Here is a 72,089-nt window from a genome sequence, read left to right as displayed (position 1 = left end):
AGGGTTCACTCGGCCCCTTCTAGGGTGTCTTTAGGTTTTCCTGTTTGAATGACAATAGCAAGGGAAAGGGTTTAGGGTTGGATTTGGCGGACCCGTGGTAGCGGTCCGCCTAATCCAACCCTAAACCCTTTCTCGTCCCTTTTTAGGACACCCGTGCCCCTTTTTAAAATCCCGTCCCCAATAAAGGGTTCACTCGTCCCCTTCTAGGGTGTCTTTAGGTTTTCCTATTCGAATGACAATAGCAAGAGAAAGGGTTTAGGGTTGGATTAGGCGGACCCACGGTAGCGGTCCGCCTAATCCAACCTAATCCCTTTCCCGTCCTTTTTTAGGACACCCGGGCCCCTTTTTAAATTCCCGTCTCCAATAAAGGGTTCACTCGTCCCCTTCTAGGGTGTCTTTAGGTTTTCTTGTTCGAATGCGCCTAATCCAACCTTAAACCCTTTCCCTTGCTATTGTCATTCGAACAGGAATAACTAAAGACACCCTAGAAGAGGCCGAGTGAACCCTTTTTTGGGGACGACATTTTAAAAAGGGACTCGGGTGTCCTAATACGGGATGGGAAAGGGTTTAGGGTTGGATTAGGCAGACCGCTACCGCGGGTCCGCCTAATCCAACCCTAAACCCTTTCCCTTGCTATTGTCATTCGAACGGGAAAACCTAAAGACACCCTAGAAGGGGCCGAGTGAACCCTTTTTTGGTGACGGGATTTTAAAAAGGGACTCGGGTTTCCTAATACGGGATGGAAAAGGGTTGGTCTGCCTAATCCAACCCTAAACCCTTTCCCGTCCCATATTAGGACACCCGAGTCCGTTTTTAAAATCCCGTCCCCAAAAAAGGGTTCACTCGGCCCCTTCTAGGGTGTCTTTAGGTATTCCTGTTCGAATGACAATAGCAAGGGAAAGGGTTTAAGGTTGGATTAGGCGCATTCGAACAAGAAAACCTAAAGACACCCTAGAAGGGGACGAGTGAACCCTTTATTGGAGACGGGAATTTAAAAAGGGGCCCGGGTGTCCTAAAAAAGGACGGGAAAGGGATTAGGTTTGGATTAGGCGGACCAACCCTTTCCCATCCCGTATTAGGACACCCGAGTCCCTTTTTAAAATCCCGTCACCAAAAAAGGGTTCACTCGGCCCCTTCTAGGGTGTCTTTAGGTTTTTCTATTCCAATGACAATAGCAAGGGAAATGTTTAGGGTTGCATTAGGCGCATTCGAACAAGAAAACCTAAAGACACCCTTTAAGGGGACGAGTGAACCCTTTATTGGAGACGGGAATTTATAAAGGGGCCCGGGTGTCCTAAAATTGGACGGGAAAGGGATTAGAGTTGGATTAGGCGGACTGCCGCCTAATCCAACCCTAAACCCTTTCCCGTCCTTTTTTAGGACACACGAGCCCCTTTTTAAAATCTCGTCCCCAAAAAAGGGTTCACTCATCCCCTTCTAGGGTGTCTTTAAGTTTTCCTGTTCGAATGACAATAGCAAGGGAAAGGATTTAGGGTTGGATTAGGCGGACCGTGGTAGCGGTCCGTCTAATCCAACTCTAAACCCTTTCCCGTCCCGTTTTAGGACACCCAGACTCCTTTTTAAAATCGCGTCCCCAAAAAAGGGTTCACTCGTCCCCTTCTAGGGTGTCTTTAGGTTTTCCTGTTCGAATGACAATAGCAAGGGAAAGGGTTTAGGGTTGGATTAGGAGGACCCACGGTAGCGGTCCACCTAATCCAACCCTAAACCCTTTCCCGACCCGTTTTAGGACACCCGTGCCCCTTTTTAAAATCTCGTCCCCAAAAAAGGGTTCACTCATCCCCTTCTAGGGTGTCTTTAAGTTTTCCTGTTCGAATGACAATAGCAAGGGAAAGGGTTTAGGGTTGGATTAGGCGGACCGTGGTAGCGGTCCGTCTAATCCAACTCTAAACCCTTTCCCGTCCCGTTTTAGGACACCCAGACTCCTTTTTAAAATCGCGTCCCCAAAAAAGGGTTCACTCGGCCCCTTCTAGGGTGTCTTTAGGTTTTCCTGTTCGAATGACAATAGCAAGGGAAAGGGTTTAGGGTTGCTTTAGGCGGACCCGTGGTAGCGGTCCGCCTAATCCAACCCTAAACCCTTTCCCGTTCCGTTTTAGGACACCCAGGCCCCTTTTTAAAATCCCGTCCCCAAAAAAGGGTTCACTCGTCCCCTTCTAGGGTGTCTTTAGGTTTTCCTGTTCGAATGACAATAGCTAGGGAAAAGGTTTAAGGTAAGATTAGGCGGACCCGCGGAAGCGGTCCGCCTAATCCAACCCTAGTGTTGGGAAATGTGTCCTCTACAATAATGCGATCACATGATTTAAATATCATTATTAAATCTCATTTTAAAGAATACAATTGGGAAGTAATTTTGTTACTGTCAACTGGTCAACTTATATCGGTAATGATTGGCTGACTAGAGTTTGACATTACTGTCGTGTGACGGTGGCGATCAGTTGACCCCCTAGGTCATACCTAAAGGGCAACACTCTTAATTGATTATTTAATTGATCGTATAATGTTGCGAGTTAATTAAATTACTTGAAAATTGACGGACGATTTTGGAAGTAAAATTTACGTATCAAATTGAAATGTGATTAAATGAGATACGATCTGAGTAATTAAATTGTATAATTACTCGGATGAAATAAATTGTTTAATGTAACAATTAAAATGAATGAATTATTATAAATTCAATCAGTTGAAATTTATGGTAAAATATTTTGGCACAAGTAATTATGAAATTACTAAGTCGATTTTTGTATGTGACGTATTTTTATTAATACGTTGATTTTTAATATGTTAAAAATACATAACATATTTATGTCACATATGACATGTGACACATTGACAATTGACAAAAATAATATGGGATCCATATTATGTAAAGTGCTTAGAAAAATTGGGGAGCATTAAGCTAGTTAATTGTTTTATTTAGTTGATAAAACATAATGATGAAAAAGCAAGTCTAGGCATGCAAGCCTATTGTTCCTTGTGAAGAACAATTTTTCCATGCATTGGCTCCCCAATAGCTCTCCTCTTACACGGTTTTGGGGAAGAAAAACTATCATTGTTTTTCTATAATTTTTACCTAATAATATTCTAAGTGTAGTGTATTATTTTCATTCCAACATTATCATCCAAAATCAAGTTCTAGAGAGAAGAAAAATCCTCCTCATCTTCTCTCATAAAACCGAAATAATATAAGTGTTTTATAAATTTTTGGTTCAATTTTCTACCTTTGATTAATATTATAACTAGTATTTGTAATATTAATTATATTAAGAGGAGCCTTGGGTATAATACATAGGGAGAGATCTTACACTTAGATCTTTGTTCTTCCATTGGAAAAGCTCAAGAACAAGAAGAGAAAGGTGATCTCTCTTGTGCCCTAATAGCCGAAATCTACTATGTAAGGACATGATTTCTCCTCTATTTATATTATTGTTTGCATGCATAAAATCCGTAATTAATTTTATGACAAATTATTTAGACATATAAAAGTATGTTAACATGTATATGAATCTACATTTCCTTCAATCGGGATCATGAGCCACGGTTGTTTGCATGCAAATTGGTTAAAAGTTTTTCCGAGTTATATGAATAACAAAATAAAACTTGTAAAATTTGTGTTATTATGATATATCACGAAATTATTACATGCATGTTAATATTTCTGGTCCTAAAGTGTTTTAGGATATTTTGGTTAATTTTTCGGATTTTTATTGTTCATATTTTATAATAATGACATTTAAATATGATTTTATGAGTAAAAATGTCATTTTTGGTCTAAAAATAGCTATACTTCGAATTTTCACTTGGTTTTTGGATATGTTGTTACATATAATATTTTGAGATAACATGTAAATTTTCATAATTTTTGGACTTGTTATGCTCGAAAAATGAATTTTTCTTTATTAAATTCGGATTTAAGTGAAAAATAGGTTAATATGAGTTAAATTTCGAATCTGGTCATAGAAAATTAATATGTTGTCACATGCAATTTTACAAGATGTGTGTAAAATAATTGGCTATAAAGAAGTCTTTTTGCATGATTTATGAATTTTTGAAGAAAAATGGCATAAATAGTGACATTATTAGTGAAAATTAATTAAAACATAATCTATGACTTAGGAAAAACGTCTAATGTTGCATTTTATTATATTTTTCAGATCTAAAATTGAAAAGTTAATGAAAATAATTTTTCCCTTTGTTTTATGATTATTTTATTAAATATCGATAAACCGCAACATTGTTTTTCCGGAAAAAATTTCTAAATTTTTAACCTAAGATTTTGAACATTATGAGTGTCATGGAATTTTTCCAGAATGTTCATGAATTTAAATTTCAAATTTATTTGAAATTTTTAGATTTATTTGAAGTTTAATGGCTTATTTTTGTAATTTATGGTCCATTTTTGAACAATTTTATAAATAAAGGTTAATTATGGTCAAATTATTAGTGAAGACTATATTTTGAGTCCTAAGAAGTTAGGGTAATTAACTTATGCATAAATACGAGTTTATGCATTTTTGTGATTATAAAATGTTGAAATCGCGCAAATCCGTAAAAACCGAGTAATATACGATATTGGCTAATTAAAAGGCGATTTAGCATAAAAATTGAGCATGTTCATACATATTATAATGCTGCATTTTCTTTATGATTGTCATAATTTTAATTTATGTAATTTTTGAATTATGTAATTTTACTTAGTATGGCCTTAGATTTTAATTGGTATTTCCCGAAATGTATGGGAATATCGATTCGGTTGTAATTTTTATTGTGATCTCGTATCACCGTTTTGTAATTTAATAGATTTATTTTATTTTAGTTACAAATGTATAATAGGAAATTGTGTAATTTATTATGTAATTTTATTCATTCCGGAGTTCCAAAAGACGGATTACTTCAAGAATGGCGATACATAAAGACGGTGTTACCTCGAGATGCGTGCCACAACCGAAGTTCAAGGGACCAATGGAGTTGGTTTCCGAATATGTAATAGATTAATAGTTTTTCTATTTTAGGAAAGGCCATACTAGGATTTATTTATCTTTATGCTTGCATTTTATTTTATGTCACATGCATCGCTAAATCGCCATAACTAAACATGCATTGTCTTTTATCGAGTTTATCGACCGTGTCAATTAGAATTATCGTAGTTCACCGCTTTAGTTCACTTAAAACGTGATAGATAAAAAAATTGACACGACCTCTCGCTAAAACAACTAATTGAGACATAGCCTTACCAAATAGTAGAAACCATGAAAACCTATTTCGCGGGGAGTGCACTCGGCTACCCCGGGGTACAAACCTTGTTACGTAGGGGAAGTGGGTGATAAATGTCAAATCCACCGAATTCATATTGATGAGGGTTTCATCGGCTACCCCGTGCCTAAATTAATGTGGGTTTGGACAATGGACACATTTATTCGAAATTTGGATTGAACTCAACAAAAGTAATTGATAAGGGTTTCATCGGCTACCCCGTGCCCTTGTTGATGTGTTTTGGGCTATAGATAAATATTAGAGTAATTTTATCGACCAAGAGTTCTAAAAGTAGAATCGATTAAAAGGTTAATCCACCGAGTTATATTGATGAGGGTTTCATCGGCTACCCCGTGCCTAAGTTGATATGAATTTGGGTCTTGGAATCATTTATTATAGTTGGGTAGAGGTCACTATATAAATGTTCATATCTTGTTAAATTTGCAAGTATGATTTAAAAAGACAAATGTTAATATTTCCTTTCCTCCATATTTGTAGTGCATTACAATGAATCCATCAAATGCTACCGCACCGATAACCATTGAGTCATATCACCATGTTCTTGACGACGTATGCTCCAACAATAATTTCGATACAACTAGAGAACTTCATTTCGGGATAGGTTCGGATGGAAACCTTAATTTCATCACCACTTCTAAACCACCCACTACTACTAGACCTCGTGTGAGTCCGTCTCAGGAAGACTACCTCATACGATCTATAGGGTCTTTATCTCTGGAAGATAAGGATGCCAAAGCTAGTGGGAGCTCTAGCAATCAAGTTCTTGCTTCAAAGGGCAAGAGGTTCAAGAAGAAAGGAAAGAAAATCAAAAACTTCAAGCAAGTTAATGATGAGTGCCATTATTGCTATGGCATGGGACATTGGCTTAGGAATTGCCCTATGTATTTGCGAAATATAAGGGAAGGACTCATTACTCCAAAAGGTACAATTCCTAAAGAAATTTATGTTATTGATATAAATTATACTTCCACTACGACATGGGTACTAGATACCGGTTGTGGTTCTCACCTTTGTAATCATTTACAGGGTTTAAGAGATGTGGAGAAGCTTAGCAAGGGAGATGTGGATCTTCGACTTGGAAATGGAGCTCGGGTAGCGGCCGAATCCAAAGGAACTTATGTTCTAGCTTTGCCAAACGGTTTTGAGTTGTATTTGCATAATTGTTTTTATGTTCCTACGCTCTCTAAAAACATTATTTCAATCGCCATGCTAGACATGGACGGTTTTTGTTTTGTCATTAAGAACAATCGTTGCTCTATTTCTAGGAATGATTTGGTTATTGGCCAAGCTTCTTCCATAAATGGCATTTACATTTTAGAGACCTCAAAACCGACTAATGATATTTATAACATTCAATCAAAGAAACTCAAAACAAGTGACCCAAGTGAAGCGTTCATTTGGCATTGTCGATTAGGTCACATAAACGAGAATCGCATCAAAAGATTAATTTCTACTAATGTGATTACACCATTTGATTATCAATCATTTGGTACATGCGAATATTGCCTACTTGGCAAAATGACTCGTAATCCTTTTAGTGGTAAAGGGACACGGGCTAGTGAACTATTAGGACTCATACACACCGATGTATGCGGACCAATGAGTATCACCGCTCGTAGTAATTATGACTACTTTATAACCTTCACCGATGACTTAAGTAGATATGGGTATATCTATTTAATGAAACACAAGAGTGAAGCATTTTAGAAATTCAAGGAATTCCAAAACGAAGTAGAGAACCAATTGAACAAAAGGATTAAGGCACTACGATCCGATCGTGGTGGTGAATACCTTAGTCTTGAATTTGATTCACACTTGAAAGGTTGTGGCATTATATCACAACTTTCTCCACCCGGAACACCACAACTGAATGGTGTTGCCGAAAGGAGGAATCGAACCCTACTTGATATGGTTCGATCCATGATGAGTCAAACCGAGTTACCGAACTCGTTTTGGGGATTTGCAATCCAAACTGCAATTCTATCTTTAAATAATAGTCCCACTAAGGCCACCGAAAAGACTCCATTTGAGACATGGAAAGGAAGAGTTCCTAATCTATCCTATATGAAAATTTGGGGATGTGATGCTTACGTCAAGGCTAAACCCGACAACAAGCTTGCCCCAAGATCCGAAAAATGCATCTTTGTAGGTTATCCTTTGACCTCTCGAGGTTACTACTTCTACAAACCTCAAGAAAACAAAGTGTTTGAGTCTAGTGAGGCTGTCTTCTTAGAAAGTCAATTTATTTCTAAGAGACAGAGTGGGAGAAATTTTGAACTTGACGAAGTTCAAGAGCCACAAACCGAGATAGAGACGCAAGAAGATGTTCCTTCATCGTCTAACGCGGTTGTGCCTCCTCCACTAAGAAGGACGGGCCGAGTTATTCGCCATCCCGATCGATATGTGGGACTTATCGAAGAAGATGGAACGCTCGATGTGTTGCTTATGGAAAGTGATGAGCCCGCCACCTACAAGGCCGCAATCTCTAGTCCTAATTCCACCTTATGGCTTGAAGCCATGAAGTCCGAAATGGATTCTATGCTTGAAAACCAAGTTTGGGACTTGGTAGATTTGCCTAAAGGGGCAAGACCCCTCCAATGCAAATGGATATTCAAGGTCAAAAATGGCATAGAAGGACATGACGATGTCTACAAAGCTAGGCTAGTGGAAAAAGGATTTACCCAAGTCCAAGGTCTCCATTATGATGAGACCTTCGCCCCCGTAGCCATGGTAAGATCCATACGGATTTTGTTAGCGATCGCCGCATTTCATGATTATGAAATTTGGCAAATGGATGTCAAAACCGCTTTTCTAAATGGGCATTTAGAAGAGGAGGTGTACATGATACAACCCGAAGGTTTTGTTGATTCTAAAAATCCTAACAAAGTGTGCAAGCTTAAGAGATCCATTTATGGTCTTAAGCAAGCATCTAGAAGTTGGAATCATCGATTCAATCATGTTATAAAAGAAAATGGTTTCACTCGAAATGTTGAGGAACCATGTTTATACATGAAATTCGATGGGGAGCAATGTTGTGTTCCTAATCTTGTATGTCGATGACATACTACTCATTGGAAATGATATTCCAATGTTGTCTTTCGTTAAGAAGTGGTTAGGTAACCACTTCCAAATGAAGGATTTAGGAGAGGCACAACGCATATTAGGTATCCGGATCTATAGAGATAGACCCAAGAGGATATTGGCACTAAGTCAAGAGTCTTATGTTGATAAGATTCTTCGACGATTCAACATGGACAAATCCAAAAGGGGTTTGGTACCTATGGTAACCGGAACGATATTGAGCAGGACTCAATGTCCCTCCGAACCCCATGATGTTGAACGCATGAAGTTGATCCCTTACGCTTCATTTGTTGGATCAATCATGTATGCCATGATATGCACACGTTCTGATGTCTCGTATGCCTTGAGCATGACGAGTAGATATCAAGGAAATCCAGGTGAGAGTCACTGGATTGTTGTCAAGAACATCCTTAAGTACTTGAGAAGAACTAAGGACTCTATCCTTGTGTTTGGAGGAGACACTGAGTTGCGTGTTACGGGATACACGGACTCAAGTTTTCAAACAGATAGAGATGACATGAAATCACAAGTGGTTTTGTTTTCATGCTCAATGGTGGTGCCGTGGTGGAGAAGCTTCAAGGAAGTCAGAACCGCGGATTCGACAACGGAGGCTGAGTACATAGCAAAGCATCGAAGCTGCCAAGGAAGCTATGTGGATCAAGCAATTCACGGAAGGTCTAAAAGTAGTACCTACCGCCGATGATCCCATCACTCTCTATTGTGATAATAGTGGGACGATCTTCCAAGCTAAGGAGCCAAAGTCTAGTAATAGATCTAGACATGTACTTAGAAAGTATCATGTAATAAGAGATTTCATTGAAAGAAAGGAAATTGCGATTTGTAAGGTTGGGACGGATGACAACATACCCGATCCGCTCACCAAGCCTTTATCGCAGGCTAAGCATGATGGGCATGTTGCGTCCATGGGACTTAAACGTGTACCAAATTTTTGTTAGATTTTGAAATGAAATAAAAGTGTTGTTTTTGTTCATGTTCATAATCGCATTTGTCTTTTATCCTTAATTTATACTTTGTTACATCCAAACGGGTTGTAGAGACAATTGAACCCGTTAAAGTGAACATGGATTAACATTGTTTTGCCCATAGTTACTTATATGAGGTGACGTCTCGAAGTGACTAGAGTGTGAGGCGATTGATGGCAAGTTCAAGTGCCATACGATCATGTGAGATGACTAGTCGATCACATAGGCGATCACATTAGGAACATTTTGTCGGGCCTAATGACCGCTTATAGAGTTCTAGCAAATTTATATAGCCTGGTCGTGGCGAGAGCTACTATAGTGTTCTAATGAGTCGATTCTTTTGACTAGAGACTATTCGCCTAAGATGGCACGATTTCGATTAACTTTGATTTGTGTTACTACGACCTTCGTAAATGGGGTCAAATGGGCATATTTTGGGTTATGATGGTCAAAATAGCCGAAGGGAATGAGTGCGATAGGAATTGTCCACCCCTAGTCAGGGTTATAACAATATCTCGGGGCCACTCGAGGAGTAATGAATCGAAATGCGTGGCCACGCTCGGAAGGTATCCGAGTGGCTAAATCCGGTCAATCAGTTATTCTCCAGATCGAGGAAACCACTCTCGATATGATCACTTGCAAGTACGACCTGAAAGACACCTTGCATTGAGTGGGAGATAGTAATAGGACAAGAGAATTGGTGACGCACACTTGTCGAGGACAAGTGGGAGATTGTTGGGAAATGTGTCCTCTACAATAATGCGATCACATGATTTAAATATCATTATTAAATCTCATTTTAAAGAATACAATTGGGAAGTAATTTTGTTACTGTCAACTGGTCAACATATATCGGTAATGATTGGCTGACTAGAGTTTGACATTACTGTCGTGTGACGGTGGTGATCAGTTGACCCCCTAGGTCATACCTAAAGGGCAACACTCTTAATTGATTATTTAATTGATCGTATAACGTTGCGAGTTAATTAAATTACTTGAAAATTGACGGACGATTTTGGAAGTAAAATTTACGTATCAAATTGAAATGTGATTAAATGAGATACGGTCTGAGTAATTAAATTGTATAATTACTCGGATGAAATAAATTGTTTAGTGTAACAATTAAAATGAATGAATTATTATAAATTCAATCAGTTGAAATTTATGGTAAAATATTTTGGCACAAGTAATTATGAAATTACTAAGTCGATTTTTGTATGTGACGTATTTTTATTAATACGTTGATTTTTAATATGTTAAAAATACATAACATATTTATGTCACATATGACATGTGACACATTGACAATTGACAAAAATAATATGGGATCCATATTATGTAAAGTGCTTAAAAATTGGGGAGCATTAAGCTAGTTAATTGTTTTATTTAGTTGATAAAACATAATGATGAAAAAGCAAGTCTAGGCATGCAAGCCTATTGTTCCTTGTGAAGAACAATTTTTCCATGCATTGGCTCCCCAATAGCTCTCCTCTTACACGGTTTTGGGGAAGAAAAACTATCATTGTTTTTCTATAATTTTTACCTAATAATATACTAAGTGTAGTGTATTATTTTCATTCCAACATTATCATCCAAAATCAAGTTCTAGAGAGAAGAAAAATCCTCCTCATCTTCTCTCATAAAACCGAAATAATATAAGTGTTTTATAAATTTTTGGTTCAATTTTCTACCTTTGATTAATATTATAACTAGTATTTGTAATATTAATTATATTAAGAGGAGCCTTGGGTATAATACATAGGGAGAGATCTTACACTTAGATCTTTGTTCTTCCATTGGAAAAGCTCAAGAACAAGAAGAGAAAGGTGATCTCTCTTGTGCCCTAATAGCCGAAATCTACTATGTAAGGACATGATTTCTCCTCTATTTATATTATTGTTTGCATGCATAAAATCCGTAATTAATTTTATGACAAATTATTTAGACATATAAGAGTATGTTAACATGTATATGAATCTACATTTCCTTCACCTAGACCCTTTCCCGTCCCGTTTTAGGACACCCGGGCCCATTTTTAAAATCCCGTCCCCAAAAAAGGGTTCACTCGGCCCTTTCTAGGGTGTCTTTAGGTTTTCCTGTTCGAATGACAATAGCAAGGGAAAGGGTTTAGGGTTGGATTAGGCGGACCCGCGGTAGGTCCGCCTAATCCAACCCTAAACCCTTTCCCGTCCCGTTTTAGGACACCCGAGTCCCTTTTTAAATTCCCGTCCCCAAAAAAGGGTTCACTCGGCCCCTTCTAAGGTGTCTTTAGGTTTTCCTGTTCGAATGACAATAGCAAGGAAACGGGTTTAGGGGTGGATTAGGCGGACCCGCGGTAGCGGTCCGCCTAACCCAACCCTAAACCCTTTTCCGTCCCGTTTTAGGACACCCGACCCCTTTTTAAAATCACGTCCCCAAAAAAAGGGTTCACTCGTCCCCTTCTAGGATGTCTTTAGGTTTTCCTGTTCGAATGACAATAGCAAGGGAAAGGGTTTCAGGTTGGATTAGGCGGACCCGCGGTAGCGGTCCGCCTAATCCAACCCTAAACCCTTTCCCGTCCCGTTTTAGGACACCCGGTCCCCTTTTTAAAATCCTGTTTTCCTGAAATAAGCTTGTATATGCATGAAATAAGCTGTCTTCCTGAAGCTAATCGGTGTTTGGTTTGGTGTACACTAGTCTTATAAATTAATGGACTAACCTTGTATATGCATCAAATAACTGTTTATGTGCATTAAACAACTTTGTATATGCATGAAATAAGTTGTCTTCCTGAAGCTAATCGGTGATTGGTTTGGAGTACACTAGTCTTATGAATTAATGGACTAACCTTGTATATGTATCAAATAACTGTTTATGTGCATTAAACAACTTTGTATATGCATAAAATAAGTTGTCTTCCTGAAGCTAATCACTGTTTGGTTTGGCGTATAATAGTCTTATGAATTCATGGACCAACCTTGTATATGCATCAAATAACTATCTATGTGCATTAAACAATTTTGAATATACATGAAATAAGCTACCTTACTAATGCTGTCAACTTTGACAGATAATTCTCTCAAACCAAACACTACAGTAGCAGAGGCAGAACAAATTTCACCGCGGCAACGGAGTCCGCGTGTTAAAGCTTAAGTTCACGAGGAAGTCGCACCAGAGTTGCCTCCTAACAAGAACAAGAGGAAGGCAGCAGCAATAAGCAAAGAGCCAACGCAAACTATAAAAAGAAGAAAGCGTTCTGACAAGTATAAACCTCTCCTCACTCGGATGAGTCCTTCCTTGATCACTAATTTCATCAAGTTGGGGCCATCCGAAAAGCAAATTGAAGCCATACACAGTATGGGGTTCTGAAGCAAAAATAGCAACAACACCAAGCTCCATTTTCCACGGTTTTGGGCCATCTCTTAAAATGAGGTCCAATGCCAATTCCGTCTAAGAACACATGCCATTTTCCGGCCTAAGACTCTTCTATGATGAGTTTAGAGCCTTTTTGACTAGGATATTAAGTCTTGAAGAGGATTAAATCTGGTGCTAAAGAGAACAAACAGCCGGGTGGTCCAATGGGCACGGTTTTGGAGAGAAGCACAACCATCGCTTTCAAGCTTTCTTCTTTTGTCTAGGCAAGCTTTAAGGGACCTTTTGCTGCAATTTTGGGTCTTATACTCCATATGGACGAGCCCCACCAGCTGCCCAAGAAGTCTTTATAAGATAAATAAGTGAAGCATGCCAAAGGAAGCTTGTACAATTACCAACAATCCTCTTTATTTTCATTTGTCTTGTAGCCTTTTGTTTTCTGATTTGTGTAGGGCTTTGAGCCGTTTTTCTTGGAGTATTAGGAGGCTCTTTTAAGCCCTTAGATGCTACTTTAGATGAATGGCTAGGATTGCAACAAGGACTCTATTTAAGGAGCTCTTTTCTCATTGTAAAAATCAGATTTTGAGTGAATTAAAATATGAGTTTGAAACTGAAGTTTTCAATCAATTTTCTTCTTGCTTAGTGCAGAAAACCTCTCATTACTTAGTGTTTGAGGCGGGATTAAGCTCTTGCTTCGTGATCTTGAGTTTAATTCCAAGGCTTAAACCTGCTTCGTGATCAAGTTTAAGTCATATCTCGAGTCTTGTTATTGTTTTCGTGTCAAAACAGTCCCAAAGTTTCTGTTTTGTTGCCTTAAGTCATTGTGGGAATTGTTATTTGAATGTTTAGTTCATAAGCATTTAAGTTACAATCTTATTTCCATTGCTTTCTTTCAAAGTTATCAAGCTAATTAGGATCTTATATTCGTCCAAAACAGTCATTTCGTGCCTTGCTTTGGTTGAATCGTTTATTAGCTTCTAAATCTGTCCTTATATAGTTTGTTAGTCCTTAAAACAGTCCATCTAAGTGTCCAAATCGAGTCCTTTGTTGAGTCTAATTCTGTCCAAGTTAGTTCTTGTTTTCGAGTCTTATTTGTCCCAAAATCAAGTCCTAGTAGTTTTACTCCAAATTGGTTATCAGAGCTTTGGTTAACAACAAAAAGCCTTTCTTTTTGAGTTCATTATACCTTAACCACATCAAAAACACAAAAATCAACCATGAGTGAGGAGAGGCTTACCGGAATTGAAACACAAGTCACTCAACTTTCTGAAAAATGTGACTTGTTGTTGGATTCTTTCAATGCTATCATGGCTAACATTCCAACACCACCAAGAGGAAGAGGAGAACCACCACGGGGCAGAGGTAGAGGTCGTGCTTACATGGGTGGAAGAGGAGGCCGGGGTATCCAAGAAGGGGAGCCATTTTCAGATTCGGAGGACTCCATGGTCGAGGCTTTTCAACAAGAGCACAACAAGGATGTAAAGGTAGAAATCCCTGATTTTTATGGTAGTCTAAACCCCGAGGATTTGTTAGATTGGCTTAGAACCGTTGAAAGAGTTTTTGAGTTTAAAGATTATTCGGATAACAAATCTTTCAAAGTTGCAATCTTGAAATTTAAAGGCTATGCTTCTCTTTGGTATGAAAACTTGAAAAATCAGAGAAGAAGAGATGGTAAAGAGGCTATTAAGTCATGGTCTAAGTTGAAAAAGAAACTTAAGGATAAGTTTGTGCCTAGAGACTACACTCAAGACATGTTTATTAGACTTACTCAGCTTAAACAAGACCAACAACCCATTGAGTCTTACCTTAGAGACTTTGAACAATTAACCTTGCAATGTGAAGTCAATGAACAACCCAAACAAAATATTGCTAGGTTTATTGAGGGTTTGGATTTTAAGATTGCTAGTAAGGTAAGAATGCATCAAGTGTTGTCCTTTGAGAAGGCCGTGAACCTATCTTTGAGGGTTGAGAAATTGGGAAAGGGGAGAGCTGCCACCACAAAAACAGCCGCCAAAACAGCCCCCTACTCCACCCAAACCGAGACCAAGGTTGATGAACCAACCCCTCAAAACAAAACACCTACTCTTGACAAAGGCAAGGCACCCATGATTCCCACCAAAAGCACCACATCTCTGAAAAAATGTTACCAATGTCAAGGATTCGGTCACTATGCTAAAGAATGTCCAACCAAGAGAGCCCTTAGCACATTTGAGGTAGTTCATTGGGGTGAGGATGAGATCCTTGTTTGTGATGATGGTAAGGAAGAAACGGTGCAAGAGGAGGCTGCCATGGTTGTAGAACCGGATGAGGGAGTGAGTTTGGTCATTTGGAGAGCATTGAGTACCCAACCTATGGAATTAGACCAAAGACAACAACTCTTTAGGTCTAGATGCACCATTGGGGGAAGAGTTTGTAACCTTATCATTGATAGTGGGAGCTGTACAAATGTGGCTTCTAATACTCTCATTGAGAAGCTCTCCTTACCTACACAAGACCATCCTAATCCTTACAAGTTGAGGTGGCTTAACAAAGGAGCTGACATTAAGGTGGATAAGCAATGCCTAGTGTCCTTCTCCATGGGCAAGAACTATGTTGATGAGGTTCTTTGTGATGTTCTACCTATGGATGCTTGCCATCTTCTACTTGGTAGGCCATGGGAGTTTGATAAAGATTCAATGCACAATGGTCAAGAAAACACCTACACTTTCAAGCTTGGTTCAAAGAAAGTTGTGCTAGCACCCCTACCACCCGATTCCATGTTTGAACCACCCAAGAAAGTATTATTGATCAATGAAGACAAGGTGAGTCAAGGGGAGGATGGCATGGGGACTGTCCATGTTGTCCATGCCAAAGATGAATTCAAGGAGCCAAGGGTCCAAGCATTACTCAAATGGAAAGATCAAACCGAGGGCTTCTTTGAAGGCTTGCAATGTGAGCCTACTTCATTTTCTAATCCAAGTTTAACTAACTCATTTGAATTCAAGTGCAAGGCTAGTGATGGTAATGGCCACGACAATGAGGCTGCCCAAGTGCAAGATTTCGAACCAATTGTTGAGGAATGGAAAGGAGTCAAGAAACGAGTTGAAAGAGATCCTCCCATCCATACTAAGGCCATGAAATGCAAGGAAATATCTATGATTCCTAAGCAAGATCGCATATTCAGGCCCGGGGACCTTGTGTGGGTTAAAATCAACAAGCAAAGAGTCCTTAAGAAAGGAAAAAACAAGTCCATAGCAAGTGAAGAAGGTCCTTTTAAAGTCATCAAGCAAATTGGGTTCAACAAGTACAAAGTTGATCTCTTGGGAATTTATGTAACATTTGATGTTGGGGACTTGAGTCCAAGCTATGTGGAGAATGAGGATGATGATTTCCAGGACTTGAGGGCAAGTCCTTTTGAAGAGGGAGAGATTGAAGCAAAAATAGCAACAACACCAAGCTCCATTTTCCACGGTTTTGGGCCATCTCTTAAAATGAGGTCCAATGCCAATTCCGTCTAAGAACACATGCCATTTTCCGGCCTAAGACTCTTCTATGATGAGTTTAGAGCCTTTTTGCCTAGGATGTTAAGTCTTGAAGAGGATTAAATCTGGTGCTAAAGAGAACAAACAGTAAATGGTGGTCCAATGGGCACGGTTTTGGAGAGAAGCACAACCATCGCTTTCAAGCTTTCTTCTTTTGTCTAGGCAAGCTTTAAGGGACCTTTTGCTGCAATTTTGGGTCTTATACTCCTTATGGACGAGCCTCACCAGCTGCCCAAGAAGTCTTTATAAGATAAATAAGTGAAGCATGCCAAAGGAAGCTTGTACAATTACCAACAATCCTCTTTATTTTCATTTGTCTTGTAGCCTTTTGTTATCTGATTTGTGTAGGGCTTTGAGCCGTTTTTCTTGGAGTATTAGGAGGCTCTTTTAAGCCCTTAGATGCTACTTTAGATGAATGGCTAGTATTGCAACAAGGACTCTATTTAAGGAGCTCTTTTCTCATTGTAAAAATCAGATTTTGAGTGAATTAAAATATGAGTTTGAAACTGAAGTTTTCAATCAATTTTCTTCTTGCTTAGTGCAGAAAACCCCTCATTACTTAGTGTTTGAGGCGGGATTAAGCTCTTGCTTCGTGATCTTGAGTTTAATTCCAAGGCTTAAACCTGCTTCGTGATCTAGTTTAAGTCATATCTCGAGTCTTGTTATTGTTTTCGTGTCAAAACAGTCCCAAAGTTTCTGTTTTGTTGCCTTAAGTCATTGTGGGAATTGTTATTTGAATGTTTAGTTCATAAGCATTTAAGTTACAATCTTATTTCCATTGCTTTCTTTCAAAGTTATCAAGCTAATTAGGATCTTATATTCGTCCAAAACAGGCTGTTTCGTGCCTTGCTTTGGTTGAATCGTTTATTAGCTTCTAAATCTGTCCTTATATAGTTTGTTAGTCCTTAAAACAGTCCATCTAAGTGTCCAAATCGAGTCCTTTGTTGAGTCTAATTCTGTCCAAGTTAGTTCTTGTTTTCGAGTCTTATTTGTCCCAAAATCAAGTCCTAGTAGTTTTACTCCAGGTTCGGAGGGTTGTTACAACTTACGTCAGAAGAAATCAATGGCCATTTGGCCAGATGGATTGTCGAGACATTTAATCCGTTCAATTGTTCATTGATGAACCGCGATCTTGTTATCTCTGATGAGGATGTCCATGTTGCAACTGAACTTCCTATGGGGTCGATTGACATTGTTGTAGCTGGAATGTTTTGTAAGGGAAAGGAGTACACAGAGGCTGTCAAGAGGTATAAGGCTCAGTTTACCACCTCAGATATTACGAAAAAGGTTCTCTTAGATAAGATGATGGAGCAACGGGATGGTGGAGACAATTTCAAGAGGAATTTCCTCATCTATAATTTAGTCATAAAATTAATTACAAATCTTATGCATGCAAACTAAAATAGATAAGTGAAGAAATCGTTTTCTCACCATATGATTTTCGGATTATAAGGGCACCAACAAGATCTCCTTCTTGTTAGTTCTTGAGCATTCCAAATAATGGATGAACAAAGATTCAAGTATAGAATCTCTCCCAAAAGCATATACCCAAGGAAAACTCATAAAAACTAATATTATTTTGATCTAGTAATAATATTAATCATACTTAAATTTGACACAAAATATTAATTTGTCTCTCTACTATTTCGGTGGAGAGGAGGAATTATTTTGGAGTTTATTTCTCTAGAATTTACACAAATTGTAGAGATCATGCATTTTTCTTACACTAGAAAAATTATCACAAGAGTGAATGAATAATTGTAGAGGAAACACCCTCTCTTTTTATAGTGAAACCGGTTGGAGGGAGTATATGTGCCCAATGCATGGGCAAGATTTACTACCCAAGAAAATGATAGGCATGCAAGGCTAGTAGTTAGCTTTTTATGATTGTGTTTTCCACTTAAAACAATTTACACAATTTTTCCACTAACTCCCTTCAATATTTCGGTACATTTCTATAAAATGGGAGGTCCATTTTATTTTGTCATTTGTCAATTTTGTCACATGTAACATGTTACATGACATGGCACAATGTAATGTATTTTTAACATATTAAAAATCAACATACTCATAAAATATGTCATTTACAAAATCGACTAGTAATTCGTAATTACTTGTACCAAAATGGTTTGTCAATTATAAATCACAATATCTTGTATTTATAATAAATCATTCATTCAATCTCATTCAATATCAATTGTTTCGTAAACAATAATTTTATCCAAGTAATAAAACAATTCGATTACTTAGACCGTATCTAATTTAATCGAATTACAATAAGACACGTTAACTTTACTCACAAAATCATCCGTCAATTTTCAGCAATTTAATTAACCCGTATCGGCATACGATTAATTAAATAATCAATTAAGCGTATTTCCCTATAGGTATGACCTAAGGGGATCAAATGATCACCACCGTCGCACGACAGTAATGTGAAACTCTAGTCAGCCAATCATTACCGATATGTGTGGACCAGTTGACTGTAAAATATTTACATCCCACATGTATTCTTAAAATGAGACTTAAAGATGTGATCATTATGATCGACACTTGTGATCGCATTATTGTCGGAGGACACATATTCCAACAATCTCCCACTTGTCCTCGACAAGTGTGCGTCACCAATTCTCTTGTCCTATTACTATCTCCCACTCAATGCAAGGTGTCTTTCAGGTCGTACTTGCAAGTGATCAGGCCCAACAACAGGCAAACTCGCCCCTACATGGGAAGGCCCTTACCTGATTGATTCAATAGTAGGACAGGGAGCTTACAGACTTCAGACCTTGAACGGAGAATGATTCCTAGATCCTGGAATATCTCTCACTTAAAACTATTTCATTTATAAGCCCATTTATTTTTGCCTGATCCAGGTAAGGCTATCAATCCTATCTCTTACCTGGCATGCTTCTATATGTAATTATCCTGAATAAAAATATCCATATTTTTTCTATGTGATTTCTTGCTACCCTGAAATTGCCTGGCAAGATGAACTTTTACTATATATCTCAAACCACTACATTGAATCCTGAAAAATTTTTTTACTATTTTTCTGCACCTATTTAACATAATATATTTGCATGCTTAACCAAATATTCAGGATTGAGGGCCACTCCACCCAACCTGAATAACATTCCAGACATGCCTCACAAGCTATAACAAATAGAGATCACTAAAATTCTCAAACATTTTGTCACATCCAAAAATACATAAAAAACTTAGCTTAGTACAAAATACAGGTAACATGGTGAAATAAATCCGGACTACTTATCAAGAACTCTGCTGACAGGTTAAGGGTCTTAAGCCCTCCTGACAGGCAACTATACTTCCTTCTCAGAAAGTCCTCCAGATAGGCTGAGGGCCATAAGTCCCTGAACAGACTGAGGTCCATAAGCCCTTCTGACAGGCGTTATCTTAATAGGTACAAAAATTTCAAACCAAGCACATAGAGGAAATTAAAAAGCTGCTTCAAATTGCATACTTATTTATAGCACAGAAAGATCAAAAGCAATGTTTTTCCAAGGAACATCCCCCCTGGATGGGCTAAAAACCAGCTAAAATATTCGAAATTTTGTCCAAGGAACATCCCCCCTGGATAGGCCAAAAACTTGTCCTCAGCAAAATTATCAACCTGCCTTGGAGGCTGTAGCAGAGCCAATGCCTTCATCAGTAACCTCTTCCTCCTCATCATCCTCATCAGCCTCATCACTCTTGTCTTTAGTTAGGGGAGAGTCGAACTCGTCATCAGCATGCAGTTTGTGAAGATCAGGGTAGGCGGCATTAAGATCAACCATTTCTTGCTCAGGGTTCCAGTATGGCCTGACCTCAGTAGGCTCCTTCATAGCATCAACCCGACCCTTGCCAAAGAAGTACAAGGCAGCATCCTTATACCTACTATGTATTGTGTCCCTCTCAACAGACATCTCCTCATTTGCCAACAAAAGATCTTGCATAACCTGCTTTTCAGCTTTGAGTTCATCCTGGACAACAGCAAGTTTAGCCTGAGCAGATTTATTGCATTCTGAGCAGACCCCAGCTTGGACGTTTCAACAACCAATTTTGCCTTGCCTGCTTCATTCTCCTTCTTCAAAGCTTCATTTTCTTCTTTTAGCGCCTCCAAGTCAGTCTTCAAAGCATCAACATCTTTCTTCAAACAATGCACCTCCCAGTCCAAGACATTATTCTTCGCGTTAGAGGACTTTAGTTCACAAGCACCTCTCAACGTGTCATTTACATTCTGCAACGAAAACATGAGTAGGTAAGCAGGACCAGAAACTGAGAAAGTAAGATAAAAACCAGGAAAAAAGAACCATACCCCCTTCAGCATGGCAACCAAGTTGGCAGCACAATCCTTGGAATGATACATATCGGCTACAGCCTGAGCAGACGACTCCTCAGCCTAGTACATAGAGTAAGGATCATCAACCAAGAAGGAATGAGCTTGGATCTTCTCCTTAGCAAACTGTACATCACCAAGCCTAGCCCTGACTTCCCTAACGTCGCTTTCACCCTCACCACCAGCTCCAACTTCCTCATAAACCTCCTCCTGCCTTTTCCTTTTCCTAGCCTGCCTGGACTCGTCTGCATCACCCACTCCCTGTGGAAGAGACACTAGTTGAGCCTGGTGATTAGGAACCTGAATTTGAAGATTACAATCACTCCCTGTATCCTTACTGCTCCGAGACTTCTCCCCAGTAATTTGGGAAATCCCTGCCTTCACTACGGATATGCCAAAACCAGCAATCCTTGCAGAAGCGCTGATAGCTACACGACGAAATCCTATATCAGCAATACTAACACATGCTCAGGCATAAATGTCAACGTAGAAAAATGAAACTTACTTCTAGATGTTGAGACCCCTGAAGCCTTAGCACTCTTAGCAGCCTTGTAAGTGCTCAGTTTAGCCTTCTTAAAATGAGGCAGAGGCTCTTGGCAAATGCAAGCATGCCAGGTCCCCTCCTCTTCTAACAGGGCCATGAAGGATGCAATACGATCAGCTGACCCTTTAGCATCAGGATCACAAGCCCAATAAACCACTGACGCACAATACAAGTAAGTCTATATTAAAAAAATTTTACAGATCATAATGTTCTAGATTGTATACAGGGAAATACTTACCACCCTCCACGGCTGGATAACTTCGATAGTCCAGATCAAGGGCAATAGAATCTGCCCTGACAAACATAAAAGTTATGGCCCAGCCCTTATCATCGCCTGAATCAAAGTTGGTTATCAAGTGAGCCAACTTCGCCCTGACGCGAAAATTGAAACCCCCTGTAGTATTACTCTTTAGGCGATTGAAATTTTTGAAATCTTCTACAGTAATCACCAAGTTGTGTTTGGTACATAAATGTTCAACGGATTGATCAATTTTCCAAACCATAGGCATGAGTTGGAAAGGAACAACCTTGATAGCCCTCATAATATCAACTATAAATGGAGTAAAAGGAAGCTTTCGACCCCTCTTGAACGCCCATTCGAAAATACAAACCAGCCAGGACTACACTAATTAGCCTTGACTGGACCACTTTCGGGAACCCAAACCTCAGCATCTGTAACACCCCCACAGGTCGGGACCCTTCCTCTAGGCAATTCCCATCACATGGAGGTGTCACAAACCTTGGTTTCCCAAGGGTGCAGTGCGAACAACAAGTAAAGAAGTACTTTAGATTACATAAATAAATAAGTTGTAATGTTAAGTGACTACAAGTTAAGGGATATGAAATTCATCTCAATAGTACAACCAAATCGAATAGGAGTTTTGAGTGTCAAAAATAAATAAGAACAAGTAGCCACAACAAGGTAGACCTCTCCCAAAGCCCGCTACTCAGATATGCGCACCTGTTGACACTGCTCCCCATATGGGCAGAAATCACCATATGGTTCATCACAGACATTCAAACCCAAGTGTTAGCTAATGATATAAATGCTCAATAACAAAGGGGAGATGCAATTAAACTTAGTAGTTTAAAGACGCATATAAACATTATAAATATCCACCAAACTCATCTTCTCCAACCGTGACCGAGACACGCCCACGATGTCACCAACACCACCAGGGTACTCGGAACACGTCCGTGGTAACGGGCCCGAGTTTGACTTGAGTCCCCTACCAGACAACATGCCTCACCGCATGAGTCCCTCCATAACCCAAGTACTCAATGTGCACATTCCCTTGGAGTGGGAAGCTCCAAGGGAGACTTGAGCGGAAGATGGTTTCCCAACCGCCTTCCGTCTCCAAAACCATCATCAAAATCCCCCAACAATCTCCAATATCAACAATTAACCAACAACAAGAACAATTAACCAAACAAGTATGCCATTAAATTCACACAACAACCAATCAATGCTCATAAATTCATTAATTCATTTTCTCTTCTTTTAATTGCTTATTAACATGTTATAATGCAAGATACTCAACACTAGCACTACGCCAAATCTGGCAATCAATAAGGAGCATATCACAACGGTTTAATGCATTTAATAAAGACACTTAGATTACCGTTTTCCAAATATTGGCGGAAACCTAGACTGCGCTAATAGGAATAACGGTTTCCCTCGAAAACCGTTGTTATTATAATTTGACAACGGCTGCTTAACAAACCGTTGTTAAAAACGTTTAACGGTTTCCAAAAACTCAATACAGAATCACACTTATCAACGGTTGATAGAAAATCGTAACCAGTTTAAGATATCGGCATTTCGAAAATCGTTACTAAATTAACACCAGCAACGATTTTTGTTACCCGTATGGAAATGTAATCACATTGATGCCTTATATGACTAAACAGTTAGTCAATGTGTTGATGAGACAACTATTTAATGCCGATTAAATAATATTAGTTGAGACGAATTAGCTGTCAATTCCTAAATTGAATATAATAAGTTATATTTAATTAATGTATATAATGTTAGCTTGGATGAATTAATATGTTAATTCGTAATTAAATGTAATCGGTTATATTTAATCAGCAAATGATAATTATACGATATTGTCATAAAAATTTATTATTGACCCGTATTAATAAATCAACCGCAAGTTGTTGTTGTAGACTTGTTAATGCGGAATAATATAAATGACAATTTATATTTAATACATTTTATACATTTTTGCATACTACCAAAATAAGAAGATTTAATCTCCTTATTTTTGGTAAGTAGATAAACCGAAAAAAAAGAGAAAATAAATTCTCTTATTTCGGTCATATGGGCCGAAATTAGGAGAGAATATATCTCCTTCATTCACTCTTATTTCGGTTACATAAGAGGAGTGTTGATACGAAAATTACTCAAAGAATAAAATTCGTTAGTGTTGCAGCGGAATTAATAAAACTGGACAGTGCTGAGAACTGTCTGATTGTCGATTTCATACGATTTGAACGGTTTATTGAACAGTCTGATTCAGAACGAGAACTTAGTAATTTTTATGTGTTTTTATAATATAAACGAAAAAAGAAAATAAAAGGATATTTGCTTGAGCTAGACCTATAGCTCAACCAATGGTGAATTATAATCAAGACCTATTGATTATAACTCGTGTTAATGTTCGAAAACGCGTCAAACAATAACGAAATTCGGAACGAAACTCGTCGAACCTATGCTTACACAATGTAAACGAAAACTTTGCAAGTTTATTGATAATTCTTGGATGTGAAATAAGGATACAATAGCTCCCTATTTATACTAAGCTAGACCGACTCCTAGAGGACTTAAGGAAACAATCGACTTCCCTAATCTTACTCGACATAGGCTATGGCTAATTTGCCTTATTATAATCCTAATACTTTTAGGGAAAATAATTAAAGGAAATAACAACTAGGAAATAATTAACTAAACCAGATTTTAAGAAAATTGGAAACTTTCCTAAAACCAGATAGACTACTAATTAGGAAAACTTAAATAAGGAAAGATATGGCAACCAACTTTGTGCTTGCCTATGCACGTTTCCTTGCTTCTCCACACTCGGTCTTTGTTGCTTGGCGTCCAAGGTAAGACTATACTTGGAGCCCAAGTAAACACACGACTCCTTTGGCTGACTCGGACTTGGCACCAAATAGCTGATGGATTTGAACAGTCCGCGGACTTTTCATTTAATCGCTCCAAATCTAAGTTAACTTCCTCAACAATCAATATCGTATCATCCCCTCCCCCTTTGAAAGGAATTGTCCTCAATTCAGAAATCCCATCATCGTCAAGGTATGGAGATAGATCCCCGACATTAAATGTAGCATGTACTCCATAGTCTCCTGGAAGTTCGATCTTGTATGCATTATCATTCACTTTCTCGATCACTTTGTAAGGTCCCTCGGCCCTTGGCATTAATTTGTTCTTCCTCTTGCTAGGGAACCTTTCTTTCCTCAAATGTAACCATACCAAATCTCCTGGATTAAAAAGCCTTGGCTTCCTATGTTTGTTTGATTTCTTCTTGTAAGCCTCATTAACGGTTTTGATCCGTTCCCTTACCTGTTCATGCAACTTGATCATAGACTTCAATTTTGACGCCGCATCCTTATGCACCAATTCATCTTTAGGTAACGGTATCAAGTCTAACGGTAAGTAAGGATTCAAACCATAAACAACCTCAAATGGAGAGTGAGTTGTTGCAAACGTGGGAGAACGATTGTAAGCGAACTCGGCATGTGATAATTTTAAATCCCAATCCTTTTGAGTCTTGCTTACCAATCCTCGCAAAATAGTTCCAAGAATACGATTAGTAACTTCAGTTTGCCCATCTGTTTGAGGATGGTGTGAAGTACTAAACAAGAGCTTTGTTCCAACCTTCCTCCATAACGTGTTCCAAAAGTAACTTAAAAATTTCGAATCACGATCAGAAACTATTGTCTTTGGTATTCCATGTAGACGAACGATCTCCTTGTAATACAAATCAGCCACATTGCTTGCGTCATCCGCCTTGTTACAAGCCACAAAATGCGCCATCTTAGAGAAACGATCAACTACTACCATAATAGAATCTTTACCTCGTTGAGTGCGAGGTAAAGCAACAATGAAATCCATCGACACATCTTCCCATGGTCTAATTGGAATTGGCAATGGGGTGTATTCTCCGGGCTTGAACTTGCTTTTCATAGGATGACAAGTCACACACTTGCTCACAATGTTGTATACATCTCCTTGCATCTTTGCCCAATTAAAATGTTCCTTCAATACATCCAATGTCTTTTGCACACCAAAATGACCAGCTAACCCACCTCCATGTGCTTCACGCACCAATAATTCACGAACCGAATGCTTAGGTACACAAAGAAGATTACCTTTGAAGAGGAATCCGTCTTGAATCACGAATTCTTTGAATGAACCATCTTGACATTCCTTGTAAATCTTTCCAAAATCAATATCTTCAATATAGTAATCTTTCAAGGTCTCAAAACCTAGCAACCGGACTTCAAGTGTAGATAATAATGAATAACGGCGTGAAAGAGCATCTGCCACAACGTTACTCTTACCATCCTTATACTTCGATGAAAAATAAAATGATTGTAGGAATTCAACCCACTTAGCATGCCTCGGATTCACCTTTTGTTGCCCATGTATATGTTTTAATGATTCATGATCCGAGTGTAAAATAAAATGACTAGGACGAAGATAATGACTCCAATGATTAAGAGCCCTAACAATAGCATAAAATTCCTTGTCATAGGTTGAATAATTAAGTCGAGCTCCTCCTAACTTCTCCGAGAAATAAGCAATGGGTCGCTTATTTTGAATAAGAACAACTCCAATCCCTACACCACTAGCATCGCATTCAAATTCGAAAGGTTGTGAGAAGTCGGGTAATGCTAACACGGGAGCTTCACATAGCTTCCTTTTAATTGTTTCAAACGCCCCTTGGGCAGCCTCGCTCCAATGGAATGTGCCTTTCTTCATACACTCCGTAATAGGACTAGTAACGGTACTAAAATCACGAATAAAACGTCGATAGAAGGAAGCAAGTCCATGAAAAGATCTAACCTCGATTCTTGTTTTTTAGGACTTGGCCAAGAACGAATAGCCTCTATCTTTGTTTGATCAACCGATACTCCATCTTTCGAGACAACATAACCCAAGAACACCACGTTATCTACCAAGAATGTACACTTCTCGGCCTTACCATATAGTCTGTTTTTTTGAAGTGTTTCAAACACTGCCCGTAAGTGTTCAAAATGCTCCTGGATACTCTTACTATAAATTAGAATATCGTCCAAGTAGACGACAACAAAACGTCCCAAGAATGGTTTCAAAACTTCATTCATTAATCTCATAAAGGTACTTGGGGCATTAGTGAGACCGAATGGCATTACCAACCACTCATATAAACCATGCTTCGTTTTGAACGCGGTCTTCCATTCATCACCTTCACGCATTCGAATCTGATGATAACCACTTCTCAAATCGATTTTTGAAAATATGACCGAACCATGAAGCTCATCTAACATATCATCAAGTCTTGGAATAGGAAAGCGATATTTGATAGTGATATTATTTACCGCTCTACTATTGATGCACATCCTCCACGTCCCATCCTTTTTAGGTACAAGCAATGCGGGAACGGCACAAAGGCTCATACTTTCACGAACATAGCCACGCTCCATGAGTTCTTCAATTTGACGTTGTAACTCTTTGGTCTCCTCGGGATTACTACGATAAGCGGCCTTGTTAGGAAGGGGAGCACCTGGTACGAGATCAATTTGATGTTCAATTCCACTAATAGGAGGCAAACCCGGGGGTACATCTTCGGGGAAAACATCCTTAAACTCGTGCAATAGTTCTTTAAGTATTCCATCTTCATGACTTGTTGTGATGGTCTTTGTAGGACTCTCACTTGAGACCAATGCATATACTGTTTCACCATCATCAATAGCTTGCTCCACCTCTCGTTCACTAGCAAACATAGACAAACTTGGTTTCTTACCCTTCTTTGCGTACATAGCTCGAATTGCTTCCGGGGACATAGGACGCAATACTATCTTCTTGCCATTCACCAATAAAGAATATTCATTACTTCTTCCATTGTGATTAACATTACGATCAAATTGCCAAGGACGTCCTAAGAGAATATGACAAGCATCCATAGGAATAACGTCACAAAGCACCTCGTTCTTATAAGAACCCATTGTAAAACCAACACGTACCTGCCTTGTAACTTTCACCTTGCTACCATCATCAAGCCAATGTAAATTATAAGGTTTAGGATGTACCATAGTAACGAGTGCCAATTTTTCTACCATCTCCGTTGAAGCCACATTCGTGCAACTTCCTCCGTCAATAATCACACTACACCACTTGTCTTTCACTTGACACTTTGTATGAAAAATCTGGTCTCGTTGCTCCGTTGTAATAGGCTCTGTATTAGCTTGCAAAGTACGTCGTAGAACAAGATTAGTATCATACATAGGTGGTTCATAAGGCTCAAAATCCACCTCTCCCTCCTCGGCTTCATTCAATAGAAACAACCCATCTTCGTTGTCTTCTTCAAATAACTCATCACGAACATCCACGGCCTCTCGCAATGTGATGTTTCGTTTGTTAGGACAAGCATTCTGAAAGTGTCCAAAACCTTGACACTTAAAACAACGAACAGTAGCCAAACTCTTTTCTTTAGGCGTCTGAACAGTCTTAGGGTCTGTTTGAGCGACTGGTGTTGCTGGAACAATAGGTTTTGAACTGGAACTCGAACTAGCTCCCATATTCTTAGACAAATCAGGTTTACTCCAAGGATTAACTTTCGATGAGTTACTCACATAAGCACGTTTAGTCTTATTTTACCCTTCCGCCTTGATACAAAGATCACATATCATATCGAAAGAAGAATAAGGGTGCATCTCGACCGCATGAGCAATATAAAGGTTTAACCCTCGAAAGAAACGAGCCATCTTTTGTTCCTCAATCTCCTCTACTTCACTCATAAGGGTTATTCTTTCAAATTCAGCAATATAATCGGCAATACTCAAGCTCCCTTGCATTAATTCAGCCAATTTACGATATAAATCAATCTTATGAGTTTTGGGAACAAACCTCTTTCGTAGCTTACGTTTTAAAGACTCCCACGAAGCTAGCTTTTCCTTCCCTTCACGTGCCCTAGCAGCCTTCAAACTTTCATACCATAAAGATGCGTTCTTGCGTAGCTTCAAGATTGAATATTTGCAACGCTTCTCATCATCAATGTCCTTGAAGTCGAACATCCTCTCCATCTGTCTTTCCCATTGAAAATATTCCTCGGGATCCGTGCCACCAACAAACTCTGGAAGGTCATTGATTTTGAACTCATCCATGTACTTGACCGGTTCTCTCCGTGGTTGCATACGTTGTCCTGGGGTAAAGTTGATGTTCTTTAAAGCCTCTTGGAGATTTTGAAGAAAATTTGGATCATTAAAATCCATGATCACCGTCTTGGATCAACAAACCTGTTCTCTGATGCCAAATGATACGAAAATTACTCAAAGAATAAAATTCGTTAGAGTTGCAGCGGAATTAATAAAACTGGACAGTGCTGAGAACTGTCTGATTGTCGATTTCATACGATTTGAATGGTTTATTGAACTGTCTGATTCAGAACGAGAACTTAGTAATTTTTATGTGTTTTTATAATATAAACGAAACAAGAAAATAAAAGGATATTTGCTTGAGCTAGACCTATAGCTCAACCAATGGTGAATTATAATCAAGACCTATTGATTATAACTCGTGTTAATGTTCGAAAACGCGTCAAACAATAACGAAATTCGGAACGAAACTCGTCGAACCTATGCTTACACAATGTAAACGAAAACTTTGCAAGTTTATTGATAATTCTTGGATGTGAAATAAGGATACAATAGCTCCCTATTTATACTAAGCTAGACCGACTCCTAGAGGACTTAAGGAAACAATCGACTTCCCTAATCTTACTCGACATAAGCTATGGCTAATTTGCCTTATTATAATCCTAATACTTTTAGGGAAAATAATTAAAGGAAATAACAACTAGGAAATAATTAACTAAACCAGATTTTAAGAAAATTGGAAACTTTCCTAAAACCGGATAGACTACTAATTAGGAAAACTTAAATAAGGAAAGATATGGCAACCGACTTTGTGCTTGCCTATGCACGTTTCCTTGCTTCTCCACACTCGGTCTTTGTTGCTTGGCGTCCAAGGTAAGACTATACTTGGAGCCCAAGTAAAGACACGACTCCTTTGGCTGACTCGGACTTGGCACCAAATAGTGATGGATCTCGAATACGATCCCGCGGGATCAAGTTTCATTTAACTGCTCCAAATCTAAGTTAACTTCCTCAGCAATCAATATCGTATCAAGTGTAGAGATTATATTTCTAACCTAATTTTCTAACCTAGCCTCCTCTCATCAGAAAATCACACAAAAACCTTAATATTTACAGAAAATTAGGGATCGATTCTAGCAAGAAGCAAGGGCATATCTCATATCATCTTGGGTGCAACTGATAGGAGAATATCATTGCGATATTGTTCATAGGCCTTATTAGCTAGGACCGAAGGTTATTTCTTATTCATCTTCGATTTTGTTTATGCAATTTATTTTATGACTAGTTATCATCACAATAAATTCGTTATAATCCTTAAAGTTAAAGGGATGCAAACAGATAAATCCGACAAGTGGTATCAGAGCTAAGGCCACGAATTTTATTTTGATGATTTTCATAAAATGTTTTTAAACAAAAGTTTGTTGAATCGAAAAAAAATGAGGAAAAAAATTCCCACGGCTGAAAAAAAAATTTGCCGATTAAATTTTTTTTTGTGCAGCCGGTTTTTTTTGTTCTTGTTTTTGATAATTTAATTTCCATTTGATTCATACGTATTGTTGTTTTAACAGTTAAGATGATAATAAAATGAATTTGTAGATCCATTGATTTAATTCGGATTAAATTAAATTGTAAATGGAATCGTCATGTTGATGATATAAAATTCGTTTTTGCTATATAGTTTTTGGCATAAACGGTTAATCATGTTTCATTAATTCATATGCTAATCATGTTCTAATAGCAACTATAAACGATTTTCTTCATCTTAATTTTTTTTAGGGCATTTTTGCCCCAAGAAATTTTTTTTTACGGCTGTTTTTAGGGTTTGCCGTGAGCTCAAAAGAAAAAAAAATTCTGTTTTTTTTGTTGCGTCTTTCCTGAAATGCCGAGCCAAAAAAAAAAGGATTCTGTTTTTTTTTTTGTATAGCCGAAATAAAAAAAGGGGTTGTTTTGTATTTTTTTTAACTCCAGCCGAGAGCAAAGAAAAAACTGTTTTTTTTTTTGTTTTTCCTTTATGCCGAGACCCAAATAAAAAAAGGGGGTTTTTTTGTTTAGTTTTTGGCCTAGAATGATTATACATTAAATTTGCAATGTATGATAAATAATTGTGAAGCGGTTCATAATTCATAGATACCTAATTATTTTAAAGCAGTTTAAAATATTGATGGATTAAATTCATATTACAAGTTTAATATGAATTAAGATTAAATTTATAGTGAATAATTTTTGTCACTTAATTTGATCAATTAAATAGGTGGTTTGGATAAAATTAATCTACATAATTAAAGAATTATGTCTTGTATGTTTAATTTTTTTTAGTTGATGCTTTTTATTTTAGTTGAATGAATCGTTGAATGGTTTTATTTACGTATTTTTGCAATCGGTTGTAATTTGTAATACCTAGTGTGGCCTTAGTCAAATTAAGTTTTCGTAATGATGGGAACATAATTTTTAATGTAATTTGAGATCTCGTATCTCCGTTTGGTTTTCTTTATTTATTATGGTTTTGAAATTAGAATGTAATAAATAGGTTTATTATGTAAATTTATTTATTGTAATTTTGAGAAGATTAAAGATGGAGATTGGAGCTCACTCCCGCTACAAGGATCAAGATGGAACATCAAGACAAGCTTCTCGGGTCCATGGATGGATTCCAAAGTTGTATTTATGTTCATTTTGATAGGATAGGCCACACTAGGACTTTATTTTTTTTTACGTTTTACCGTTCGTATTGCTTTTCATTCACATGCTAGTTAATGCATCATATTCCGCCTAAAACCAAACCACCTACTAAAATGCATGAAAATTGACACATATAGGTTGTATGTTAGTTTTCATAGACATACAGATGTCACATGTTTATTAAGCCATCACCTTAGTTTATTCATTCACGCATGCTAGATATTAGTTCACTTAAATGAATTAAAATAAAGTTGATGGGATCTTCCTCTAAAACGGAAATTGAGATTAGTCTTTATAAGGGCAAACAACTATGAATCCCTTCTTCGTCGGTAGGCATAATATGACCCCTTCTACGTTGGGTAAGTAGTTTGTGTTGACTTAGTTTATCTCAACATTATAGTCCGAAGAGTTTCACGTGATTATGATGGACTAAAGATAGAATTTACAAAAATTTATCGACCAAGAATTCTAACAGTAGAATTAGCCAAAAGGTTGACTTATCAATTTATAGATAATTGAGTCTTGGGATCATTTATATAATTCTTGAGGAAAGTCAATTGTATAAATGCATGAGTCTTCGCGTTATAACAGTATTGCATTAAGACTTAAATTAAAATCGATGCACATGCTTATTATTTATTCTTCTTTTCGCAGTGTAGAACACGTTTATTTTACTGTTACAACAATTGGCTGGAAATAACGAAATCCCAATGCCAAGTGCCACACTTGGACGCGAGTCCTGGCTGAAAGTTTATATGGACAACATGAATCGACACGCGATCAAGAATGATGGGTCCAACTTTGCGGACTGGGAGGCAGCACTACGGAATGCTGCCGTTGCTGACGGTAAGCTCAAGTACTTAACTGAGCCAATGCCGGTAAACCCAGGCCCCAATGCGGGAGTTAACGAGTCACTTCCTTATAGTGATTTCGTTATGGAAGCGGGTGCGATAAAGAACGTACTCATCTTTGCAATGGAAACCAATTTGCAGAGACGCTTCATTGCCCAAGGTGCGAACAAGATTTTCACCACGCTCACTAACGAGTTCTCAAAAGCACCGAGGATCGTTACTTATGAGCATACCTGTCGCTTCTTTGATGCGAAACTCCAAAAGGGCCAACCGGTTAGCCCAGACATTCTTAACATGATTGAGAATGTCGAGAAATTGGAGGCACTTGATTGCAAGATCAGTGAGAGCATCGTCATTGACCGAATGCTTCATTCTCTTCACGATAGTTTTGCCCTTTTCAGGGCGAACTACTACATGAATGACTTGAAAAGGAGTCCTTATGAGCTACACTCCCTTCTCGTACAGACCGAGAAGGATATGAAATTGAGTGGGAGCATGAAGCAGGATGTTCTCACGATTTCCAACAAGGGTAAAGGTAAGGGCAAAGCTCCAGGCGACCTAACTATAGGTAAGCCAAAATTCAAGAAGCCAGGAAACGGTAAGAGTGGGCCCGGTGAGACTGGTGGCTCACAGGGCAAGGCAAAGAGCAAGGGCGGTGACATTGAGTGCCACCATTGTCACAAGACCGACATTGGAGGAGGAAGCGTCCGTGTACCGTGAGGACATCAAAGCAGGCCGCGTCGTTCCTGTTGGTATGTCATCTTATATTCATATGATTGAGATTAACCATGCAAGTTTCGGAACTTGGGTATTTGATACTGGTTGTGGTTCTCATCTGTGTAATCATTTGCAGGGCCTAAGAAACATCACACCTCTCGGAAAGGGTGATGTGGACCTGCGAGTCGGGAATGGAGCTAGAGTTGCTGTTGTCTCGAAGGGAACATATGTAATCCAAATCCCTAGTGGTTTTGAGTTATTTTTAAATAACTGTTACTATGTACCCAGTTTGTCTAAGAACATTATTTCAGTTTACGTACTTGATAAAGACGGATTTTTATTTTTAATAAAGGATAATAGTTGTATTTTCTCTTTAAATGAAATGATTTATGGCAAAGCAGTTTCCATGAATGGAATTTACATCTTAGATCAAACCACGGAAGTATTACACGTGAATAATAAGAAATTAAAAAAACTTACCATGAATCAAATGGCAATGCAAAACAATACCAAGGAATTTCAAACCGCCGTGCTTCAACAAAGCCGACTCACCGACTCTAGGTTTGTTAACCTTGAGACCCAAGTTGGTCAAATCCTCACTACACTCAATTCTCAACCCACCCAAGGAGGGAGTCTCCCTTCTCATACCATTCCTCCACCCATCAAGGAACAAGCAAAAGCGGTCTCTTTGAGGAATGGTAGAGAGTTGGTAGAGGCACCCAAGGCTCCTAAGAAGACAAGACCACTTCCTATTGTTCTTGAAGTGGAGGATGTGGTTGAAGATGAAATTGAAGTGGTAGTGGAACAATGGGAAGCATCTACACCTCAACAAGTAAGGGTCAATGAGCCGCTTCCGGAATATGAGCCACAAGCTCCATTTCCAAGTGCTTTGAATGATACAAGGATAATTGACAAGAAAACTTCAAGCCTTTATGATATCTTTCGTAAAGTGGAGGTAAACATTCCTCTTCTTGATCTTCTTAGTAGTGTGCCCAAGCATGCAAAATTTTTGAAAGAGTTGTGCACTACTAAGAGGACCAATAAGGCAAAAAGCATGAAAAAGGTAAGGGCTAGTGAACATGTGTCGGCAATCTTTCAAAAACGTTTGCCACAAAAATGTAGTGATCCAGGCATGTTCACCATCCCTTGTAAAATTGGTGACTTGGATTGTCAACATGCTATACTTGATTTAGGTGCATCCATTAATGTCTTGCCCAATTACCTTTATGAGTCACTTAAGTTAGGGCCTTTGAAACCGACTCGTACGGTCATTTCTTTGGCCGATAGGTCCAGTATCTATCCTAAGGGGGTTGTAGAAGATGTCTTGGTAAAGGTGGGGGAAATTCTTTTCCTCGCCGACTTCTATGTGATTGAAATGGAACCCGAGAAAGGCTCCACTCCCATTTTGTTGGGAAGGCCTTTCATGAGAACTTTCAACACCAAGATTGATGTATCTAGTGGACGCCTCACAATGGAATTTGAGGGGGAAAATAATGAGTATAGCATACATGAGGCTATGAAATACCCATCCGAGACTTCATCCTTGTGTTTTCTTGAAATTTTTGAGCCAATTGTGCAAACCGTGTATGAATTGTGCAAAGTTGATGCATTAGATGTTGTTTTGACTAATGGATTGGTTGGAGAGGATACGGGGTATGCTTTGTCTTGTAATTTGCAGGAAACAATCAAGGACCTAGAGGAAAATCCCCCAATGGAAGAATGGGAAGAAAAGGAAGAAATCTGGAAGGCAGCAGCAAACTCGCACCGTGCGAGTTTTCCAGCCCCAGAACTCGCACGGTGCGAGTTCTCCCCTGTCCAGGAATTTTGCTTCCTTTCTTCCAAATTGTTAGAAGAGCTACCAAAATAGAAACCCGTTCCCTCTATTGTGAAGCCTCCTATTGTTGAATTGAAGCCCTTACCAAGCCACTTGAAGTATGCATTTCTAGGAAATGAAGAAACTTTACCGGTAATTATTTCAAGCAAGCTTACTAAGAAGCAAGAAGAGGCTCTCATCCGAGTTCTTAAGCAACACAAGGAAGCAATTGGGTGGACAATGGCCGACATCAAAGGCATTAGTCCCACTTTATGCATGCACCGGATTCTTCTTGAAGATGAAGCAAAGCCCGCCCGACAACCACAAAGGCGTTTGAATCCTCCAATGATGGATGTTGTGAATAAAGAGGTACTCAAACTCCTTCATGTAGGTATGATCTATCCTATCTCCGATAGTCAATGGGTTAGTCCAACCCAAGTTGTCCCAAAGAAATCCGGGCTAACGGTAGTCGATAATCATGAAGGTGTTTTAACCCCCACTCGAGTTCAAAATGGGTGGCGGGTATGTATCGACTACCGTAGGCTCAATGTCGTGACCCTAAAAGATCACTTCCCGCTTCCCTTCATGGATCAAATGTTAAAGAGGTTAGCGGGAAAAGCTTTTTATTGCTTTTTGGATGGCTACTCGGGGTATTTTCAAATCCCAATTGCACCCGAGGACCAAACAAAAACAACTTTCACATGTCCCTTTGGAACGTTTGCCTATAGAAAGATGCCTTTCGGTCTTTGTAATGCCCCGGGAACGTTCCAAAGGTGCATGATGAGTATCTTTTAGGATCATGTTGAGGACTTTATTGAAGTATTCATGGACGATTTTACCGTTCATGGCCAATCGTTTGAGGATTGTTTGAGTCATCTCACTTGGGTCTTGCAAAGATGTATTGATACCAACCTCGTTCTCAACCATGAGAAATGTCATTTCATGGTTGATGAAGGAATAGTCTTGGGACATGTGATCTCCTCTAGGGGGATTGAGGTTGATAAGGCCAAGGTTGATACCATTCGCACCTTGCCTTATCCTACTAATGTGCGTGAAGTGAGATCTTTCCTAGGTCACGCCGGGTTCTACCGGCGTTTTATTAAGGATTTCTCCAAGATTGCCGCTCCTCTATGCAAGCTACTTCAAAAGGATTGTGAATTTATCATGAGTGAAGAATGCAAGGGAGCTTTTGATATGCTCAAGGAGAAGCTTATTTCGGCACCTATAATTCAACCTCCCAATTGGAATGAACCATTTGAGATAATGTCGGACGCAAGCAATTATGCCCTTGGCGTGGTACTTGGCCAAAGGGTAGGAAGAGCACCTCATGTTATTCAATATGCGTCAACGATGATGAATGAGGCTCAAAGAAACTATACAACTACCGAGAAAGAATTTCTTGCGGTGGTGTTTGCCTTAGAGAAATTTCGACCTTATATTCTTGGAGCCAAGGTCATCGTCTTCATGGATCATGCCGCCTTAAGGCATTTGGTGAACAAAAAGGAGTCCAAGCCCCGTTTGATGAGATGGGTACTACTTTTGAGTGAGTTTGACGTTGAACTCAAAGACAAGAAGGGCACAACTAACACGGTGGCGGATCACCTAAGTAGAATTGTGCAAGAGAAGCCTCAAGAAGTCTTGGAATCACCAATACAAGCTTCCTTTCCGAATGACACACTCCTACTAGCATTGTCCTCCATTGAGCCATGGTATGCCCATATAGTCAACTTTTTGGTCTTACAAGAGTTTCCCAAGGGTCTTTCTCGCTCCCAACGGGATAAGATCAAGAGTGATGCTAAATACTATGTGTGGGATGACCCATACCTTTGGAAATTTTGTGCCGATCAAGTTATTAGGAGATGTGTCCCGGATACCGAAATCCTTCCAATTCTTAAATTTTGTCACGAGTATGCTTGCGGTGGGCATTTTGGAGCCAAGAAAACGGCTAGAAAAGTCTTGGAAAGCGGTTTCCTTTGGCCCACATTATTCCGAGATGCTCATGCCATGATGAAGACATGTGATAGATGCCAAAGAGTTGGCAACATTTCAAAAAGAGGAGAAATTCCACAAACACCCATGATCTATTGTGAAATATTTGATGTGTGGGACTTCATGGGACCATTTCCCGCATCTTGTGGCAATGTTTATATACTTTTGGTGGTGGACTATGTCTCCAAGTGGGTGGAGGCTAAAGCCACCAAGACCGATAATGCAAAAGTGGTTGGATAATTCATCAAAACCAACATCTTTTCTCGGTTTGGCTTCCCAAAAGCCTTGATAAGCGACCATGGCACTCACTTTTGCAACAAAGCCATTGGAGCTCTTCTCAAAAAGTATGGGGTACTTCATAAAGTATCAACCGCCTATCACCCTCAAACCAACGGTCAAGTCGAGGTTTCTAATAGGGAGATTAAGTCTATCCTTGAGAAGACGGTGAATCCCGACCGCAAGGATTGGAGCTTGAGGTTGGATGATGCCTTGTGGGCCTATCGCACGGCTTACAAAACGCCAATCGGGATGTCATCTTACCGCTTACTTTTTGGGAAACCATGTGATCTACCCGTAGAGGTTGAGCATCGAGCTTATTGGGCGGTCAAGTCGTTCAATTTGCAAATGAATGAAGCGGGCCTTCATAGAAAACATCAACTTCAAGAATTGGAAGAAATTCGGAATGATGCTTATGAGAATGCTTCCATTTACAAGGCAAGAACAAGAGCATGGCACGATAACATGATTTCAAGAAGAGTGTTTCAAGTGGAAGAGAAAGTCTTACTCTTTCAAAATCGGCTTAGACTTTTCTCTGGGAAATCGAGGTCTAGATGGATGGGACCATATGAAGTGGTACGTGTTTTTCCATATGGAGCACTTGAAATCAAATGCTTGAAATCCGGGAAAGTTTTGAAAGTGAATGGTCAAAGGCTTAAGCATTATCATGAAGGAATTGAAGTGGGTGAAGTGGAAACACTCCACCTTGTTGATCCAATTTACTCAAATTAATGAAGATGCAACTTTGTCGAGCCATCGACGTTAAATAAACGGCAAAAGATTGTAAATATTTCTTTCCCTTGCATTTTTAAATTCCGCATTGCATTGTCTTTATTGCATTTTTCAAGTTTAAATTAATTGCATCCTTTAATTCTCGCATTATAAATTAAATCATTTTCATTTTCATTAATGTTTTTGGCATGTTAGGATGGTTTAATGTGTGTTTTAGTGATAGGATACCAATTCAAGGGCATATGTGAAGAAAAGAAGGAAGAATGATGTGTAAAAGGATTGGCTAGAGTGAAGAATTAAACAACAACAAAGATGATTCCAGCAGCAAAGTCGTACGGTGCGACATTTCTCAAAGCTTTTCTCGCACCGTGCGAGAAAACTTCATATACCCTGTTTCAGCTTCAATTCCCACGACATCTCCATTTGTTCTTCCCCAATTCTCTTAACACTCACCCTCTCTCCTCATACTAACCCTAAACCACTCAAAATCACTCATCAAACCCTTCTCAAATCATCAAAATCAAGCAATTAACCTTCAAGTTTTATCAACTTTCATTACCCAACATCAATTTGGGCAAGGTAATTGCAGAAAAATCACAACACCATCAACTATTTCGACTTAGGGTTTCGAAGGATTGAAGAATTAAAGACTTTTGGAGTTGCAAATTGGATTGAAGGGACGAATTTAAGCATTCTTGGTTAGCATTCATCAACCAACAACACAAACAAGGATCAAAGGGGGGTATAAAACCTTATTCTTCTCCTTGTCATTCATAGTTACCTAAATTTCGAATTTGAGTACTTCAAAATCGAAATTCGGTTGTTTAATTGTGTCGAAGTTTGTCCTTAAACAATCTTTTAACTTGTGAGGTGTTTTTATTCCAACAAATAACTAATTAGCACATCATTTTTGTAGTGCATATTAGGTGTTTGTTCTTTTGCCTCACCCAAATCATTTCCAAAAATTGTGTTTTTCTGAAAAGTAATTGTTCTACAATGGGCAAAGGTAAAGCCACCGAGGCTTCCTCCTTAAAAGGACCCAAGGGAGCCTCGGCTTATGATGAGAATGAATACTCGGGTAAGAAGGGCCTCCGAGACAAGGCCCTCATGAATTGGAAAAAGTTTGCTTCGGTGTCAACCGTGGCACAAACTAAATTCTTGGACCAAAATGTTCTTTCTAAATTGGGAATGCTTCCCATGGCCCGAATGCTCTTAGAAAAGGTCGGACTTGAGGCCTACACTAACATGGCCGCACACACCCGAAGGGGTGTTACCTTTGAGTTTCTTTCTTCTTTGGAAAAAGTGAAATTGGGAAGGGACAAGATCCCGGGGATCAAATTTCGGGCATGCCGCCTTACCCACACCTTGACTTATGATGAGTTAAGAGAGGCCCTACATATCACCAAAGCCCCCATCAAAGAAAACCTTGACAAAAAATTGATGAGTGCCGTTTGGAATGATATCATGGGAGATGTAAGACATGGAAACTCAAAGAACACCAACTTCTTGGTCATTACCGAACCAACAAAAATGAACTATCAACAAATACAATGCCTATGGTCCATGACCCCGGAAGGGAGGGGAATACCGGATTGGGTTGACTTGTTTGTGAGTGGTTGCCTTGAGTTACAAAAGGATCCAAAGGGGACCATTTTCATTGGGGGCATGATTGAATTGATTGTGCAAAAGACGGGTGTACCATTTCCACCCAATGCTTATGAACTTGATGGTAGTGGTCGCATGGACTTCTATTACTTGAAGCAAGCACATATGCTTGAGGTGGTTGACAAAATCACCCCCTTGGTCATTTGGTGTATGGGTGGGCAAAACTACAAGCACTACATGTTCTTACCCCGACCCCCCACTCACCCTTGGAGTGGGGGAGTGCACAAGATTTCTATATGCCTCCCGACGATGCATTTGTGGACCTTTGGGTCGATAGAGCCCAAGTAGTTGAACCAAATGAGGGTGAGGGTAGAGAGCAACCGCAAGTGGGGGGGGATTTAACTTTTGGTGACATTCCTCATGATGATGCACCATATGATGAACCCATGCCTAATGCCCCGTTTGATGAGCCCCATTTCACTCCACCCCAAATGCCACAAGAACAACAACAACAACAATATCCTTTCACGAACCCTCAATTCAACTACCCGGCTTTCCAAACATGGCAATCCAACATCACCAACCGTGTCTCGAACCTTGAGTCTACCCTTTCTTAAATGCAACTTACGGAGAATGCTCGGTGGGGAATCACTGAAAACCGCTACCACCACTACCAAGAAGATTTGGATGAGATGCGTTATACTTCAAACGTAACTTTTGATATGGTGGCCGCGATGAATACTCAATATCATGCATCAATTCCCCACCCAAGGGTATGATGAGACTAAGGTTGAGGAAATAAGAGCCGAAATGGCTAGATTTAGAAGAAGAAGAGAATCAAGAAGAAGGGGAGGACCTCCGGATTATGGAGGTGCCTCAAGCTCACACTCTTGAGTGAGTTTAGGGTGTTCACCTCACACTTTGGGGACAAAGTGAAGATTTAAGTGTGGGGTGGGCATGAGTTGGTATCATGTATATATTGTAATATATTCAATTCCATGTATTGTATTTCATTTAAAAAAAAAGATTGCGAGCCACGAGAGTAGAGGTGAGGAAAAGAGCTAAACCGAAAACCCGTAAGGGCGGTTTAGGCAAAATGAGAGAAGTAGGAAAAAAAATTGAAAAAATCTTGTGACCTCTTTGAAGCCTCGAAATCATGTCACATACATGACTATTTCCATTTGGTGTTGGTGACATAAGTGGTGGAGCTCTAGAAGGCCGGAAGGGTAGGTTAGTAGTATGCCAAGACTAGGAGGGGGATTTGGAAGCTTACTTTGTTACTAGTGCTTGGCATACTTGTTGTGTGGAGTTGAATTGCTTTGACTTGTCTTATGCATTGTTGGAGACGTGAGTTTTGTTATTGAATTGTGAGTTATTGGAGAGTTGTTTAAATGAAGGTGTTTGAGGTTGCCAAATTGATAGGTTAGGAGAGGCTTTGATGACTATGGTGGCCTTGTGTTGAACCAAGTGGAGTGATAAGGGGGAGTAATAAGGAGGATATGATGAGTTTGGGAAAAAGGTGAATGGTTGAATTGGTGGACTTAGGATCATCTTAGAAGAGGGATGACATAAGGAGGAGGAGTAAGAGAAGATAGGTCCGTATTGGTGGAATTCGGGTCACTTACTCATTTGTTGGAGCTTTGAAGAAAAGTGACCATGTGCTTAGTCGAGGGATGATATAACTAGGAAGAGCGAGATGAAGAGAGGGGAATTAGGAGTGCCCATACTTCTTGGCCTAGGTGGTGATTAGGTTTACTCTAGTTTGCTCGGGACGAGCAAAGGGCTAAGTGTGGGGTGTTTTATGAGCTCCTATTTCTACATAGTTTTGGCATCATTTAAAGCTCATTTGGTAACACTTGGTGACAGTTTTTGACGATTTTGATGTTATTTAGCCAATTCCATGTGCTTCACCATTTAGCATGATTTCAAGTGAAGATTAAGAAGCCAAGAGATCGGGGGAAGTGTCCAAGGAAGAGCCAAGAACAAGAATTGAAGAAATACCATGAGGAAGCCTTCCAAGGATCAAGTAAAGCACGAAAGAAAGACGTGTTCCAGGACCAAACTCGCACCGTGCGAGTTTCCAGACACCAGAACTCGCACGGTGCGAAAAATCTGGGTTCATGCCGTTTTGTGTTACGGGCTTTTCCTGTGTTAAGCCCATAATTATTAGGTTACGTTAGACTATAAATAGGATGTTTGCAAGTAGGTTAAGACATCTTATGCTCACTTTAATTAATCAAGTTGTAATTTGGGAATATTTTCATCTTTTTGAATTGGGTTTAGATCTAAGTATGGATAACTAATCTCCCTTTCTTAATCCGACTCAAAGGCTTAATCTTTGGTTGTAAGAGTCCTTAATCTTTCCTTAATTATTATTATTGTTCTTAATCTCTTGTGTTTAATTTCTTAATTTTGGAATCCTTGTTAGATTATTGTGATTAAGTGTGATTTCTTTGTTGCATAATCTTTCCAAGTTCCTTAATTTATATGTTGTTGGGTTTATTAAGTGTGATTTCCTTGTAAACCCATGTTGCAACAACTTGTTATTAGACTAATGAATGTGATTTCTTCTTGGTTTAATTAACATTTGAGAGATTAAGTTGTGATTGCTCATTAATTGTGATTTCATTGTGAGTAATTCCACCTATTAGATTCCTATTGCTTCATCTTCTTGTTAATTAATCTATGTGTGTGATTTTCACTAGAGGAGTTAATAAGTTGGGTCAATTATTAAGTGTGATTTCCTTATGATTGGCTTTTAATTAAGGGAATTTGGAGATTTAATCTCACTAATAGGACAATAATATTAATTAGAAGGATTGATTGAGTGGTTTTGTCAACTAAAGTGCCTAACTTTGGGTTGAATTAAGCCTCTCTCAAAATTGATTAATTTCCATCTTAAAACTCTTGATTGATTGCTTGCCTCATACTCTTGTTTGAACTTCCTTTAATTGTCCTTGAAAACCAAACCAATCCCCCCCCTTTTTACATATTTGTTGTTAACTTGTCACAATTGCTCTAATTGTTCTTTAATTTCACTATTGCAAAACACATCTTCTCTTGGGTTCGATCCCTTGCTTACTATTTTACTAGTTTATAATTAGTGTTAATTAGTGTGCTTAGTGGTATATAAATTGTTAATTTGACCGTCTTTTAGTGCGACATTTTAGGCGTGTCAGTAGACAAGCATGTGAGGCGAGAGAGTTCAATAGAATCAGTGATAAGACTTGAGGAAAGGAGAGATTGGGATGAACTTCTCGGACGAAGTTCATTTTAAGGGGGGAAGACTATAATACCCCGTATTTTATTACCTTGGTCAAAGGCTAGTCAACGTTAAATGGGTAAATATATTTTATAAAAATATATTATATTATATTTCTACCAATTTTGTATGAGACGGAATAATAAAATAAGATTATATATATATATATATAGATTCGGGATCATATGAGAACCACTAATAATACTACTAATATTAACATTACTAATTAATCATACTAATAATATTACAATTTGACGCGCTCAACTCCCCAAACCCTTGAACTTCAATCATTTCCCAATTTTCCCTTTCTCACTCATCTTCTTCTCTCTCTTCGACCCTCATCATCCCCGTTTTCGATCGTCGCCATTTTCGATCGTCTTCTCCGATCATCGGTGGTGCTCATCTCTATCCTACCTTCATCGTATCCGATCATATGCTTCTCATATTACGGTTCAATCCATTCATTAGCAGCATTTTCGCGAGATTTATCAATCTCATTCCTACAAATTCAGGTACTATGCTACGGATAATGGCGATTGTACTGTAATTTTATCATGCATGTATTTTTTCCTTCGACATTCATCAATTCCCCCGACATTCATCAATTCATATTCAACTATTAACCCTAATTTGCAGCAATTTCCCTAATTAAGGTCTTTTTATTGTTATTCTATAATGAATTCTTAGATTCGGGATAGAAATTCAGAGTTTTTATGTATTGAACACATTTGCATAGAAAATCAGAGTTTATACGTTGCTTATAGTTTAGCGAGTTCTGCATTTTTGTTCTGATTGCATGTTCAAGTAATTTTTAATAATTGAATTTGCGGATTTGTGAGTTTTTATTCTGATTGCATGTTCAAGTACTTTTTAATAATTGAATTTGCGGATTTGTGAGGGTCTTTTGGTTTTAAATGATCTATATTGTTCGGATCTGAAAGAATAGTCGAGCTGGTAGTTGCTTGTTGTTTTCAGTATTTTTAGCCAAGTAAGCTTAGGGTTTAGGATACCCGTCCTCTGTACGTGCATGAAATAAGGTCCAGGGTGCATAAAATAGGGTTCAATGTGCATCAAATAAGGTTCTGTCCGCATCAAACAAGGCGTCACTTTCAAATTAGCAGTTGGTTCATTGTGGACAAGGTGCCAATGCTTAATTAGTAGAGGGCCCTTGACTCGGAAAATCTGCATATTTTCCAAAATCTAAATGCTCTCGGTTGTGCATTGGCTGAAATTTCTATTTTTACCTGTGTTAACATCAGTCAATACATTCACAAATATGAGGCGAAAGACTGTTGCAAGGAAGAAAAACACACCAGTAAAAAATACACAAATAAAAGGAGGTAGATCAGTGAAAGATTATTTCCCACCAAACCCAACAAATTCAAGTATAAATGATGCTGTTGACCAAAGTATGTTGTAAGAAAATCTGCATAGCTTTGTCTGTTTTTATATTTCATCCCTTCCTTACCCCAAAATAATGATAGACTACATTTTAATGCTCTCTCTAAACTTGGATGCAATACCTGTATTGCTTGCTTAATGTGATATTTCCTGAATTTGTCTTAGTGTTTTTCTGCATGCTTTTAATGTGATATTTCAAATGACGGATTGCTTGTACTCTTTTCCTTACTAGTTCCTATTTCTAGTTTTTTCATTCGAGAGTTCAATTTGTGATGCTTGTAGGTCATTCTCTTACTTGTCAATTACTTATACATAGCCAAGTATGGTCAATTGGTGCAAGGGGTGGGTAGTCAATATTGTTGCAGAAGATAAAGCACTTTTTACCGTGAATTACGTAAGAGAAAAAAAAGAGGCTATGAGTTTGTCATTTGCTCCCTTAGTCAAAGTTCAGCTTACCGACAACTGTTATCAAGCCCAACTTGATGATGTTTTCAATAATCAAGATCTAGTGACTAACATATTTAACCAACTAGATTGTTACGAAGATAAGGCAAATATAGCGTTGGTCTGTAGGAATCGGTCTCAGCTTTTCCTCATACACCCAAGTGCACCTCGCATTGAACATGCATATGGCATTTCTCTACGGACCAATGATATCAATGGTGTAAGAATTGTTCGTAGGGGTCCTAAAATAATTTATAAAAGATGCAAATGCTTTATAACTGAAGATTTGGCAGCTAAATTGCTCCTGCATCATCAACAAGAGAAAAATACTTTCAAAGAGAACATCTTAACGCTCTTGATGATGCTGAACGCGCACATGTGAATGAGTTGCTTCATGCTTTAGCCACGCCATCTCCTGCACGTGACATAGCAGTTGCCATTTCAACAGAGTTAGCAACTCGGGAAACTTTACCTTTTTTCGGTTTTTTCCTCTATATATAACTCAACTGCTCAAGTTTGTACAAGTTTTTGGCATTTTGATGTCTGTGTATTTAGGCCTTTAACGGTTCAGGTGTTAAAGTTGCCCTATTTTCAGTCTTTTGTGGTACTCTTGTATAATTCCATGTATTAAGCCACCTTTGTATAATTATGTAGTCGGGTTTAATCATTTTGGATGTTGTAAAACTTTGTCATGTATGGATGATATGTTTTATTAATGAAGTTTCTTTTCTTTATTTTGTTAATCATCGAGCTTTCATTGTTTCATAATTACATGAAGTTTCTGGATCTATGGAACAAACTTGTAGATGCATCAAAAAACAATCTTAGTGCATTAAAATACCCCTGTATATGCATGAAATAAGCTGCCTTCTTAACCTACTTACTATGACAGATAATCCTCCCAACCCAAGTACTACAGTTGCAAAGCCTGAAAAAATTCCTCCTCCATGTCGACAGAGTTCACGTATCCAACCAAAAGTTACTCCGCAAGTAATACCAGATATGCTTTCTGGTAACAACAATGGTGAGGGTTTACCTTTTCTTGTCCCTTTTAAAGATTTCCAGTACATGTCGTTTGTTCAAATATTAATGGTGATGGTTTAAGGTGCAATACCCTTATGAATGCATCAAGTAACCTTGTAGATGCATCAAAAAGCAATCCATATGCATTAACCAACCATGCCTTATGGTAGCGGTCCGCCTAATCGAACCCTAAACCCTTTCCCGTCCTGTTTTAGGACACCCAGGCCCCTTTTTAAAACCCTGTCCCCAAAAAAGGGTTCACTCGTCCCCTTCTAGGGTGTCTTTAGGTTTTCCTGTTCGAATGACAATAGCAAGGGAAAGGGTTTAGGGTTGGATTAGGCGGACCCGCGGTAGCGGTCCGCCTAATCCAACCCTAAACCCTTTCCCGCCCCGTTTTAGGACACCCGGGCTCCTTTTTAAAATCCCGTCCCTAAAAAAGGGTTCACTCGTCCCCTTCTAGGGTGTCTTTAGGTTTTTCTGTTCGAATGACAATAGCAAGGGAAAAGGTTTAGGGTTGGATTAGGCGGACCCGCGGTAGCGGTCCGTCTAATCCAACCCTAAACCCTTTCCCGTCCCATGGAAAACAAAGACAGCTTGTGAGCTGTATAGGGCCGAAGCCATGGAAAACAAAGACAGCCAAATGGACAAAGTTTATGATAATTAGGAGGCTTGTGGTGAATGATTTAATATGGGGACTTGTTTTGAAGGGTTGAGGTAGGTAGTCGGTTAATAAGGTAAGCTGCAGTCGAGAAGGCATATGGCCAAAAGGTAGTTGGAAGTTGAGCTTGGGTAAGAAGAGTGATAGAGTCAAATAGTGTCGGCCTAATTAGGTAGTTTTAGTTGAATAAACTTGTCACAAAGCCGGTTTTGAGTGTTAATCGTTGTATTCTCCGGTGAATCCACTTTGGTTATAATTTGGATCATTTGAACTTGTTGGTATTTACATCTCAAGGTACTCAAGGTAATTCAAGTACTTCATATTGGTAAGTTGAGATGAAGGAATCATTTTGTACAAACCGACTCACAAGTCAAACCCGAAACACGGTCAACCAAGGCGAAGAAGAAGAGCAAAAGTTAAGCCCAAGTAACAAGTGAAACGTCAAGAAAAGTAAGCTAATGGAAGAATTGGAGCCTTGGCAAATACAAACAAGGGCCAAAATGAAGAATTGAGAACTCGGTTTCACAAGGGCAAACTTCAAACGCGTATATCTGGAGTTCTAGAGCGCGTATCAACGCAAGGCCAAGTGGAGGTGAAAGTTTGTGATCTTAGCTTTCCAACGGTAGGTCGCATGCCTTATTTGACCAAGAAACGAGAGAGTTATGGCTCTCGCAAATTGCTGCCATAGGAAAAACCGCAGTCTGCCAAAAATAACGGCAAGCTGCCATGGCAGACTGTCAAGATCACGGCAGACTGCCGTTTTGGATGGAAACGAGATTCTAAATTCCGTCATATGTTCCTATTGAAAGTCCATTTTCCTATGCCTTGTTTTTAGACTATAAATACATGTTTTGCATTAGGTTTTGGGAGCCCTTTCTCACCTCCTTACCACCAAAGGTTATGCTTTGCTTTTAATCTTATAATAATTAGATATTAATCATTTCCATTTTCATTGTAATCTTTCCACAAAAATTGGGTTGTAAGCAAACTATGGAAGGGTAAATCTTTCATTTCTTGGTGTAATTTGATCAAAGTATCCAACTTTGGTATTGTAAGACTCTTAAATCTTTCTAAATTTATCTATTGTTCTTTCCTTTGTTCTTAAGTTCTTATGTTGAGTAGATGAATGTATGAATTGATCACTCTTGCATGTTATTTACCAACTATTGCAAATTCTAGAGAAATGGTTTAATTTATCTAGAATTGTTTGGAGCAAACTTGGTGTATGTTGATTTGGTTTAAAGGATTCATATATCAAATAGGAAATTACATGTCTTTTCTTACTAGCATGGTTTAATCTAGTAGGATTTGATTCTAGCTTACATCTCTTGGTAAAAGCTTCATGCTCAATTCTAGTCTTCATTCATGGTTTAATGAGTTGTGGTTGGAATTGAAGGATTCACATATATGGTTTAATTGTGTGTATCAATTTCTTGAGATGATAGTATTGGATAGATAATAATAGAGAGAAAAGAATCAAGCTTTATCAGTGTTGGACTACTAAGAGAGAATTACACCAAATTCTCCCAAATATTGAACTCTTTGCATATCAAGTGTTTGTTGATTTGTCTCTTAGAAAAGTTCACATCTGTAGCTTTGTTATGTTATCTCAAAACCCAATTTCCTCTTTTATGTCAATCTATTGTTGCTCATTGTGAATATGCATAGTTTGTGATTAGTCCTTGATTGTTAATTTTAATCGTCATTAGTATCTCAATTAGTTTACTAGTCAAGTTTTAGTTGTTAGACCTTCTCTTGGGTTGGACTTATGCTATACTACTATTCTTAATTGCGTAGTGTAGAGTTTGGTTTGGTTTTATAAATTGTTAATTTGGTAGTTAATTCTAGTATTTGGCGACCTAGTCTTTTTCTCTATCAAATTTTGGCGCGCTCTTGTGGAAGGCAACATAGCTAAAGCTTGTTTTTGAACTATTGGTCTTTAATTAGTGTAGTTAGTCTTTGTAAATATAGGACTCCTTTACTTGCCTTAGTTTGTTTACTTCTTTGATTTGATGGCTACTCGTTATTGTCGCCAAACTCATGATGAACCATTTTACAAGTTTTTCAATAGAATGAAAGAGTTTAACTCTTTACGTGAATACCCTTATGAGATGAGAAAGCTTTGTAATGTGGTGTATAATGGGTTGAATGAAGAAACTTTGTTCCTTACCGATAAATTGACTAATCAAGAATTTATTGGCAATGCCTATAACTATGAAGAGAAGTGGAAATTTTTCCTTATGTTGGCTATTGCGAGTAAACAATTGGAGTTGGTAAATTCAACCCTTAGTGTAGCATGTGAGGCTATTCATAGTGAGGAGCCTCAAATTGAGGATGACCAGTGCTCCGAGGGTAAGAGTTATAGTTGTGACTTGACTACTTCACCTCCCTTACAATCCACTTGTGTTTCTAGTGACTCTCCTTGTGATGATTCCCCGATTCATATTTATGTGAGTGAGGATTCCACTCTTGAGGGATCGTTGAGTGAATTAGTTGAGGAAGTAGAACATGAAGAGGTTATTCACACTTTAGACAATGAGTGTTTTGATGATGGTTCCTATGATAAAGAGAATGATCTTGAGGTTGAAAACCCTCCTTCCCTTAATCTTGATACGAGCTACTCTTATAAAGAGTATTGTTTTTGGGACGATGAGAAGGATGCTTATGTTTTCACCACACTTACATGCCACTCCCCCCTTGGGATATCTACCGACACCTTATGCACTAGTGATGATGGTTCCTCGAGTAATAGTCATGTGGACGAGGACAACTCCTCGGTCCTTAGTGGCCTTGGTGAGAAGTTGTCGTGTGAGGAGTCATTGGGTCAAATTGTTGAAAAAGATGAATATGAGGGAAGTAAGGTTGAGGAAGAGGTTGTTTGCACCTTTGACAACTCTTATTTTGAGGGTCTATTTGATAAGGAGGGTGATATGTGTGACTTGAAACCTTCTTGGGCCTTGCCATCCATTGAGATCCCTATTCAAATTCCTAGTACCGAAGTTCACGACTCACACCTTGGAAACAACTCTTTGGTTCATAGTAACTCTTGCCCGAAATTGACCTTTAAAGAATCGGGGGTGAAGTATTTGAGAAGAATGACCAAGGAGCAATGATTTTTGAGGTGGTTGGGATAGAAAAAGAGAAGGTGGAGACTCTTGAAGACATGATTTGGGAACCTCCAAAGCCTATGAAACTTGTAAGTGTGGGGGTCAAGGAAGATGCTAAAGAAGAAATGGAAAATGAGTTTGTAGAGGTATACCCCCTCAAGGAGGAACCACCTCAAATTTGTTTTGAAAAGCCATCAAGCTTATCACCCAAAGAAGCTCATGAATCCCATCATTCTTACTTGGTTTTCACCAAGTCCATCCCATCATTCAAAGAACCTTATCGTGACAAGAAACCGTTCCTTGGGCATGAAAAGTTGAAATATGTGTCTTGTGTACACTCGGTCCTTGTTTGTACTTGCTATGTGGGTGATTCATGCTATTGTCATGGCTCTTGTTTATGGCTAGTGTGTATGACAAGTTACTAAGGGCGTTGCGTTGTTCCGCTCTTGATTCTTGAAGAAGAAAAATGTTGAAAAGGCGTCGAGCAAACGACGAAAACCAAAAGCGCTTTACGGGAGGCAACCCGTACTCCTTTCACATTGTTTTACTCTCCTTTGCATTTCTAGTACTGTCCTCCACATTGAGGACAATGTGGAAACTAAGTGTGGGGGAGTAGTTTGGTTGTAACATATGTAAGCTTTATCTCATGTTTTGATGCATATTTTTGAAAAAAAAATTGAAAATCCCGGCTAGGTGAAAACCCACAAGGGTGGGCACCTAAGGCAAGATTGGGAAGGTGGTCGATGACGGGATGAAAACCCGAAAGGGCATTCCGGGAAAAATGAAGAAATGAGTTGCGAGCCACCATGAGAGGTAAGGAAAAGTTAAGGTGAAAACCCGAAAGGGCGCCTTAAGCAAAATGAGGGATTTTCAACAAAAAATTGAAAAATTGAAAATTGTCACACCAAAAAGATGGAGGGATAAGAAGGGAGTGATAAGGAGGGTCTTGGAAGAAGGCTAGCTTTAGGACTTAATTTCTTTTTTGTCACAAAAATTTATCCAAATTGGTGGTTTTCATATGGGCTACTTGTATTGTTGATCCTCTAGGTGTTTGGCCAAGCAAGTAGCATGATCTTTCATTTCATGGAGTGATAAAGGGGTGATATAAGTGGAGTAATTTGATGATTTAGGAAGTTGTTTAGACCACTTTGCTATCACCTTGGGATAAGGTGAGAGTGGTCATCTCTTGATAGGTGATATAAGAAGGGTGGTTGTGATGTTGATGAGTCGGAGTTGGAGATGTGATATAAGAAACCACGGTCAACCAAGGCGAAGAAGAAGAGCAAAAGCTAAGCCCAAGTAACAAGTGAAAGGTCAAGAAAAGTAAGTTAATGGAAGAATTGGAGCCTTGGCAAATACAAACAAGAGCCAAAATGAAGAATTGAGAACTCGGTTTCACAAGGGCCAACTTCAAATGCGTATATCTGGAGTTATAGTGCTCGTATCGACGCAAGGCCAAGTGGAGGTGAAAGCTTGTGATCTTAGCTTTCCAACGGTAGGTCGCATGCCTTATTTGACCAAGAAGTGAGAGAGTTATGGCTCTCGCAAATTGCTGCCAAAGGAAAAACCGCAGTCTGCCAAAAATAACGACAAGCTGCCATGGCAGACTGCCAAGACCACGGCAGACTGCCGTTTTGGCTGGAAACGAGATTCTAAATTCCGTCATATGTTCCTATTGAAAGCCCATTTTCCTATGCCTTGTTTTTAGACTATAAATACATGTTTTGCATTAGGTTTTGGGAGCCCTTTTTCACCTCCTTACCATCAAAGGTTATGCTTTGCTTTTAATCTTATAATAATTAGATATTAATCATTTCCATTTTCATTGTAATCTTTCCACAAAAATTGGGTTGTAAGCAAACTATGGAAGGCTAAATCTTTCATTTCTTGGTGTAATTTGATCAAAGTATCCGACTTTGGTATTGTAAGACTCTTAAATCTCTCTAAATATATCTATTGTTCTTTCCTTTGTTCTTAAGTTCTTATGTTGAGTAGATGAATGTATGAATTGATCACTCTTGCATGTTATTTACCTAACTATTGCAAATTCTAGAGAAATGGTTTAATCTATCTAGAATTGTTTGGAGCAAACTTGGTGTATGTTGATTTTGTTTAAAGGATTCATATATCAAGTAGGAAATTACATGTCTTTTCTTACTAGCATGTGTGAGATCCCTGAAAAAATCTCCTTTTTCGAAATATAAGTAAATAATATGGAGTCGCCAGTAGGTTTTATAAAAAAAAAACATACAAAAATAAAGTTAACGGAAAAGACCCATTTTGATCCCTGGAATGGGGACTGATCCGTCACTCCGGTCTGAACCAAAGATTGCGGATTCGGGGGTAAAGGTACGGTCAGGGAAGGTGTTAAGCACCCGGACCGCCCATCAAACTGACGACCTCTACTATTTATTTGTAATATTATATATTTGACGAAATTTAACAAAAGAAGGTTAATTATATAATTTTATACACAAGACGATATAAATTTGAGACGAAGACAAATTAATTAGGTTAGTCAATAAAGAAAATAAATAAAAGACAAAATAAAAGAATTAAAGAAAAAGAAAGAGTAGAGAAAAGCTTATTTGAATCCGGTATCCTCAGGCCTATGTGGATGTTGACTATTAATGAATTTCGACTTTGTCGTTAATTATCAGCTCTTATGCACTTATATGGAAACTTGGACTAATTATTTGTATGGCTTGATTTGAAACTGGGATTGTATATTTGAGACGGATGAATTGTACAAGAGAGTATTAAATTATTGGAACTAGAATTGGATCTCTCAGGTTTTATTTGTAGGTGTGTTTTATCCTTTCTCACCTCTGATCCTATTTTGTATGGGTACAACCGTGTATTTATAATAACATCAGATTGTAGCTGGCTTCAGTTTTTGAGTAATAATGGGAACATAGCCCATCGAATCCTTTGATTTCACAATTGCTAATGTGGAATGAAATTAACGGTAGATGTGCCGTCATTCTAGCTCCTGATTGGGCAAAATCAGCGTGGGTTGCGCCGCCTTGGCCGTCATTCCAGCTACCGATCGGGGACAAGATAATCTTCAAACGGAGTTTGCATACCGGAATTTAAGATACTTATTTCATCGATCGAGTTTTCCTCCGTATTATGACTTCAGGTTTTTTTTTCTTTCCCCGATTCTAATTAATTTTCTTAAATCCCTCCATTGTTGCTCAACGAAGCCCCAATCGTCACTTTGTGATTTTTTTTTGAATTCCTTGCGTTTGTTGTTGCCCATCAGAGGAAACGCCGATCAATTCGACTATCCTTAATATGGGATAAAATCGGCGTGAGTTGTACCATCATAGCTGTCATTTGATATCCCAAGTCCCAATCGGAAACCGCATAACTGATGGCGGAGCGCCGTCGAAGTAAGTGCTTCATTTCTAATTTTTGTCGGTTGATTTTGAATTTATATTCCTTAAATGATTGCTCAAATATACATATACTCTCCTGATATGGGACACCATCGACAACAGCTGCGCCGTTGTAGCCATCGTCTGAGCAATAGATGACGACGAGTTAACTGATGAAGGAGCACTGGCGATTATCGATTCTGCTAGCTTCCGAGATAGAGTGAAATAAGATGAGGTGTGCCGCAATTTGAGCCCCGATTAGCGACCGGATGACTGCTGATGGAGCACAGTCGAAGTAAGTGCTTCCTTTTCTTTTTTGATTGATTTTGAAATTATGCCCCTTTTTATTACTCTTCGACTAAATCAAGTTGTGTGCTTGAATAGTGGATTGCATTCACATCCTTGGCTCCTGATATGGGTTTCACCGGTTGGCGACGGTTGACTGTTGAAGGAGCACCGTCGGATTTTGTGCTTTATGACCGGATTTCCATTCTTGGTGTCAAGCTCCGTCTCGAACAGTAAGCTTTTCCGTCTGAACTGATTTTTAACCGCCTCTCTTTTTTGTTTTATTTCTTTACTGGTCAAGTTGTATGCTTGATAATAAAATTGAACTGATAGTTTTACTGGTCTTGCGAATCAAGTAGTGTGCTTGATAACAGGACTGAACTAATAGTGTGATTGCTACATGAATAATTTATGATATACTGTATGACACAAGCAGTGTATGCTGATAATGGAAAAAAGTGCTTATGATGCAAATGATGCAAGTGAAGGAAATGTAGATTCATATACATACTAACATACTCATATATGTCTAAATAAATTTGTCATAAAATTAAAATGGATTTTATGCATGCAAACAATAATATAAATAGAGGAGAAATCATGTCCTTACATTTAATATTTCGGTTATATTGGGCACAAGAGAGATCACCTTTCTCTCTTGTTCTTGAGCTATTCCCTTATGGATGAACAAGATCTAAGTATAAGATCTCTCCCCAAGCTTTATACCCAAGGCTCCTCTTAATTTTAATTAATATTACAATACTAGTATAATATTAATCAAGGTAGAAAATTGAACCAAAATATTTATAAAACTCTTATATATTTCGGTTTTTAAGAGAGAAGAAGAGAGGATTTTTCTTCTCACTAGAACTCTATATATTTTGGATGAGTTGAATGAATGAATACACTAAAACATTTTAGTGTTATTAGGTGAAAATTATAGGAAAAACAATGATGGCATTTACCTTCTCCAAACCGTGTAAGAGGAGGACATAAGGTGAGCCAATGCATGGTAAGGTTGTTCTTCACAAGGAACAATAGGCTTGCATGGCTAGAAAAGTAAAACAATCATTATGTTTAGCTACTAATTAAATAATTAATTAGCTTAATCCACCACTTGTTTTTTTTTCGGTCCATTTGATAAAATGGATTCCATATTATTTTTGTCAATTGTCAATATGTCACATGTCATGTGTGACATAAATTTGTTATGTATTTTTAACATATTAAAAATCAACGTATTAATAAAAATACGTCACATACAAAAATTGACTTAGTAATTTCATAATTACTTGTGCCAAAAATTTTACCAATTATAAATTACAACTGATTGTATTTATAACAATTCATTCAATTTAATTGTTACATTAAACAATTATTTCATCCGAGTAATGATACAATTCAATTACTCAGACCGTATCTTATTTAATCACATTTCAATATGATACGTAAATTTTACTTCCAGAATCGTCCGTCAATTTTCAAGTAATTTAATTAACTCACAACATTATACGATTAATTAAATAATCAATTAAGAGTATTGCCCTTTAGGTATGACCTAGGGGGTCAACTGATCACCACCGTCACACGACAGTAATGTCAAACTCTAGTCACCAATCATTACCGATATATGTTGACCAAATTTGACAAAGAATAACAATATTACTTCCCAATTGTATTCATTTTATTGAGACTTAAACATGTGATCATCATGATCAACAGTCGTGATCGCATTATTGTCGGAGGACACATATTCCAACAATCTCCCACTTGTCCTCGACAAGTGTGCGTCACCAATTCTCTTGTCCTATTACTATCTCCCACTCAATGCAAGGTGTCTTTCAGGTCGTACTTGCAAGTGATCATATCGAGAGTGGTTTCCTCGATCTGGAGAATAACTGATTGACCGGATTTATCCACTCTGGATACCTTCCGAGCGTGGCCACGCATTTCCAGTTCATTACTCCTCGAGTGGCCCTGAGATATTGTTATAACCCTGACTAGGGGTGGACAATTCCTATTGCACTCATTCCCTTCGACTAGCCACAACCATCATAACCCAAAATATGCCCATTTGACCCCATTTACGAAGGTCGTATTAACACAAATCAAAGTTAATCTTAAACTGTGCCATCTTAGGAGAATAGTCTTTAGTCAAAAGAATCGACTCATTCGAATACTATAGTAGCTCTCGCCACGACCAGGCTATATAAATTTGCCGAACTCTATAAGCGGTCATAAGGCCCGACAGAAAGTTCCTAACAATCTGCCTATGTGATCGACTAGTCATCTCACATGACTCTATGGCACTTGAACTTGCCATCAATCGCATCACACTCTAGTCACTTCGAGACGTCACCTCATATAAGTAACTATGGGCAAAAACAATGCTAATCCATGTTCACTTTAACGGGGTTCAATTGTCTCTACAACCCGTTTGGATATAACAATGTACAAAGTGAGTTAATAATAACTCAAACGACAAATGTCGACATCACACTCGGGTAGTCAATATCATATTACAACCTTGTGATGTTTATCATAAGTGTAAACACTTATTGATTGCAATAGAAGTTTAACATCTCATGTGTCCATGTGTTCAAACTTCTTACACTTGCAATTTCCTTCACATTCATGTTCTCATACCATGAATTTTACCAAGTACACATCAAGGTTCTCGACCTTGGTTTTGGTTCTTTAACTTGAAAGAACTTTCTTATCGATCATCTCATAACGAACGAATTTGCGATGAATAATACAACTTGTACCGATCAAGTATTCCATCCACACACAATGCACTAGGTATATGTTTTGTGGAATCTTACACCAATTGTCAAGATGATTAGCCTAGCACTTCTAACAAGTCCTAGCTTATTGGGAAGAATTAGTTTTAAGCAACTTCTTGTTCAACTAAGTGTCTTCCCACAACTTCTTATTTCTCTTTCTAGCTCGAAAGTTTTAGGATTCTCATAAATCCTTATATGTGTTCGGATTTCATATATATGCGCAACCTATTGTCACATAATCGAGTATTCCGTCAAACACCGAAATCGCTCATCGGATTCTACTCGAGAATTCATGACGTTTCTATTATGGCTCACCAAACAATCATCATGCTCTTATGCATATGATTCAAAATTGGACATGTTCATGATTATTCTAATGGCGGAAACATTAGTTACTAATAATCACGTGGTCAACCGTTCATAGGTTCAATGAACGACCATGACTTCTAATGGTAGTTCCATTTTCATTCATATGAATAACCTATGTGTAGGTTGATACGATGTGTATCTCTTTAATACTAATCCAACATCCCATGATGTAATTGGATTCATCATTGTCCATTTTCATCCAGAATTGAAAACTCAAAAGCTTCTTTATGAAAGAAGGTATTGGCTCGTCATTCTTTAATGAGTAATGAGTTTTATACATTCAAGGATGATGGCTCCCACTAAATTCCATGTCTTCACATGAGAATTTCCTAACTCCCACTCAATTTAACATATTTCAAAATTGACTTCTCAATCGAAATTTGTCAAGAATATAAATATAAATTGCTTTGCCAAGTTACTAGGATAAAACCATATATGTTCCCATCATATCCTTTCAAAATGCCTATTTTGAAGTGGTCTTATCTCAACCTTATGGAAAGAGATTTTAAATCTCTAACACACTCATGTCATAATGATGTGTAGCAATGTCATTATTCAAATACAAATAATATTTAGAATACGTCCCTCGCAAATACCCTTTTGGAAGGAGATTTAACCATTTCATAGGGAGGTTAAGCAATGACATTTGTATGGTTAAAACGTTGGCTATAGAAGATATCGGAATATCAATTTTTGCAACTTGATTTTGATCATAACTAGTATGTTACTTTGATTCATTTAGGCTCTTAAGTAAAACTCATGATTGAAACTATTTGGTCAAAATGTTTCATAAACTTAGTCAAAACTTGTTAAGACTATACATTAGTCATTTTTCTTCCAAAACTTTCTTTTGGTCTCCTCGTGTAGTTATCTTGAGAAAATTCTCTTATGATTACTACACTTGGTCTCTTTAGTCAAATAGAACTAACTTGAGACCATAGATCTCATCTATTTGGCATACTCATCATCCAAAATATACCTTCATTCAAATCATTCTCTCTTGTGTAGATCTTCATATACACAAGTACACAATTTTATCTTGCCTTGTGTGATGTGTCCTCATTTTTCTCCCACTCTATCTTTAGAATAAATACACTAAACATTCAAAGATAGCATATGAGACACAAATTAATGATGTTGAATTATAAGGAGAACTACCTCATAGGTAGACTGATTGTTATTCATTTTATATGTGTACTTGGTGATTGACATACCTTTAAGAGAGTTCATAGACTCAAAATCACTTTATAAATGATCATACACAAGCCTTAAGCATGTGGACATATAATGAAACCCGTCACTATAATTGTCTATTAGATCACCTTTAAGTGAATAATCTTATGTTTCAAAACGCAAGCATTTAAAGATGAAATTTTAGAACATAAAGGATAAATGATAAAAACGGGTGACTTGGGTTGCAAACCAAGTCACCATCATCCAAAATACAAATCATTATCCAAAATACCTTTCCATGTCGAACACGGAAACTTAAAGTTCTAAAAATTCAAAACATAACTTAAAATAAGACAATGAAAAACAAAGCTCCACAAAAGCTATCCTTAGCTTCTCCATGGTTTCTCATGCTTGTTTTTCTTTTCCCTTGTCTTTGCTTGGTGGAGGCCCTATTTACAATAAAAAGGGAGATACATTATCACAACTTTGCATCATAATACCATAGTTGAATTTAGAAACATAAAAGAAGGTTAGTCATTTACCTCACCGGAGTGATCTTTCCAAATTTGATATCACCAAGGTACTTGGAACAATTTCTTTTCCAATGTCCCATGCCATTACAATAATGGCACTTATCAAGAGGACCCTTCTTGACTTTGGAGGTGCTGGCTTCACAAGACTTAGCTTTGGTGAATGTGGGAGCTTGCTTCTTGCCCTTTCTCCCATTCTTCTTAAACTTCCCCTTACTCTTTGTGCTTATGTTAAGCACATCCTTGGGAGGGTTCACATTTAACCCCATGTCCCTCTCGGCTTGCACAAGTAACTTGTGCAACTCCTCAAGAGACACGTCCTTGTCTTGCATGTTGAAATTCACCCGGAATTGCACATATGCCTTGACTTTGGACAAGGAGTGTAGAATCCGATCTACGATGAGTTCTTTGGGGATTTCAACCTTTTGAATTTTCAAGGTCTCGACAAGCTCCATGAGTTTGAGCACATGAGGGCTAACCTTTTGGCCCTCTTTGAAGTCGAGATCAAAGAATGCCGCGGCCGCCTCATATTGGACGATCCGCGGAGTTTGTGAAAACATGGTCACAAGTTTGGAGTAAATCTTATTAGCATTGCTCATTTTAAAGGCTCTCCTTTGGAGTTCCGCCTCCATCGCAAATATTAAGACATTTTTCATTGCGGCGGACTCCTTTTGGTAAGTCTCATAGGCTTCCCTCGTGGCCGCGGTAGACCTAGTGGAGGGTTCGGGTGGAGAGGCCTCGGTAAGGTAACGAAGCTTGTCGTCACCTTCGGCGGCTAATTTGAGTTGGGCATCCCATTCGGAGAAATTTGACCCATTCTTTTCAAGTTTACATCGATCCATAAAGGATCGGAGCCAAGATGAAGTAGCGAGTGGTGTAGCATTAGGAGTTGGTGTTGCCATTTGTTATGAAAAAGAAGTGGTCTACAAAACAAAATATAAGGAGTAAAACAATTGTCGTTTTAATAATACTCGTAAAAATGTATGATTTAAACAAGTTATTTGCATTTTTCTAGTGACCTCTACCCAACTAGATAAATGATTCCAAGACCCAAATTCATATCGACTTAGGCACGGTGGGGCCGATACATCCTTTATCAATATAACTCGGTGGATTAACATTTAATCGATTCTACTTTTAGAACTCTTGGTCGATAATATTACATTAACAATTATCTATAGCCCAAAACACATCAACAAGGGCACGGTGGGGCCGATACATCCCTTATCAAATACTTTTGTTGAGTTCAATCCAAAATTCGAATAAATGTGTCCATGATCCAAACCCACATTAACTTGGGCACGGTGGGGCCGATACATCCCTCATCAACATGAATTCGGTGGATTAACATTCATCACCCACTTCCCCTACGTAACAAGGTTTGTACCCCGGTGGGGCCGAGCGCACTCCCTCGCGAAATAGGTTTTCATGGTTTCTACTATTTGGTAAGGCTATGTCTCAATTGATAGTTTTAGCGAGAGGTCATGTCAATTCATTATCTATCACGTTTTAAGTGAACTAAAGCGGTGAACTACGATAATTTTAATTGACACGGTCGATAAACTCGATAAAAGAAGACAATGCATGTTTAGTTATGGCGATTTAGCGATGCATGTGACATAAAATAAAATGCAAGCATAAAAATAAATAAATCCTAGTATGGCCTTCCTAAAAATAGAAAAACTATTAATCTATTACATATTCGGAAACCAACTCCATTGGTCCCTTGAACTTCGGTTGTGACACGCATCTCGAGGTAACACCGTCTTTATGTATCGCCATTCTTGAAGTAATCCGTCTTTTGGAACTCCTAATGAATAAAATTACATAATAAATTACATAATTTCCTATTATACATTTGTAACTAAAATAAAATAAATCTATTAAATTACAAAACGGTGATACGAGATCACAATAAAAATTACAACCGAATCGATATTCCCATACATTTCGGGAAATACCAATTAAAATCTAAGGCCATACTAAGTAAAATTACATAATTCAAAATTACATAAATTAAAATTATGACTATCATAAAGAAAATGCAGCATTATAATATGTATGAACATGCTCAATTTTTATGCTAAATCGCCTTTAAATAGCCAATATCATATATTACTCGGTTTTTACGGATTTGCGTGATTTCAACGTTTTATAATCACAAAAATTACATAAACTCATATTTATGCATAAGTTAATTACCCTAACCTCTTAGGACTCAAAATATAGTCTTCACTAATAATTTGACCATAATTAACCCATATCTTATAAAATTGTTCATAAATGGACCAAAAAATTACAAAAATAAGCTATTAAACTTCAAATAAATCACAAAATTTCAAATAAATTCAAAATTTGAAATTTAAACTCATGAACATTCTGAAAAAATTCCATGACACTCATAATATTCAAAATCTTAGGTTAAAAATTTCGAAATTTTTCCGGAAAAACAATGTTGCGGTTTATCGATTTTTAATAAAATAATCATAAAAACATGGAAAAATTATTTTCATTAAATTTTCAATTTTAGATCTGAAAAATATAATAAAATGCAACATTAGACGTTTTTCCTAAGTCATAGATTATGTTTTATTAATTTTCCACTAATAATGTCACTATTTATGCTATTTTTCTTCAAAAATTCATAAATCATGTAAAAAGACTTCTTTATAGCCAATTATTTTACACACATCTTGTAAAATTGCATGTGACAACATATTAATTTTCTATGACCAGATTCGAAATTTAACTCATATTAACCTATTTTTCACTTAAATCCAAATTTAATAATGAAAAATTCATTTTTCGAGCATAACAAGTCCAAAAATTATGAAAATTTACAGGTTATCTCAAAATAATATATGTGACAACATATCCAAAAACCAAGTGAAAATTCGAAGTATATCTAATTTTAGACCAAAAATGACATTTTTACTCATAAAATCACATTTAAATGCCATTATTGTAAATTATGAACAATAAAAATCCGAAAAATTAACCAAAATATCCTAAAACATTTTAGGACCAGAAATATTAACATGCATGTAATAATTTCGTGATATATCATAATAACACAAATTTTACAAGTTTTATTTGTTATTCATATAACTCGGAAAAACTTTTAACCAATTTGCATGCAAACAACCGTGGCTCTTGATACCGATTGAAGGAAATGTAGATTAATATACATACTAACATACTCATATATGTCTAAATAAATTTGTCATAAAATTAAAATGGATTTTATGCATGCAAACAATAATATAAATAGAGGAGAAATCATGTCCTTACATTTAATATTTCGGTTATATTGGGCACAAGAGAGATCACCTTTCTCTCTTGTTCTTGAGCTATTCCCTTATGGATGAACAAGATCTAAGTATAAGATCTCTCCCCAAGGCTCCTCTTAATTTTAATTAATATTACAATACTAGTATAATATTAATCAAGGTAGAAAATTGAACCAAAATATTTATAAAACTCTTATATATTTCGGTTTTTAAGAGAGAAGAAGAGAGGATTTTTCTTCTCACTAGAACTCTATATATTTTGGATGAGTTGAATGAATGAATACACTAAAACATTTTAGTGTTATTAGGTGAAAATTATAGGAAAAACAATGATGGCACTTACCTTCTCCAAACCGTGTAAGAGGAGGACATAAGGTGAGCCAATGCATGGTAAGGTTGTTCTTCACAAGGAACAATAGGCTTGCATGGCTAGAAAAGTAAAACAATCATTATGTTTAGCTACTAATTAAATAATTAATTAGCTTAATCCACCACTTGTTTTTTTTCGGTCCATTTGATAAAATGGATTCCATATTATTTTTGTCAATTGTCAATATGTCACATGTCATGTGTGACATAAATTTGTTATGTATTTTTAACATATTAAAAATCAACGTATTAATAAAAATACGTCACATACAAAAATTGACTTAGTAATTTCATAATTACTTGTGCCAAAAATTTTACCAATTATAAATTACAACTGATTGTATTTATAACAATTCATTCAATTTAATTGTTACATTAAACAATTATTTCATCCGAGTAATGATACAATTCAATTACTCAGACCGTATCTTATTTAATCACATTTCAATATGATACGTAAATTTTACTTCCAAAATCGTCCGTCAATTTTCAAGTAATTTAATTAACTCGCAACATTATACGATTAATTAAATAATCAATTAAGAGTATTGCCCTTTAGGTATGACCTAGGGGGTCAATCGATCACCACCGTCACACGACAAAGAATGTCAAACTCTAGTCACCAATCATTACCGATATATGTTGACCAGTTGACAGTAACAATATTACTTCCCAATTGTATTCATTTTATTGAGACTTAAACATGTGATCATCATGATCAACAGTCGTGATCGCATTATTGTCGGAGGACACATATTCCAACAGCAAGATGCTAATGTACTTATGACAATGCATTCTTTTCCTAAAATAGACCACAGACATGACACATCTCATTTCTAGTCCAGTAATTTTTTTTAAAAAACGTGCTATTGAGCATGATCCGGGCAAGGGACATAGTACTCTAGTCGTAGCTGCTTAGGTGTTGTGCCTATTGAATTGTTACCAAAATTTTTGGTCAGGGTTGTCCTTACAACTTTTTTGGTCAGGGTTGTCATCTAAATGTAGTCAAACATGTGCGCTGAGCGTTTCCCTATACCCCTGGTCTTAACTGAAACTATTCACTCTATGTTTTGTGGTAGCCCCCTGTTCAGGTATTTTTTTTTTTTCTTTTTTTTTTCCGACTTGGTGTGGGTCGTGATTGTCCCCATGTTACATCAGGTATTTTTCCGTGTCAGTCACGCAACAGTCGCATAGCTAGCACACCTGTTTTCTTCTCCTTTTTTTCCTTTTTTCTTCTTCCGACCTAGTATGGGTCATGATTGTGCCAAGTTTTTTTTTTCTTATTATTTTTTTTTTTGGATTTTGAGATCATATTGTAAAATGAGTTTTGCCCTCTTTACAGTAACAAGTTTGGCTAATGACCCAAAACTAATACTATAGAAATAAAATACTTTTGTAACCGTATAAGTGTAGTGTATATCTACCGAATTCTTAGATGCTGAACGAGGGTGATAAATGGAATGGAGTAGAAGGGTCTATGGTGTTAGAAGACACTGGAGACTTGTGTGCCTCTCTCACTCACCTAAATGAATGAAAGGATCGTCCCAAGAGGAATGGAGACAAAGTTATTGTGGATTGACTCGTCTGAGAAATGAAAAAAAGTGATCACTCTGCAATTTTTAATTGCATCTTGACTGGTGTTTTTTTTTTTGACTTTTTTTTAATAGAACTTTTTTTTGTCTTTTTTTTTTTTTTTTTACTGGAACCTTTTTTTTGTCTTTTGAATTTCTTGAGATTTTTGATACGGATAAAATTGCAACTTTGGCTGGATTTTTTTTTTTGTCTTGTGAATTTTTTAGGCTTTTGACATAGTTCATTCTAAGGGACCTGTGGTCACCTATCTTGTTTTAAGGGCATGGAGTGTGCGCTCCCGTGTTTTATTTGGTAAGTTTAGGCACGGGTGTACTAGGAATATGATTTTAATATTTTTGGGCTAGTTTTCTAGCCTCAATGGAAATGGATGACAATATTTGCTAAAAATGGTCGATCATATGAGTTTGTGCTCATCTAGTGGTCATTTGAGATATGAGAAATTGACAAATTTGGTAAATAGAGAGTTGTGCTCATTTAAACTAGTAGTCACAAGAAGTATGGAAAATTAATGAATCAAGTAGGAAGATGAAAGCTCCAAACCTATAGGTCACCTAGTTAGAGACACGGCGATCAAGGAATTATCACACCACAGAGACGGAAAAGATGGTCTAGTGCACGCCCTCGTTTAGGCTGACTCTAAGAGATCGACTGATCTACACTAAAAAGATACGACCTAAAGTATTCCAAGTCTATTCTACTAGTTAAGGATAAAAAGTAGAACAAGTGACTAATAAAAATGACATATGCTCTTTGTTTCATTTTTTTATGCACTCAAAAAGGACTAGGATGGTCCTAACTTAATTAGACACATATGTAAACTAGTTTTTTTTTTAGGTAATGTCAGGAACACTCGTATGAGATTATATGACTATAAGAGTGATTTTTCTTGCTCTATTGACATGTTTGTTCTTAGTCTTAGTTTTTTTTTATATATATGCAACTGAGAAAGGACTTGGATGGTCCTAACAAATTTTGATGGAAACTACATGTGAGTTGGTATTGTCTAGTCTTCTTGTACCCTTCTTTTGTTCCCAAACTAGAGTGGCTATTAAAATTAGGGTCTTGTTTACTCCTCCCTATCCCAGATCATGACATCTTAGCTTTTAGAAAACGAATTTTTTTTATAGCAATCAGGACTAGAAGGGAGTAATATGGTGCATGCACATGTATCTAATGCAAGCTAAGACCTGGAATTATTACTGATGTACTGGACTGACTATATTCACACTTCTGAGAGGAACACGTTGCTACAACGAAATATGGGGTGATGCATGCTCTATAATGAGACCTTACTTAAGAATGGAACTTACTATGTTGAATGCATACGTCTAGCTTCCTAGGATGCATGCTCATTGAAATGGACTAAATGGTTGCTGCACATAGGACTTATGCAACTACTGATAAATTTTTTTTTTACATGTTATATGTGCAGACTGAGGACTGACGCATCGACTGACAACTGACACTCGGACTGACCTGTGAACTAACTAGATGCAAAACCTGGTAAGCTGATGAATGGATATACTAATGTCCTACGATGCCTCTCTAAGTGCAATGGTTCATGATGATACGAGATCTAATGAAAACAGACACAAAGAAATCTGGTGATCATGATGGACGCTACTATTATGAGAATGTAACAACTAATGTATACAACAATGTCTATTTATCTTGGAAGACTTAATGCATGCATTGGTTTTCCCTCTTTTTTTTTTAACATATTCAGGACTGACGGAAGGACTGATAGACGGAGGTGCATTGTGATAAAATTAGTGACAGATGCCCATGCAGGATGCAAGTATGGTAAGAAAAGGACATCCTAATGTGACGTTGCAGTATGTTAACTCTTATGATCAATTGCAAATGCTTTGGACTTTTTATTAATATACGAAGCTCAAAGGATTGTCCATTACAGCTCAGTGTATACTAGTCTTTTTTTTTTTTTAAAATTAATTATGGTTATGGGAAAGATATATCATACAAAGATAAATTACACGACCAAAGACAAATCAAGCAGGACACATCAAAACATGACCTAGACAAAGGTTCTACGGGATCTATGGTTAGGTTTGTGGGTAGGAAATTGGGTTCTCACAACATTAAAATACCCGAGGGTATCTCTCGCTTTTGTGCTCCCCCAGTCATATGGACCAGACGAGTTGCCAAAACGCGACGTCATGAGGTGGAAAATATGTGTAAGGCCTAGTCGGTCGAATGGACCTTCTAAGTATACAACATACTTTACCGAGGGTGAATTAGGGTAGCTTAAAATAGCGTAATATTGACTTACGGAGAGCCTACGCTTTTTTTTGTCTATATAATATACAAAACATAGAATATGAAAAGAGACAAAGAGAAAAAGGTTAAAGCATAAATTAGGATAAGACATTCGGAGTAGAAAACATCAACACAAGAACACAAGATCAGAGACCATGAAAAATTAGACACCAATTTAATTAGTGTTGGAAGTAATGCCTTGAAGAGAAAAGGCAAGGAAATTGGTTTGTTGTCCCACATCGGTGGGAAACAACCTCTTTCACCTATTTTTATATACTCCCTCCTTTGTATGGTTAAGAGAATGGACCAAGGTGGGTTTTGTTGTGTTTGTTGGGCCTGTGGGTTTGGGTCCAACACACACACGCGCGCGCGCCGGCCCGGCCCGGCTCGAGCTCGGGCTCGGGTTTGGGTTTGGGTAGAGCACCTGCGGTGCGGGCCAAAGGCCCCCTTTTGTCCTTTCCTTTTTGGTTTTGTGCAGTTCTGATTCAGTTGGCTTGTGCGGTTTTTACTCAGTCTTTGTGACTGTTAGTGGGTGCGATTTTCTCTCCCCACTTTCAGTCCCTTGACTGCTCGGTTTTAGGGAGTTGTTTAGGCTCCTTAACTGCTCTTATTTTGCTATAAATAAGAGCTCAATCGTCTCTGGAAAAACACACAAACAATCAGAAGCATTACCACTCTCTCTTCCTCTCTTATAATTTCTGGGTAAAGTATTAATGTCGTTCCAGGTCTTACATTCTTGAGTGGGCGAGTTTGTAAGACGGCAGTAGTGTAAACCTTGGGGACTACCGGTCGGTCTTCGCCACCACGGTCGTACCGGAGAAATAGTTTTCAAAGCGTTAAGGGTCCGTCCACGACACTACCTTCTGTTCGGTATTTCTGATCTTTATTGTTACTGTTTCGGTTTTTACAACAACAATTTGAAAACTATTTATTTGTTGTTGTCTGCTGCTGTAACATGTCGTCTGTGTTAGCAAAAACTCTTCCTGATTTGACTAAATTGGAAAAACTAGACGGTCATAATTATAAGCGTTGGTCACAAAAATTGCTGATGTTTTTCGAACAACTAGAAATTGATTATGTGCTGTTTAGTGATCCGCCTGCTCCTGTTAAAGAGGCGGCTGCTTCTGAGACCGTAGAGAACACCCCCCCTGCTAAATCTGCTGTTAAGTCAAACGAAGAAGATATTAAGAAATTTGATAAGGACAATAAACTTGTTAGATGCCAGCTTCTAAACAACATGACTGACACCCTATTTGACCTGTTTATGGTCCATAAGTCGTCTAAACTGATATGGGAAAGCTTAGAGGCTAAGTATGGGGCTGATGATGCGGGGAAAAAGAAATATGTTGTGGGAAAGTGGCTGCAATTTCAGATGGCTGACGGGAAACCCATCATGGAACAAGTTCATATCTATGAGAACCTTTGTGCTGATGTTGTTAATGAGGGTATGAAATTAGATGACATTTTCATGGCCAATGTTTTGCTAGAGAAATTTCCTCCCTCCTGGTCTGACTATAGGAACCACCTTAAGCATAAGAAAAAGGACCTGTCTCTCCAAGAACTAGTAGGACACATGAGGACCGAAGAGGCAAATCGCCTTAAAGACAAACCTGTTAGTCAATCTGTTAAAACTTCTGTTGCTGCTGTTGATGCTAATCTGGTTGAGTCTAGTGGTCCGTCTTATACTGAGAAGTTCAAGGGTAAGGGTAAGGCCAAGGTTGGTCAGGGTAAGAACCAGGGTCAGGCTAAGAAGAATGGTCCAGGGAAGCATACCAAACCAGTTGCTAAAATTCAGAAACCAAAGGATCCCATTGTTTGCTACGTCTGTGGGAAAACTGGTCACAAAGCCTACCAGTGCACTGAAAAGAAAACTGCTGAAGCTAATGTTGCTGTGACTGATGATGTCATTGCTGCTGTGGTTGTGGAAGCTAATCTGGTGGGTAATGCTGCTGAATGGGTCTTGGATACTGGCGCTTCCAGACATCTCTGTGCTGATAAGGGATTATTTGCTGAGTTCGAGGAGGTAGCTGATGGGGAATGCGTCTACATGGGTAATTCTTCATCTGCAGTGATCACAGGCAAAGGCAAGATCTTTCTCAAACTCACCTCGGGGAAAACACTTGCTCTCACCAATGTTTTATTTGTACCCTCATTGCGTCGAAACCTCGTGTCTGGTGCCTTATTGAACAAAGCTGGTTTGAAACTTGTTTTTGAGGCTGACAAGGTTGTAATGTCGCGTAATGGGGAATTTGTGGGCAAGGGTTATCTTTCTGGGGGTCTTTTTGTATTGAACACTGATTCAGTTTCTAATAATATTGCATCTACTTCTGCTTATATTGCTGAGTCTATTGATGTTTGGCATGGTAGATTAGGTCATGTGAATGTTGACTATATTAAAAAACTTAGAACTATGAGTTTAATTCCGAGTTTGACGAGTCAAGAATTCTCTAAATGTGCTAGCTGTGTTGAGGCTAAGTTTACAAAGAAACCTAGTAAACCTGTGACTACTAGGAACACGAGTCTTCTTGAATTAATTCACACCGACCTAGCTGACTTCAAAAATGTTGCAAGTAGAGGTGGCAAGAATTATTATGTTACGTTTATAGATGACTGTTCTAGATACACCCGTGTCTATTTGCTTAAGACTAAAGATGAAGCTGAACACTCTTTTATAAACTTTAAGAATGAAGTTGAGAACCAACTTGACAGAAAAATTAAAAGGGTAAGATCTGATAGAGGTGGTGAGTATAAATCCAGTTATCTAGCCGACTTTTGTCTTTAAACGGTTTAATACATGAGACTAGTCCACCTTATTTGCCCCAATCCAATGGTGTAGCTGAACGTAAAAATAGAACCTTAAAAGAAATGATGAATGCTATGCTTTTAAGTTCTGGCCTATCTGACGATATGTGGGGGGAAGCAATACTATCGACTTGTCACATTCTTAACCGTGTACCTCATAAGAAACTTGACAAGACACCCTACGAAATTTGGAAGGGCTATCCTCCTAACCTGAGTTACCTTAAGGTATGGGGGTGTTTGGCTAAAGTGGGTTTACCAGATTTTAGGAGACCTACCGTTGGACCAAAGACCTATGATTGTGTTTTTATAGGTTATGCTCAAAATAGTTCTGCTTATAGATTCATGTCTTTAAGTGATCGTTCTATATCTGAAGCTAGAGATGCTGTGTTTTTTGAGCATGTTTTTCCATTACAGAAGAATGTTGATTCACCTCCTAGTTTACCTGTTACATCTATTGATATCTCTTCACATGCTAGTAGTAGCACTTCTATTGATCATGTTGTTGAACCTAGAAGGACTAAGAGACCTAGATGTCCAAAGAACTTTGGAGCTGATTTTGTTTCAACTTTGCTGTCTGAACATGGATACACTGTTTGTGCTAGTGATGAGTTTGTTTCAGCTTTTTTAATAGAAGATGACCCAAAAACTTATAGTGAGGCAATGAAATCCATTGATGCTAATTTTTGGAAAGATGCTATTAAAAGTGAACTTGACTCTATTGTGTCAAATCAGACTTGGGAGTTGACTGATTTACCTAAAGGTAGTAAACCCATTACGAGTAAATGGATCTTTAAAAAGAAAATGAGACCTGACGGTACAACAGAGAGGTTCAAAGCTAGACTTGTAGTTAGAGGCTTTACACAAAAGAAGGGTATTGATTATTTTGATACTTACTCTCCTGTGACCAAAATTTCGACTATTAGGACTCTTGTCGCCTTAGCTGCTATTCATAACATTGTTATACATCAGATGGATGTTAAAACTGCCTTTTTGAATGGTGAACTAAGGGAAGAGATCTATATGTCTCAACCTGAAGGTTTTGTGATTGAGGGTCAAGAGAGTAAAGTGTGTAAACTGAACAAGTCACTTTATGGATCAAACAAGCACCTAAACAGTGGTATGAGAAATTTAACAACACTTTGATAAGTAATGGCTATGTGGTTAACAATTCTGATTCATGTGTTTATTCAAAAGTAATAGAATCTGATTGTGTGCTTATATGCCTTTATGTTGATGACATGTTAATACTTGGTAATAATTTAGAGGTGATAATTAGAACCAAAGAATTTTTGTCATCACATTTTGAGATGAAGGACTTAGGAGAAGCTGATGTTATCCTAGGAGTTAAGGTCATCCGAAACCCCAATGGAATCTGTCTAAGTCAATCTCATTATGTTGAAAAAGTGTTGAAAAAGTTTAACTGCTTTGATGATGTGCCTGCTAGAACACCCTATGATCCTAGTGTACACTTGTGTAAAAACTTGGGCAAGAGTGTTTCCCAAGAAGAGTATGCTAAAATCCTAGGTAGTGTGATGTTTTTAATGAACTGTACTCGACCGATATTGCTTATGCGATTAGTAGACGAGTCGTTATACACATAACCCTAGTAATGAACACTGGAATGCTCTTCGTCGTTTACTAAAATACCTAAAAGGAACAGTTGACTTATGTTTGCATTATAGTAAATTTCCTGCTGTGTTAGAGGGATATTGTGATGCGAACTGGGTTGCAGGTAACGATGAGATCTGTTCTACTAGTGGTTATGTCTTTACCATGGGTGGAGGTGCTATATCGTGGAAGTCCTCTAAACAGACTTGTATCGCACGCTCTACCATGGAATCGAGTTCATAGCTCTTGAGTTGGCGGACAAGAGGCTGAATGGTTGAGAAACCTTTTAGGCGATATACCGGTGGGGCGGACGGCTAACACCGGTCTCTCTACACTGTGACTCGCAGGCTGCTATTGGTGTTGCAAAGAATAGTGTCTATAATTCGAAAAAGAGACATTCGAATAAGGCACGCTGCAGTTAGACAACTCCAAGACAATGGAGTGATTGCTTTGGACTATGTGAAGTCCGAAAACAATCTTGCTGATCCCTTTACTAAAGGGCTGGCTAGGAGACTAGTCGTTGATACGTCGAGGGGAATGGGGCTTAAGTCCTTAGGTCAAGAGTGAGACTTGACTAAGTCTAAAGCTTCTATTCCTATGGCGTTGTATGATTCATAGCCTTAATGGTGGTGCTTTTGAGACGCACTTGATGGATCATACACCAGGTTGGACTTAGGTCCTTAATGACTCACGTGAGAAGTGCTGTTGAGAAGCACTTGAGTCACCTACGTAGGTGTAACGATCATTAGACTATGAGAAGTCTTCTGAACACATCTATTAGTACCGAGGTAAACGCATAGCTCTTAAAAGAGCGCGTTGCACTTTGGAACGCGGAACGATCTTAATTCTGAAGGTATGATATGTGTTGTGGGGGGTATCGACCGAAGCTCAGCTAGGAATTCAAATCGCAAGATATTCTCTCGCTGTAAGTAAGTTGTTTCCCCATTTCACTAAAGTGTCAATTCAAATCGAAAGATATTGATACCTAAGTATCCAATCCTTCCTTTACCCAGTGTTCTTTTCTTCTGTTTTTCTCTTAGCCATTAGTGGGGGATTGTTGGAAGTAATGCCTTGAAGAGAAAAGGCAAGGAAATTGGTTTGTTGTCCCACATCGGTGGGAAACAACCTCTTTCACCTATTTTTATATACTCCCTCCTTTGTATGGTTAAGAGAATGGACCAAGGTGGGTTTTGTTGTGTTTGTTGGGCTGTGGGTTTGGGTCCAACACACACACGCTGCGCCCATGGCCCGCCCGGCCGAGCTCGAGCTCGGGCTCGGGTTTGGGTTTGGGTAGAGCACTGCGGTGCGGGCCAAAGGCCCCTTTGTCCTTTCCTTTTTGGTTTTGTGCAGTTCTGATTCAGTTGGCTTGTGCGGTTTTTACTCAGTCTTTGTGACTGTTAGTGGGTGCGATTTTCTCTCCCCACTTTCAGTCCCTTGACTGCTCGGTTTTAGGGAGTTGTTTAGGCTCCTTAACTGCTCTTATTTTGCTATAAATAAGAGCTCAATCGTCTCTGGAAAAACACACAAACAATCAGAAGCATTACCACTCTCTCTTCCTCTCTTATAATTTCTGGGTAAAGTATTAATGTCGTTCCAGGTCTTACATTCTTGAGTGGGCGAGTTTGTAAGACGGCAGTAGTGTAAACCTTGGGGACTACCGGTCGATCTTTGATCGCCACCACGGTCGTCTTATAGAAATAGTTTTCAAAGCAGTGGTCCGTCCACGACACTACCTTCTGTTCGGTATTTCTAATCTTTATTGTTACTGTTTCGTTTTTACAACAACAATTAGTATAGTTGACAAAACATACAACAGAGGATGAAATTTGATATAGACAAACAGAATAGTAAACCATTACCTTTGCTTAGCATGGGCCATAAGACATGCACATGTCAAATTAGTGAAAGTAGTCAAATCCGCATGCGTACGTGGTCGATTATACAAAACAAACTTCAGAGCAAGTCCGTCTTTTATCCAAGTCAAATATATAATTTTACAGATAAATTTTAAGTCTTACCCGCTTATTAAGTCCCCAACGGAGTCCCCACTGTGAGATCCCTGAAAAAATCTCCTTTTTCGAAATATAAGTAAATAATATGGAGTCGCCAGTAGGTTTTATAAAAAAAACATACAAAAATAAAGTTAACAGAAAAGACCCTTTTTGATCCCTGGAATGGGGACTGATCCGTCACTCCGGTCTGAACCAAAGATTGCGGATTCGGGGGTAAAGGTACGGTCAGGGAAAGTGTTAGGCACCCGGACCGCCCATCAAACTGACGGCCTCTACTATTTATTTGTAATATTATATATTTGACGAAATTTAACAAAAAAAAAAGGTTAATTATACAATTTTATACACAAGACGATATAAATTTGAGACAAAGACAAATTAATTAGGTTAGTCAATAAAGAAAATAAATAAAAGACAAAATAAAAGAATTAAAGAAAAAGAAAGAGTAGAGAAAAGCTTATTTGAATCCGGTACCCTCAGGCCTATGTGGATGTTAACTATTAATGAATTTCGACTTTGTCGTTAATTAACAACTCTTATACACTTATATGGAAACTTGGACAATTTATTTAT

General features: G+C 38.0%; 1 long non-coding RNA gene across 1 annotated transcript; it reads left to right on the top strand.

Annotated features, from left to right (window-relative positions):
- The first annotated feature begins 51,953 nt into the window (after positions 1–51,953).
- LOC141626423 (uncharacterized) lies at positions 51,954–64,731 on the top strand. The gene is made up of 5 exons (XR_012536002.1): positions 51,954–52,184; positions 52,308–52,437; positions 52,546–52,717; positions 52,807–52,940; positions 64,250–64,731. It is a non-coding gene; the product is annotated as an uncharacterized LOC141626423 (long non-coding RNA).
- Positions 64,732–72,089: the final 7,358 nt, after the last annotated feature.

This window comes from Silene latifolia, chromosome Y (genome assembly GCF_048544455.1).
Source record: "Silene latifolia isolate original U9 population chromosome Y, ASM4854445v1, whole genome shotgun sequence".
Taxonomy (NCBI): domain Eukaryota; kingdom Viridiplantae; phylum Streptophyta; class Magnoliopsida; order Caryophyllales; family Caryophyllaceae; genus Silene; species Silene latifolia.
Note: the sequence above shows the minus strand (reverse complement) of the source record. Positions and strands in the feature narration are given on the sequence as shown.